At 52.6% G+C, this 69,309-nt stretch overlaps 2 protein-coding genes across 5 annotated transcripts; both read left to right on the top strand.

The window, feature by feature from the left end:
- The first annotated feature begins 18,502 nt into the window (after positions 1-18,502).
- Positions 18,503-39,320, top strand: FRMD6 (FERM domain containing 6). 4 transcript variants are annotated; one of them, XM_062618511.1, is made up of 14 exons: positions 18,503-18,654; positions 26,514-26,696; positions 27,453-27,543; positions 27,810-27,889; positions 28,623-28,699; positions 29,348-29,534; positions 30,700-30,855; positions 31,651-31,716; positions 31,808-31,876; positions 32,058-32,232; positions 32,910-33,245; positions 33,361-33,486; positions 36,205-36,296; positions 36,416-39,320. In XM_062618511.1, the coding sequence occupies exons 2-14, from the start codon at positions 26,598-26,600 to the stop codon at positions 36,698-36,700; spliced, it is 1,839 nt and encodes a 612-aa protein (XP_062474495.1). In that variant the 5' UTR covers positions 18,503-18,654; positions 26,514-26,597; the 3' UTR covers positions 36,701-39,320. The 4 variants fall into 4 exon arrangements, with proteins under 4 accessions (XP_062474495.1, XP_062474493.1, XP_062474494.1 ...); XM_062618509.1 differs by having other exon boundaries at positions 27,810-27,952; XM_062618510.1 differs by having other exon boundaries at positions 18,503-18,658; positions 27,810-27,952.
- A 3,941-nt stretch (positions 39,321-43,261) lies between these two features.
- On the top strand, positions 43,262-68,372 carry GNG2 (G protein subunit gamma 2). Its single transcript, XM_062618508.1, has 4 exons — positions 43,262-43,494; positions 63,006-63,072; positions 64,637-64,752; positions 65,709-68,372. The coding sequence occupies exons 3-4, from the start codon at positions 64,666-64,668 to the stop codon at positions 65,835-65,837; spliced, it is 216 nt and encodes a 71-aa protein (XP_062474492.1). The 5' UTR covers positions 43,262-43,494; positions 63,006-63,072; positions 64,637-64,665; the 3' UTR covers positions 65,838-68,372.
- Positions 68,373-69,309: the final 937 nt, after the last annotated feature.

Genomic DNA, 69,309 nt, shown 5'->3' with positions numbered 1-69,309 from the left:
TGAAGCGTCCCACCTCTGCAGCGACACTCAGCTTTTCTCTTGGTGGCTTTACCTTCCAGCTCTGCTGAGATAACCCCAAGCTTGCCATGGAGCTGCTGGAGGAGCCCGACTTGTAGATGTTCCCTGGACCAGGTAGGAACACGGCTGCCTGTTTTAATGGTGTTGGGCTGCGGAACAGAAGGGAAGGGTGGTGCAGATGGTGAGCTGGTGCTGGAGGGGCCATCTTAGCTGGCTCCCAGCTGAGACATGGTACTGTGGTGTTCACTGAGAAGTATCTGTCCACACGTTACCTGTGGTCTGTGAACAGTTGTAAATGCTTTCCTGCTGCTCGAAACTCATTAGAGGATCTTGGGGTGATTTCGGTGTTGCAAGCTTTGTCTTCCCCCGGTGAGGACACAATTGGCCAAGCGTTGGCAGCCATGTTTCTTGGAGATGTGATTTCCTTTATCATGGCATTTTGGCACAAGATCTGTGCAAGGAATGTGCTTGTGAAGGACAGTGCTGTCATGGGAAGATGTCAAGCTCCCAGTGTGCTGTTGTTTGGCTGGGTACACTCAGTTTTCCCTTGGTTTTGTTTGCGTGTTGCCTGCACCAAGCTCCAAATTTCTCCTGTCCTAGCAGCTGCAGAGGGGGAAGGACTTGGGTGGAGGGGATGTGTTCCCCAGCCGCTAGCCCACTGTGTTTCAGCCAGGACTGATTTCTGTGGGAGAAGCAAGGCTGGCGCAGCATTGCCCCAGGTGCCTCAGAGACAAATCCATTTGGCTTAAAATACCTCCTTTTGTTCTCTGCCATGTGAGATCCCAGAGTGTTTTTCACAATCAACCCCTACAGGACAACCAGGGAAGGTCCTGGTAAAGGGGGACTGAAACGGACTGGTGGTGGGAGTGGGAGGGCAAGGCTCAGCATGGGCAATGGGACTGCTCCTTGCTGTGGAGCCTGGGCAGAAGGCTTGGGGCCACGGGGGATTGCCATCCCTGGGCACCTCTGAGGGTTGCCATCCCTGGCAAACCTCTGGTCCCCCTGCTGCACCCCAGGAGGAAGCCTGTTCCCTTGGCACAGGACACTGAGGGCTCACTCTTAATCACCCACCCACCCAAGGGTGCTTTAGGGAGTGGGTGCAGCACTCTGCCTTAAGGTGGGAGCAATGGCAGGTCCTGGTGCCAGTTACTGCAGACATGCATGTGCCATAGTAAACTGCCTGTAGCTTGGGCTTTTTTTGATATATATGACAGCTGTGCCTTAGGTGGTTTTGACAGGCATCCCCTCTGGATTGCCCAGACCATTGTGACATGGAAAGTTGATGTTCAGGCTTCCTTCTGACCATGGGCATCAGCAGACTGGGTGTCTTGCTGATCATGCCATTGCCGTTTAAATCCTGCCTTGAAAGTCCAGAGTTGGATGGCAGTGGGGGATTTTCTCAACTGCCCCATAGGGACCCTGTTTCCCTCGGCAGGGGGCTTGCCTGGACACGGTGCTGGGGCCAGGGCAAAGGATGGGGCACCCATGGCGATCCAGTGGTGGCAATAAGGGGTGCCCACGGTGCATACCTGTCCCACTCTCTGCTTGCGGCTGCCCAGGAGCTAATGCCACATCATGCTGCACCCAGAGCAGGATGAGGTCTTCCTTGAGCTCTTGGGACATTTAGAGATAGCCTTCTGCACTGGTTTCACCCAGGGCCCTCATGGATCCTTCCACAGAGACCCGCTCACTCACTGGGGAGGAGGCAGCAGCATGGTTCTGGGTGCACCAGGTCACCCAGTTTGGGGAGAGGGGCTTAGGAGCATGGCTTGCATGGAAAGGGCTTGCTGCTGACTTTGGTTCTTTGAAAGCATCTGCAAGGTGCGAGGTTGGCACCAAAGCCATCAAGCTCCTGCAGACTCAGGGAAACAGGGGTCTGGGTGCTCTCAGCAGGCAGAGCGGCTTGGGAGGGACGCCTGTAGGATGGCTCTTTTTAAACAAGTAAGAGCTTCTTCAGCTCGTTTCCTCCCATGCCCTCACAGAGGAAATCAGCTTAATTAGCAGCCTTAGTGAATAATTAATTTTCTTGGATTTTTTTGATAACTTCTTTAAAGCAAGAGGAGAGCCTGAGCAGCTCTGGTGAGGCACAAGCAGCTGCCGTGCATCACCGGCACCGCCATGGCTCTGCCCTTTACCTGGTGCCTGCAGACCCTGAGACCCTTTTGCTCCATATGGGTGGTGGAAATGACCAAAAATTTGATGTGAGAAGGGACCAGTGGCATGAAGGTGTTTTCCAAGAGGTTTTCCATCCCCAGCATCCCATGGAGATAAATGCAGTGTTTTTGATGCCATAGCAAAGCACGGACATGTGTCCCTAAATCCTACTGCCCCTCTTGATTAGCCAACTTATGAGAAGGATTTGAGGCTCCCTAGCCATAAAAATCAGGTTTATTTCAGCTTTGTCTTTCTGCTTTTCACAACAGGAGGGTCTGCTGTTGTTTAGACCTGAGCAGGCAGACTTTAATTACTACTTCTCTGCCGAGAAGGATGTAAATATGGACTCGGGGAAGCAGCGAGGGTTATTAAATCAAAAAGGCTGTAATTGCTGTGCCCCTCCCTCTCCATCAGATTTTCCTCTCTCTCCGGTTTGGAGAGGACCAGCTCATCCAGTCGTGCTGTCTCTGGCCATGGGTTGCAGGCTCTCCTCAGGGAGTCTGCCGGCAGGGAGGGGATGTATTCAGCCAGCACCCACCCGAGTTGGGGCTTCATCAGCCCCAGCCCACAGCAAGAAGGGAATTGCCTTTATCCAAGCAGGAGAATGCTGTAGGATCCCCGTGTTTTGGCATGGTCACCTGGAGATGTTTGCAGTTTGAGGAGCAGGGCAAGCATTTTGGGTGGGTTTTCCCTGAGGAGATCCTTTTGCAGTTAAAGAAACTCCCAGCCTAGCTGCAAACAGCCTCTCCTGGATGCAAACAGACTGGTGGTTTGTTTTTTTTTTTTAACTCATATCTTTGATTTCACTTAATAATGGATGAATTATCAGAAATATGTGCTGGCAGGGAGCCTGGGTTTTGTCAAGAGGCAAAAGACTTCAGTAATGCATTAGCTGAAAATATTTAATTAAAAAAACAGACGCAGAAAAAGAATAAAAAAGGAGAAGAAAACACGTCTGTGCTAAAGCCTCCAGGGGTGGGAAAAAACCAACTCAACTGCAGGAACTTCTTTTTCTCTCTCTTTTTCTCCATGCCTATGCAGAGGGCAGGACTCCTCTCACTAACTTGGCCATCTCAAACAGCACAGTGTCAGCTAAGTACAGTCCCCAGTTGGTTGGAGTGGGGAGAATAGGAGCTGTGTCCCCCCTGGAGAGAACCCGCACCTCCAAAACCTCAGTCACAGCCCCTTGAGAATGGGGGTGCAGAGAGGTGACAAGCCCCAGCCTTGGGTGATGCTCTCAACCACATCTGCTAGAGCTGTGCCCCTCTCCTTGCCGCACATCCAAAGAGTGCATCCCCGTCAATCCCTTGTCCCCCAGGGAATGGGTGGTGAAGGTACCTTTGCCCCATGGCTAGAGCCTGTGGGGTGAAGCAATCACACCCAGTCACTGAGCAGGAATGATGTGAAGCCGGGGTGCGCAAGAGCAGAGAGGAAGGCAGCACCTCCTCTTGGCATGCACCAACACGCCAGGCAGCACAGCTGGCGGCACCGGCACTGCCTCCCTGCTGGGGTCCCTGCTCGGTGAGGTAGGCAGGGTTCAATCTGTCCCTTCAAAGCCATGCCTTTGGTTACCCTACTGATTCTGGACGTGCTTGCCAGCTTCGGGGTTAGTGTTTGGAATCCCCGCACTGGAGGTAATGCCTTCTCCCACCCTGCTCTTGGACAGTTTTAAGGTGAAAATAGGGAGACAGGGAATTGCATCTCAAAGGCCTGGCCCCACCCAAGCTGCTTGCTCCTACTGGCAAATCTGGCTTCGTTCCCCTTGAGAAAGCTGCTTCCTTCCTGCAGCGGAAGCGTCTCCTGCATGAGGCAGGACCCTGTGGGGATGCTCGGGCCCTGGCAGGTCTGGGTTTGGTGCCTGCAGCCTGGCCGCATGGCCGGGGCAGGAGATGCGCCTGCTCCAGATTTCAACCCACTCTTCACGACTGAGTCAGAGTGAGTCAGCCCTCTGGATTGCTCTCCTGCTGCCCCTGAGCCAACCCAGCACATTTATTAGTTAATTAGTCTTTATTTCCTCCTCCTCCATTTCCTTCCCTTTGCAGCCAGCCCTCTCCCTAGTCTTGCCTGCCCCTCTCCCAAAGCAAAGAAGCGAAGCAAACCCCTGTGCTCTGGGGACCTCCACCCCATAAGAACCCCCCTGTACCCCCTCCCAAAAGCATCACCCTTGGGCTTGGCTTCCCACAGAGGGCCCAGGAGTTCAGATCTTGGTCTTGTGCCGATGTGGTGGGTGGCAGGAGGGACCCACGCTGCTTCCTGCACCTCTGCCAGCTTCCCCCAGTCAAGACCCACTTTTAGCCCTTCAAAGGACATCAGTAATGTCAGTGTTTGTTTTCTGGCCCTTCTCAGCACACCCGTTTTGCAGCACAAGGATGCCGAGGAGGCAGTGTGCACCGTGACGCAGGACAGGTGTGGGCTGTTAATTTGGTGTCCCAACAAGTTATTAGCGGAGAGGGATGGACGTGTATTAAGGATTGTCCCCTTGTCCCCAGAGCTGGTTTTGCTCCATTTCCATGCCCTTCTCTGATTCCAAGAGGTTTTATCCCTGCAGAAGTGGCCAAGCAGGGCTGTCACCCATGGGCTGGATGCTGCAGACAGGGCAGGTGCCTGGCTGAGCCCTGCACATCAGCCAGCCTCATGCTCCCTGCAAAAACATGGGCTTAGCTAAAAAACAGGGATTGGTAAAAAATAACTGCAGTCTCACTGTGGCTGCTGGAGGACAGAGTCTGTACTGCACAGGGAAGAGGATGGGTATAGGGATGGAAATAGGAATGGGGATAGGGAAAGGGAGCACCCTCCTGTCTGCAGTCCTGCCTGCTCGCTGGCTCATCCAGCTCAGCTAATAAGCAGGTTAGCTATGCCTCGCTTCCCCACCTGGGTGGGGAGAAGTTTTCCAGCACTGAGGGTTTGCAACTGAAGAATAAGAAAGCAGATGGAAACAAGCAGGTAATTTTTATCCCCACCCTAAGCAATGTCATTTCACTTGCAGAATGCACGAATTTTCCATCTGTTTCCCTTCACCCTTCATTCTTCATAGAACCATAGAATCCTAGAATGGCTTTGGGTTGGAAGGGACCTTAAAGCCCATCCAGTTCCAACCCCCTGCCATGGGCAGGGACACCTTCCACTAGACCAGGTTGCTCTGAGCCCTGTCCAACCTGGCCTTTAACACTGCCAGGCTTGGGGCATCCTCCTCTTGTTTCACACAAAAGGGAAGGAGAAACCTGCAGGAGCTGGGCAGTTTTAATGGGCATGTTAGGTCTGAAAGGTAATCAGGTCCATCTCTATACCATCTTTGCTGGGGAAAAAAAAAATAAATCTCATTTTCGTTGGCTTTGCTGATTGAAGTTTAATTATCTCGAATGCAAAGGATTTATCAAAGGAACACAAGATTATTATTTTCTAATAAATTCATGTGTAGCTTGGGAAGCAAAGTGTTTATCGAGGTGTTCTCTGAGGAGGGTCTGCTCAGTGTAAGGCAAAGCATTTCAGCAGAGGCAGGGAAAAAAGCACCTTTCCTTTTCTCCTAAATAGCTTTTCCCCACTGTGAAAGATCTCCCTGAGCACTTAACAGCATCATGCAGCCAATTTTACAAGTGACTTACTTAGATTTTCCTCAACTCCAGGCTTGCAAACCTGGGAATTGCCCAGACTGGGGAAAAAAAAATAGGGCCTTTGCTGGTTTTCCATGTTCCTCTTGTAAGTTCATATGCCGGGAGATCTGATTGCAAAACCAGTCCCAGAGCCAGGGAGACAAAAGTGCAGGCATGCCTCTTCTGTTTCTGGGGGGTGGTGGTTTACTTTCTCTATCTTGCTTATCTTTCTTAAAGATGCTGCTTTAAGCACTGAGCAAGACTTGCTGGGTAGCCAGCATCATTAGCAGGGCTGATGCGAACTATCTGGTGCCCAAAAATAAAAGGGAAAGGCAATTTGGGAGCTCAACTTTGGACATTAAAAAAGTAGCATGTGCTATGAAAGAGAACCTCAGCTTTGCATCCCAGTGAATTTAGAGCAGCTAAATGGCTGAGCATTGCTGAGCAGAGGTCATTACCTCCATGGCTTTTACTTATAGAAAGCCCATGGCACATCAGTGCCATGGCTGGTCCTTCTGGGACAGGGCTTTGAAGATGGAGGGGAAAGAACCACTCTACACAGTGCTCCCCATTAATGGCCCTGGGAATAGAAAACAAAAATGATGCTTCCCAAAACCCCATGTGCAGCATTTCCAAAGATCATAGAATCATAGAATAGTTAGGGTTGGAAAGGACCTTAAGATCATCAAGTTCCACCCTCCCTGCTATGGTCAGGGACACCTCACACTAAACCATGTCACCCAAGGCTCTGTCCAACCTGGCTTTGAACACCATCAGGGATGAAGCATTCACAACTTCCCTGGGCAACCCATTCCAGTGCCTCACCACCCTTACAGTAAAGAACTTCTTCCTTATATCCGTGCTGGATCTAAGATGCTGGAAGATCTTCAGTCAGTTGACCCTGTACTGGTTGACCAACTTCCCCCTAACCTCTTGGATACAGGCACAGGTACGAGATGCTCAGGGCAGCCAAACCTTGCTGCTAACCCCACCTGGTGAACGTGGGCTATGGACATGGCTCACCCGCAGCACCAGCCATGTGGCACAGCACCAACAGGGTGAGGGGCAGCCTGCCCCGAGGAGCCAGACACTCCCAAGAGTAGATAAAAGGGATGGCTCTGGCTGCCTGCCTGTGGAAAGTCCCAGCTTGCTCCTCCTTGATGCCCAATCTTCTTACCTTGAGCTGTTTGCAGTCTTCTCCCCAATTACCATAACCAAAGCTAAGATGCCTGGATGCTGTCTGCAAGCTCTTCTTCAAATTTTAATCTAAGATGCTGCACCTATTGGTATTTGAGGCTATTTTTAATGCTCTTTCCTACTCCACTGTGCCCCTGAAGTATTACCAGCAGTGATGAGCCCACATCTTGGCCACCTGCATGGGCAAGACAGACAAGTTCAGGTGGCCCTCCATCTGCTGGGCGGCGGCGGCAGCAGCAGCATCACTGCCAGCAGGCTTGGTCCTGCCTCGCAGCCGTCACCCGGCTCTGGTGACTTATAGTGGGTGCTGCAGGGAGAATTATCTGCTTTTGCATCCCCAAACACCCACTCCTGTATCTCATAGCAGAAAAAGAAAAGATATCCAGAACAACACTGTACAAACAAACACAAAGGCATTTAAAAATCGATCTGCAGAACATTCGTGACCAATTTGCATAATGAAAGATATTATTAATTGCAATTAGTTGTCAAAAGGGACTAATGGCACCTGGCACAGATAGAGTAAATGCAGCTCTGTCTGCAACTGTAACTGTCCTCTGCAACTGCATAAACACCCAGAGCTGGGTAATTACACATCTCCTCCACACTCACCCCACCCGGCTGGGTCAGGCACTGCTGCAGGAAGCTTCCCATGCTGCCAGGATGGGTCAGCGGGGATGGGATGCTGCTGGTCCCGCAGATGCTCCTGTCCTGGTGTCAGCGGGATGGCTGGGGATGGATGTACCTCTCCACGGCGTGTGGTGAGTGAGCTGGTGTGGGTCAGGAAGAGCAGCACAAGCCTGGGTGCTGGAAAGAGAGCTTTGAGTCATTGCTGCAGAGGGTAATCGGGGTGTTTGATGGACAGGGGCAGGAGGAGGTGCCCTATCGGCTTAGGCTGGGTGTGAAGCTCAATGCAAAGGAGGGCAGGCCTAGTGTTTTTCATGCAACAGCTTAAGATCCAGCCCTGCCATAAACACAGAGAGGGGGATGTGATAAAGCATCCGATCCTGCTTTACAGGTAGGGTTGTTTGCTAAGCTCAGTGATGGAGAAATGGAAAAGGCTGATTCTGCCTTGGGGGCTGGCCTGATTATACCTGGAAAAATAGGGACTTACACTTGGAAAAATATATTGCAAGCATTATTTTCTCTACCTTGTTTGCCTGATCACCTACTAGGATCACTGGCTGGGCCGTTGTACATCTGCAGCAGCATCCCATACCCCTGAAGAGCTGAGAAAGCCTCAGCCAAGGGGCAGTTTCTGTCTCAGTCATGCTGTAAAAAGGGGAAAATCCCCACCCCAGGAGGGACTGCTCTGTCCCACCCCCTGCACCGGTACCAACATGACAAGGCTGTTCTCGAAACCTGAAATCTTTTGTGGATGCTGTGATGGAGGTGATGGAGTGAGCTGGAGTGGCTGGTGTCAGGGTAGCCCTGGGGACTCCCAGGCTCACCAGAGCACTGCAGTGCTGGTGCCTCCCTCTCATAGGCCAAATCCTTCCCTTTTCAAGGTTAGTCATGGAAAAGGGTGAGGAGGGCAGAGCTGTGGAGGAGAGTTGTGCAGGACAGCCATCTTTCAGCCCCGGGCTGTGCTGAGGGAGAAGGGTCCATACCCGTAAGGATGTTCAAGGGGAGCTGGACTCTGCTGGATCCTGCTGTGGGGAATCAGTGGCTTTCCCATTAAGCTAGCAAGGGCTAGCCTACCACAGACCAAAAGGGATGCATTTTCACATAATGTGGCTGCAAGCTGCTCTCTGGGCTCTGGGATGCTTGGGTGCCTGCAGGTTCCCAGCCCAGCTCCAGCCCTTCACACCACCACTGATGCCTGATACTGGGGGACATGGGAGTGCAAAGCCACCCACTGACAGCCAGATCCAGGGCTTGCAGACAGCCTGCTGCCACTCCAGCTCTGTGGATGCAAATGCCAGGTCAGCACAGAGTTCCCATTATTAAGCTACAGGGCAATGCAGCATCATCTCTACCACAGGTGACATAAGGCGTTGCTCAGCCAGTCATGAGTGTGTGCTGAAGGATCTGCATAAATCAGGAGAGTGGGGTGCACTGCCTTGCCAAATGTGATGTCAGGAGGGGTGTGAAGCAGGGAGAGGTGGCACAGGGGGATCAATTGGCCTGGATGGCTGAGCCTGGGGCAACCCCTTGTCAAGCAAAGCACTAAAATGAGTGAATCCCATGAGAGCACGGGGTCTGAGAGCTGCATTTGCACAAGGGAGGGTGCAAAAAGGTTCAAAATAGGTGCTCTGCACCAGAGATAAGTGTGTCTGGAGATGAAGGAGGCAGGAGCTTTGGAGCAGGGTAAGGTGTTGGGAGCAGCTGGGATGGTGGGATAATGAAACAGGACCCTAGTCCCACTGCTCTGCGCTGGAGGGGACAGCACTGAGATCATAGAGGGCAAGCACGGGCAGAGCTGGCCCCAGGGATTTGGCTCCAGCCACCAGCCACCCCTGCCCCAGTATACCTGGGTTATCCCACGCTGGCTGGCCATGCTCTAATCTTAACATTCCCCTCCTGCTCGCAGCTCCGAAAGCCAAAAAGAGCAATAATACATTAATCCTAAATACAGCAAGTGCTGACAAAGCAATCGGAGCCAACAACAGTACTGAAAGCAAGGTTCCAGTGAGGAATCCCACCTTTTTCATGGGATGCCTGCAGCATCCTTCACCCCTTTGCCTTTGTTTGCCTAAGGCCTTGGGCAACAGTGTTGGCACAGGGCAGTGTTGTGCAAACAGAGCAGGGGCAGGGCTGAACAAGAAACACCTGGGATTTCTCCCCCATTGCCCATCATCAGCTTCCAGGCACTTGTTATTTTTAGCATTCCCCTAAAAAAAAAAGAAACTCTGTTGGAAATAAATGCCCTGGGGTGCAGAGGCTCTGTGCACGCTGGCACAGTGGCAACCACTGTAATCCCCATCCATACCTTTAGTCTCTTCGATGGATGAGAGTCAGGGCAGTGCATTTCGTGCCACTGCGCTAATGGGTGTCAGGGCTCTACTCTAAACCTGTATTTCCCAGGGCTTTATACCTGGATCATAAAAATTCAGAGGAGAGGGTAAAGGAAAGAACCAAATCACATGAAAGGAGGCAGTAGCCACAGCTGCTTTGGCTTTACTGTGCTCATATAGCTCATAAACAGCTTGAGTTTGCAAAGTGGAGAGCGCACGGGCAGCGACATGGTGCTGGCTCCTGCTGCTGCTGTGGGGTGTTTGTGGTGAGAACACGGCTGTCTGCAGCACCCCCAAAACCATCAGGGGGGGTTTATGGTGTCATGAAAATGTGTGCACATGGGAGAGCGGGTCAGGGGTTTGCTAAGTGGGGCATGCACCAGTAACGCCCTGCCCAGTGGCATGGGTGCTGCGGTGCAAATACCCCCTCCACCAGGCACACAGGCAAGGGCTGCAACACCCACTATGGGGATGGGACCCAAAAGAAGAGCTAGGGGCGCTGCTAGGGTGGTGAGAGGCTGTGGCAGTTTTGGGGTCGCCCTGCTGAGTCCCCAAAGTCGTGGTTCCTCCCTGCTGCCCTGCTCCAGCTCCCAGACGCAGCCCTGGGGAAGGGTGAGCCAGCTCTTTCCCTCCAGTTTGCTTTAATGAAACCAGAGCTGGGCTCCTGCCGAGCACCTCGGCTTCCTCCAGCCCAGGGGCAACCGGGCACTGGGGCAGGGTGGAAGGGAGAGGGGTTCTCAGGGGTGCAAAAACCAAGCAGACACCCTCCTGGTGATGTAGGACCCTGAGCTGTGGTCAGTGCTGGGTCTGCTTCTCCATCTGTGGGATGCCAGGGCACCCACAACACCCAGCGGTGGGTAGCCTGGATACTGTATTCACCCCACGGCCTCACCATCCACATCAGCTGGAGGAAGTCAGGATGGAAACCATCTGGTCCTCCCTGAGCAGGCTGGTCCCTGGCACATCCCCAGGCCTGACCCAGCCTCGGTGTCCCCTTGACCCAGCCGGGTACCCTGCACATCCCAGACACGAGGGGAGATGACGTTGCTTCAGGGCTGTATTTTCCAGCAAGTTTCAATCCGGTGGTGCTCTGCCTGAGCCCTGCCTGCCTTTCCTGCCTGCCCACCCCTTGCTGGGGGAGCTTCACTGCCTTCTCAAGGGGTACGTGCTCCTTAGAGCAAGATAACCGCACTGGGTGGAAAGCTGGGGCTGATCATCTTGGCGCGGGGCCGTGCCTGTGCCTGACTCACCATTTAAACACGTTCTTTTCTGTGTGCAATTAACTGGGAGTTGCATGTGCGAGCTGGCAGGGGAAACCCACAACCAGCAGGAGACTGCACAGCTGCCGCTTCCCGGGGAAATGGCGCGTCTAGGGAATGTTTCCACTGAAAATCGCCCTTAAAACCAAAACAAAACGGTGTGTTTCCCTGCTGCAGAACAAGGGAGCGACGGCGGCGGGCGCTGGAAGCGCTGCTCTGATCTCAGGCACCCTCCACCTTCGCACCGGGTGATGGTTGGGCGGCAGCATCACTCTTACAAATTTGGCAGATGGTAATGAAAGGAGCGAGGCTGCCATCCTCCAGCCATGCCCCTCGCCTCTGCCAGGCTGGTGACCCCCACCTTGCACCCCAAAGCAGCCCTTTGTGCTGGAGGGGTACCCAAAGCTGGGGGCTTAGAGAACCTGGGAGAGCTTGGCTGGAGGTGGCAGGGATCTCAGGATGCTGGCACAAGCTGTCTGCATTGGCAGGGGAGATGGCAGCTGTAGGGAAATGCCGAGTTCACTGGGCATTATTTACATGTGTGCATACATATAGGTGTATATACACGTCTAGCACACACACTCCCTGCAAAAGGAGCAACCCAACATACTGCCTTGGCAAATACACTGAAATAATGACCCACAGTCTTGCAACCCCTCAAATGCATTTGCTCACTTCTCATAGGTTTAGGTTTACAAGGATGCTCTCAAGCCTCCAGTATTAACTCACAGCTAAGTAAATAAAAAGATTAATGAAGTGCTTGCTGCAATAACAACAGATATTTGCAATTGGTGCCTAAAGGTTTCAAGCCTTTCCTGGGTGCGGGACAGACATGGTGCCCCCCTTCAACCACCCCTATGAGTGCCAGAGCAGTTGGTGGTGACACCTCTCTGGTGGGATGTTCTGGGGAACTGGTGTGGGGTGCAACTCAGCCAAAGCCCATGGCTGTTTCTGAGCTCGTTCCTGGCACTGGTTCACCATGCAGGCACAATAATGGGATGGGTTTGGCCCTAGGGGATGATGGAGCAGAGGGGGATCTCCTTGGGGTGCAGGTGCAGGTGGGATAGAGCAAGAGAAGTAGGAAGGAGAGACACAGGGTAGAAAGGGAAGAAGAAAAGGAGCTGGCTGCAGGGAAGACATCGGGGATGTGAGGACCCCAGCAGCATGGCTGGGGAGCTTGGCTGCAGCAGGCTGGGTCCTGTGTGCCATTCATTAAATACAAAAGGATTAACAAGCTATTTGTGGAGCCCATTAGACAAATATTAGCCTGCACAGTCCATTTCTTCAAAATAAAAATAAATGATTAGGCATTTAAAAGATGCTGTGGCTGCTTAAGAAGCAGAGCAATTGCAGAAATCCTGCCCTATACCACCAACATCTTTGGAACCCTTTGTACAAGGCACCTGGTACAGACCAGTCCCAGCACCCCAGCGCCTCGTGGCTGATAGTGCTCACAGGGTGGTTTTAGGCTGTGACAGCCATTGTGTCAGTGGCCCTGGTGGGGAATGGTTACCAGCCCTGGCTCTAGCAGCCACTGCCTCAAAGGGGGCTTTCGGCCCTCTCCCTAATGCAGAGCCCTGCCAAGGCTGTTTGCACCAGCCCTGTAACCCCATGGGTGTAAGAGCAGGGTTAGGTGGATGTCCCTGGCTGCCCTGGGGTCCTTGAGCATGGTGGGAGGAGGGATGCTTGGGATGAGCCCATCACACTGGCAGCATGCGAGGGGGCTTTGCTTTGCCCCTGTCTCATGCCCACCAGCACTGCACGGGCTCCCAGCCCCTCTCCCCTTTGGCATCCATCTGTTCCCCCGCCTAGCAGAGCACTGACCTTGGCTGGGGCTGCTGGGAAGCCCCAGCAGCACAAACAGCACTTCACAGTGGCAGTAAATCATTGATAGATAGGTGATGGATAACACTGAGCCATGGCCAAGCTCCTCACTGCCTTGGACTCCCCAGGGTGCTTTTTCCCTAGGGCTGGTGGGGCACATGGGTGGCCTGGGCTGGCTTTTCCTTGTTGCATTCCTGTGTATTTATAAAGCATGAGGCTAGAGTCCCCTTTCCCTGGGCAAAGATGTGCCTGCTTGCACCCCCCAGCTGCCTACCCTCCATGGGAATACAAACAGCATCATCCACTTGCAAAGCATGACTGAAACACCTTGCAACACAGCTGCAGGTTGTTTTAAACCATGGTGCACAAAGAAAAGCATCTTCCCAGTGTGCTGGGGAAGCCCCAAGGCATGGCTCTGGGGATGGAGGTGATGCTGAGCACTTGCTGCTGCATGCAATGAGGCCTTTCATGTCCTCCTGCACTGGAGCTGTGGTTTAAATGTATTTATGGCGAGAACCTAATCTAACTGTTTTAGGGCACAAGGGTGCAACTGGAGTCACCCCAGCAGAGGAAGCACATTGGAGGATCTCCAGTTCCCCCAGTGTGAATGGGAGGCTGGTCCATGACCCCTAGTACACAATTCATTCCTTATGTTGTCGCAGTTTGCACAGGGACAGAGCAAATCCACGCCTGCTTCACACTGGCCCCTTATCCCAGCTTTATCCCAGAGCAATGCTTCCCCCTTTCCTCTGCTCCTGGATCAGTTTTGCAACGCAACATGTGGCTTCCAAACTCCATTCCCAGAGTTCGCCCTGTGGGGAGGTTAGCTGGCTTCTGCAGCCTTGTAATCAAAACCCGCTGGCCAGGGGCTGCGATGGAAAGCACGTGAGTGCCAGCGGGTGCAAAGCGAGGAGCTGCGTCTCTGAGCTGCTGGGGTGGGATGCGCCTCCTGCACCCCCTGCCTGTGCAGCACCCACTGCACCCCGGGGTGCAGTGGTGGGTGCCATGGGCCTCTGCAGGCTTTCACCACCCAAACCGCACGAATTGCAATTATTTTTCAGCAGATAAATTCAGAGAGCACTTTTCCTCCCATCCCAGCACAGAGGTGTGGATTCTCTGATGTCTCGTAGCGTTGGGGCTGCTAGTGACCCCCGTGGGGATGCCCTTGATGGGGTTTCTCTCTTGTTCTGGGGAGATGGGAGTAGTTCTGCCCCTGAGACATCTGCCCCACTGTCAGATGTTACTGAAGTGAGCTGGGTGGCTCTGCAGCTCACAGAGGGAAGCCGGCGAGCACACAGACAGGCTAAAAATACTTCCCTGCTCCTGTGATCTTTCCTGTCCGTCTGCCCCTCCCCGCCGGCCGCTGCCTTTCCTGCTTTATAACACATTTCCATGGGCTTTTCAGCAGCTCCGGCAGACTAAGAGCAAACCCTGGGACTAACCCCCTGGCCCAGAGCCCCAGGAAAGGGAGCAAGATGGCATAGGCTTTTCTACTGGGGCTGTAGAGATGCCAAGTGCAGGCTGTGTTTTGCTGTGCAATGGGCTGCAGTCGGGGGCTGCAGCAAAACCAGTCCCTGCCCATCTCGCCCCAGGTTTATCAGTAACTTGGTGATAAAACCCAGCTTGGGGCACCGGGTCAGGCGAGGAGCTGTGGGTCCGGCAGGGAAGGCGATCCCGCCTTTTCATCCAGCCATCCCGAGGAATCTCACAGGCTCTAATCGCATCCGGCTGCTGCGACTTGATCTTAAAGAGGATCCTGGGTTATGGGCAGCTGTAAATACCGGTGGGTAGATTAGCAGAATATACTGTATCAGCACTACCAGCCGAGTGACAAGCAGGGGGGCATACCTCCCTGATGGGATGCACTCTTAGAGTTTCTTGATGTTTCCAATACTTATATACTCAGCCTGGATTTTCTCTCTTTCCAGCTCCATTTAACTTAGATCCCATGAAACCCCTTTTTATTTTCATCCTTGCTGACTTCCCAGGCACGGAGAGAGGACAGCAGTGTAAATAGGAAAATTTGGAGTTCCACTTAAATGTACTAATACCTCCCCCCAGCCAAAACCGGACAGCAGCATCCTCTCTGTGAGCATCTCTGGAGTCCCCGGGAGCTGGGGGTGGTTCTGCATTGCTGGCATTCCTGCTCCAGTTCCAATGGCTGTGTGCCACTGCCAGCCACCCAGTACGCTCAATGGGACATCCTGCTCCTGGCCACCACCCAGGTACTGAGCTGGGGTTCCCAGGCCATCCCCCCGGAAACTCCCCCTTTCCCTGGGGGCAGCTGGGGATGCTTAGCACCATCCAGGTCTGGCTCCTGCACACTGGGTACCAGCTTTCCCAGCTCACTGGCTGTTCAGCTGTGATGGGGTGGGATAGAGAGAGTTGGGGGTGTCGGAAGGTCTCTGCCCAGTGGGGTACACCCAGGCAAGCAGCAGTGGGGCAACACTGTGGAAAAAACCCTGAGGAAGGCTCCTGATGTGTGCCCAGGCATTTAATCATAAACCCAATTAAAGCAGAGGCTTGATTATTTCTCTGTGAAGTGGGTATTTCTGGGGAAAAATCCAATGGCATTATCCAGAAAATGCCGAAGGAAGCACCCTCCCCGCAGCACACAGCTTGGGTCCCTCCATCCTGGGTGTTCCCATGCCAGGGTTGGTGCGTGTGCCTCAGCCTGGATGGAGACAGAGAGAGATCTTCCTTGGAAATCCCCTGTGAAATGCCAGAAATGGAGCAAGGTCCAGCTCCTCGCTGGAGTTTATAGCAACATGCCGGCTGCTGTGGCTCTGCGATGGGCTTTCCTTATTTATTTTCTTCCCTTTATGGGCTCAGAAACCATCCACAGCCCAAGCACAGCCCATTCACAGTAGCTGGGATTTGTTCTCCTATGTAGTCTAGGGGAGAACTTCTAAATCTCAGCTGCAGCCGGGGCCTGGCATGGTCAAACAGCAGTGATACCCCTGTCCCCAAATGCACCCCACAGGGCTCACTGGCTGCCTCACCAAAACCCAGTCATCGCATGCTGAGGTTCCTATGCTGCTGGTCCAGGTTATATTTTCCTGAAAATCACCCCAGTGGATGCCGAGCAATGCAGCAGAACTCCATGGTCAGTACAGCAACTGGGGGGCTGGAAACAGTCCCTGTAGAAGCATCAGCCCTTGAGAAAGAGAGCAGGGTGCTGAGACACAACTGGATGTAGCTGTTACTCTGTTGCTTTGTTTATCATTTTTATCCCATTAGCAAAATCATAGGGAAACTATGGATGAGGTAAGAGAGCTGACACGTTTGTGCGACCATCCCTGCCAATAACAATGCTGTTACTGAAATGCTGGAATGGAGGATACTCGGCTGGTGATAACGCAGGATCACAGTGAACAGCTGCTATTTCCTGTCCTCTTAATATAAATACATCTAGTGCAAGAAAAATCTGTGTATTTTATATGAATGGTATTTTCAGTCATAACCACAACACCTTCTTTTTTGATGTTAATTTTTTGAGATATGCCTAGCAATGCAATTAGCTCAGTTAAACCTTGTCCAAAAGAAGATGAAGAAGAAAAAGAGTTCCATTTATTACATTTTCCATCTGCGTTTCTGTTTCTTGGGACTTTGAGCAAGATTAATTCCAGAATTGTTAAAGAGAAATGTCACTGGAGTCTTTGGGCTTTTCCTTTCACAAAGAGGAGAGGCAGACCGGACACTGGCTAATGTCCATCTTTCCGAGCTCTCCCCACATCAGAGCCTGGGGTAACTCATGCCGAGCATGGTTTTTCCTGAAGACTCTCCTCTGGCCATAAGAGCATCTCCTATCGATATGAGACACAGCATTTCTCTTCGGCTATATAACAGCATTAGCATACATGCCATCCACGCACATGTTTATATATTGCCTTGCTGGTATTCAAGAGCTCTTCCTGCTGCTTTATTTAGCCTCTGCGGCAAGGCTGTGTTACTGTATCGCTGTATTAGACGAGGCTGGGGGGTGCAAGCAATGGGGCAGGGGCCATGCAGAACATGCTCAGTGGGGCTGACTCCTCCTCAGCAACACACAAAGTGATGGGGCCATGTCCTGCTTGTGCTCTCCTCAACCTCTAAAGTGTTTTATGAATTGGACTAAATGAACCAAACGGCACCTCTGCCATGCACCTGACCCCTACCCAGATATCCCCCACTACATTATCTGCAGAAGCGGTGTGTCCAGAGTAATTTTATGGGGACAAATTAGACGTTTCTGGCTGGGTGGTGGTCTTTGCTCAGCCCATGTCCTCAGCTGCGGTGGCGTTGAACATGAGTGGCTTCGAAGCTGAGGACACAGCACAACACAAGTAGAGTGAGCTGCTGGGTGGGAATGCTCTCTGGCTTTCATGTGGCATGGATAAGAGCGCAAGAGTGAGCCCAGACAAGAGTTTTCCAGCCCTGGCTCTGCTGAAAGCCAGGCTGTTATTTTCCATGAGGAGAGCAGAGTGTTGGATTCCCACTGCCGGTACCGCGCACTCGCATAATGTAATTACCCAGCACGATCTGTTGAGCTGCAAACAGATTTCAGAAATAAGTGTCAGGGTATTCGCAGCAGAGCTGCTCTTTATTTAGGTCTGGGAACAAGCGGCTGTTCTCTCCTGGAGCCTTGTAGAGACTGCGGGGGCAGAGGCGGCCTCGTAGGTCATCCTCAAAAATGCCTATAGACGCTTAAAAGTGAGGAATAAATAACTACTCCAAAAACAATCTCACCAGATGGCACTTCTGAAGAAGGAGCGGCTCAGAGATGCTTTGCTGCTAATTCATGGTGGTGCTGGTGCTGCTATTCCTGTCCTGGGTCACCTATGGAGCGACCTGTGCGCGTGCTAGCTGTGTTACATGTGTCGAGTGAGCACTGGCCCTCACACAAATGTGCCCAACTCACTTTTAACCCAACTGCCAGACCGTTAGCAGAGGCCTTAATGGGAATAGGCTTTGGCCTTAATTCTGCTCCTGCCTCCACCCAACTCCAAAGTACTAGCTTAATATGCCAGCGGCACAGCCAGAGATCGGGATACTGGGCTGGGTGCAGAGAGTGCTTGGGCCCCCCTCTCCAAGAGATGCTCGGGTCCTCAGTGGGGACATGTGAGTCCTTTTCTAGGAGATACCCGGGTTGCCCCAGGAGGATGCTCAGCTCCTCTCTCCGGGTATGCCTGTGTGGGTAAGTTCTCTGGGGAAGCTTGGGTCCCCTTGGAAATGCTCAGGTCCCCCGCGGCCGGTGCTCTCCCCAGGGGATGCTCCGGTCTCTTCTGAGCAGTGTTCCCCGACGGGAACGCGGGACCCCCGGGACCGGAGGTGGGGTGCGTGTGCCTGACTAGCGCCACCCCCTCCAGGGCAAACGCTCGGGTCCCCTCCCGGGGGTAGGTGGGGGGTTCGCTGCGGGGCTGCTGTGTCCCCTCGCCGGGGCCGCCCGGTTCCCCCTCGCTGTCCCGGGGACCGCGCTGAGGCGGGAGGCGGTGCCGGTGCGCTCGGGGCGGTGCGGCCCGGGAAGGGGCGGGGGCGGCTGCGGGCTGGGCTGCACGGCTCCGCTAGGCTTGGCTCGGCGCGGCTCGGCTCGGCGCGGCTCGGCTCGGTTCGGCTCGGCTCGGTTCGGCTCGGCTCGGCTCGGCTCGGCAGGCAGCGCGGTCCCCGAAGCCGCAGGTAGGTGCGTGACTCGCGCCCCGCACCGCGCTCTCGGCCCGGCTTAGCCCGGCCCGGCTCGGTTAACTCGGCCCGGCTCGGCGGGGCTACCGCGTCCCGGCGCGGCCCCGCCTGTGCTGCCGCGGGTGGGCCCGGCGTGGGGTGTCGCGGGGCCGGCGCGGCTGCTTGTTGCGCTTGGGGGATGAGTTGGAGCCGAAGTGCGAGAGGCTCCGGCTGCAGGAATGCGAGTCATTTCCTCCGCCCGCCGCCCTCGGGGAGGTGAAGGCGAACGCACAGCGGCCGGGCTGACCCGCGACCCGCGCCCGCCGCTGCCCCTCCACGGCCCCGGCTCCGCCAGACCCTCGCCCGCGGTCTCTGCGTGCCCCGGGGTCGCGCTCATCCACGGGTCCCCTTGTCTGCAGGACGCCTCACCCCAGGGACCCCTTGCTCGTGGTTCACACTCACCCAAGCGTCCTGTCGCCCATGGGACGTCTTGCCACTGGGTTGTGCTTACCCACGGGTCCCCTTGCTCCTGGGACCCTCTTGCATCTGGGACCTCCTCACCCACAGATCTCCTTGTCCCTGGGTTCCTTTGCTTATGGGTCACACTTGCCCAAGCATCTTGTCACCCATGGGACCCCTCACCCCTTGGTCATACTCATCCATGGATCCCCTTGTTGACACTTGCCCATGTGTCCCTTCATCCACAGGTCCTCTGACCCATGGGTTACACTCACCAGTGGGTTCCCTTGCCCGTGGGTTACACTCACCCATGGTTGCCTTGCCCATGGGTCCTTTTGCCTGTGGATAATGCCCACAAGTCATACTCACCCACAGATCCCCTCCTGGGATTTCCTCACTTGTCAATGGGTCCCCTTGCCTGCAGGGCTCTCCACCCCTGGGTCACACTCACCCACACATCCCCTTGCCTGTGGTACCCCTTGGTCATGGGTCACACTCACCCATGGGCCACACTTGCCAGTGAGGTTTCTCACCTGTGGGTCCTCTTTTTATGTGAGACCTCTTCTCTGTGGGTCCTCTTGCCCATGGGACCCCTCACCCATGGGTTCTGTCATCTGTTGGTCCCGTTACCCATGGATCCTCTCACCCATGGATCCTCTTGTTTCTGAGTCACAGTCACCTGTGGGACCTCGTTGTCCATGGGCCCTACTCACCAATGCTCAGTCATGGGGGTGCTGTGGCTCGGGGTGCAAGCCAGTACCTGATAGTGGCACTAATGGTCTTCTGTGAGTGTCCCACTGGGGATGTGAGTCCCTGCCAGGTTCTGGAAGTGGTGAGGATAAACCCACCCAGCTCTTAAATTAGGCTGCAATTGACATTGTGCCCTTGTGGCAGCAAGGAAATCGGGGCTGAGGTTTCCCAGGACCATGCGTGGTGTTCCCACGTCCTTTGACTTGCACGTGGGAGTAAGGCAGTGCCCGGCCCTGCATGCCCCCTGCCCCCACCAGCTTTGCTGTTGTTGCAGTCCTGAATCAGCTTTTTCCTGCTCGTGGCTGATGCATTTCTGGTCATGAGGATGCTTTCTAAGCCAAACTCTGCTTTTCCAGTGATGCTTCAGTGTGGCACTGATGGAGCTGGGCGTGCAGAGCTTTGCCACTCTGCCTAATTCCCGGGCTGGTTTGTGTAGGTGTTTTTCCATGGGGCTCGCTTGCCCTCTCCAGTTCTTGGATGGAGCGGGGATTAATTCGAGCTCTCTTGCTTGAAAGCGATGTTGTTTCGTTTAAAACTCCCAGTCCCGAAGGCACGTTTTGGTTTGGTTATAGGTACTGGCTTTTTACTATCGTTTTGTAGAGGCATTTCTTTTTTTAAACTGGGTTTATTCAGGCTCTTTAAACCCCGAGTCTGTAAGCAATTATTCCATTACATGAAAGTCAGGACGCTGAAAAAGATTAATTCAGACCAGATGTAAAAATAAATGTGAATTTCAAATTAAGATGATGTCAGCTCGCTCCTGCTAAAAAAAAAAAAGAGGCAGCCTTTGGACTCCAGATGGAGTATACAAATGATGGCGGTGGTTAAAATATCTGCCTGCTTCTTAATTGAGTTTTATGCTTTTTTTTGGCCTTGTCTGAAAAAGCAGGCTTAGGATATTGCTCAAACAACAACAAAAAAGCTTTTTCCCCCTTGCTGCTGGGGGAAAGGGAAGTTTATGGAGGCTCCGGCGTGGCTGCGAGGCTCTCCCAGCCAGAGAACCAGAGAGCAGCAGTGCCGGGGGAGGACAAATCCCCCTCTGCCCGCTCCAGGGTTGAAAAAGTATCTTGGTTTTGTGGGATCTGGAGCTGGAGGCGAGGACGCTGCAGGCCTCTGGATGGTCCAGGCACGGTTATGTGCCATTTGACATAAAACGGAGCTGGTTTTCAGGCTCTTAGCTCGGTGCAGAGCACTTTGCATCCTTTTTCTTAACCCCTCTCTGTGTGCACAAAGCATTGCATGTTCCCTAGAGTGGGGATGGGTTTGGGCACCGAGCCCATGTATGGGAACGGGCCTGGGAGCAGGGTGTCAGGGATGGGGCTACCCAAAAGTGCTTTCCCCTGGGAAAGGAAAGCCCAGGGCCAGAGCATCTTGGGTGGGGGTTATTAAATAGGGAGGTCCATGGTTTGGAAACTCAGGGATGCAGGACGGTGACACTGGCTCTTAAGCTGATTGGTGGTCCTGGGATCCCGCAGCCAAGGCGGAGGGCCAGATTGCCAAGGATTTATGGATTCTGCTTGTAGTGTGGGCTGCAACTTGCCCAAGGAGAGGGGAGCAAGGGCAATACTTCACATACATCCTTCAGAGGGATGCCTGCAGTCCCAGGAGCGGCACCTGAGCTCTGGGAGGTTTGGGTTTGTTGCTGGTGCTGCTTGGGGACAGTTCATAAAGTCCTCGGGAATGTGGTGGGGACAGGGTCTGGACCTAGATGGGGGAGAAATTCCTCCCCAACCCTGATGGTCTTGATGCCATGGATGCTCTCAGCAGATAATACTGTAGTCCTGAAGGCTCGGGCAAAGTTTGCCGGAAGGAAATAAAATGGAAGGGGCTGGTTCCGTAGCAGAAGAGTGAAGAGGAAGAGCAGGCGCCGTCCCTCCCTCACTGGAGCCTCTGCCAGGCAAAATCCATTTCTGTATGCATCGTCGCGGAGGCCGGGCGGCTTTATTTATATTTTAGTGCACCAAAGTAAGGGAACGAAGAGGCCTGTGATGGCTCTGCTGTAGGTCACAGGCAGATGGAAAATCAGCCCTTCCAGGCCGGATCCTGCTCAGTGCATGGCAGAAGGATGGGCTGGGGGAGCGGTTTCCCGAGCTGCCGTGGCTCGGCCCATGTTTCCCCATGTGCTGATGTGATGTCCCACAGGGCTTGTCCCCAGTGCTGGCTGTGATTGCAGCTGTGGCACAAACAGGAGAGGACAGAGGGGCCATTATCCCAGTTTGGGGATGATGCACTTGACTTGGCCTTTTGTGGCTGTCCCTTGGGTGTCCCCAGCACCCACTCATCCTGTTGCTGTGGTCCCATTGCAGCAGCCAAAGGGGAGGAAGAGGAGGAGGGGGAAGAGAAGGAGTGTTGCAGAGGTGGAGACAGGCAAGCTCCTGGGGGAACCCTCCTTGCAGAGGGATTTTGGATACCTCCAGCACTTGGGGGCATCTGCTGGGGCTGGCCCCCGGCTGCCCAGGCTGAGTTTCCAGCATCCAAATAGCTTTTGTGGTGGATGAAGTAATGTAATATTTATAACTGAGTCCTTTTTCCCAGTGAAGGTCTCTTTCATCTGCCTCTCTTCATTAGGAGGAAACTGTTGAGTTCATGAAGAATTGGAGACAATTTTAATTACGGGGCAACCGCAAGCAGGAATTAATCTAGCTTTTGGGTTAGTAGAAGCTGCATTAAGTGACGGCCTTAAAACTTGTAATAACAGCTCATGCATACCTGCGCCCTGTGATGTGGGGTAAAACCGACTCTAAACACTTAAAAACAAGAAATTCCTGCCCTGTGAATTCATCTTCCCATCTTGCTCTGCACTTCAGGCAGCCTCTTGCTGCGGGATGGCCTGTGCCTACGTGTGGATCCCATGTGGAATCCCTTCTCTTACCCCTATTGTGACTTGGGGGGACTGGAACAAAAACCTAGTAATGGGTTAGAGACACCGTGGGGCAGAATTTTTTATTTATTTTAATTAATTTTAATTTTAATTTATTATTTTATTTGTTTTGGCAAGGGAGGTGAATTTGGGTGACAGAGAAAAGGGCTGGATCTGCTTGAGGCTGGGGATTGTGTGGCTGGATTGAGTGGTTGGCACTGTGGTGGTCTGGCGGGTACCACGGGGGTACAAACCTGACCCAAATCCACAGGCTCAGGGACTCAGATGCTTCTTTTAGGTGTGATTAAATATGTGGAGGGGGGGGAAGATATGCTGCACATGCAAACCAGCCTGGCTTTGCATGCACAGAAGCTGCATACTTGCTTCTTTGGAAGAAAACCCCACCTCAGCTGACAAGTTCAAGCAATGTTAAATCCCCAGCCCTGGAATTGCATCCAAATTTATATTTCCTATGATGGAGCCTGGCACACTGCTCCAGCACCTCCGTCTGGACTGGGCTCAGCCTCTGCCTGCCCTCGGCCGTGTTTGCAGGACCCTGTGCTGAATAAATCCCCCGCCGAGTCAGCAGTGACAGCCCGAGCTGCTTTTCCAGGCCCACAGGTTTGTTGCATGATGTTTTCTTTACAGCAGAGCTTTGCGACAGGGTTTATCCCATGGCAAAAGTACAAGGGAGGGAGATGTTATTCCAGCAGGCTGGGCTGAAAACCACAGTCGATTGAGGAATTTTCTCTGCGTCGTCCTGGAGTTACAAAGCATATAAGCCATTTGCAGTGCCTTCCTATGGAATCTTAATGCTGTTTTCCCTGTAGCAGGGAAAATGCAGCTGGAAGACCTGGATCTGTGGGCACTGTGAAGGCTGATCTGTGCCCGAGTCCTCACTCCGTGTGTTTTCTCCAGTCAACTTTGCTCTCTGGATGGAAAACCCTTTGCAAAGCTGCCCAGGGTGGAGGTTCTCACTCTGGCTGTGGTGGGACCTGTGGCACCAGCCCAGCGTGGCGTTCCAGGGGGGCTCTCCCTGCAATCCAGGGTCTTTCCAGCTCAGAGCCGGATATGTGCGTGCTTTTTGGTGGTGTTTGTGCTGGAGCGACTTGCGGAGGCCAGCGGCGTGGGGTCCCAGGGAATCAAAGCTGACATTGTAGGAATGAGCAGCAGATGCTCGGAAAGAATTTGCCGGCGTCTGGCTGAGGCTGCTGGAGGCACATCACCCTGCAAGGGGCTTTGTGTGCCCGCTCACTAAATCTGCCGCAGCTCCAGCTCACAGAGGGGGATGCTCCTGGAGCTGAGGGGGTCTCACAAAGCCGCTGTCCTCCCCTGTGATACTCTATGTGGTCGTCTCATGGGGTGTTCTCATTCAGCAGCATTTTCTATACAAATAACAAAATATATGGTTCTTTCCTTCATGTGTTTCACTTGCTTTTTGAGGTAGGGTCCTGCAGAGCTGCTGCTGAGGGAATGTTTTCTTTGGCTCTGGCAGTGCTGTCCCCACCAAGCTGCATGGTGCCCATGCTCTGCTGATGCCAGCTCATGTGTTTTAATCCCTGACACTCAGGGACCAATTCATGCTGCAGGAGGAGGAGTAAATATATTGATTGGCATGGGGATGAACAGCCCTGGGGATGCCAAGAGCAGTGTGGAAGCTCACCGGAGGGAGCTTCAAGCTGCACAGTGGGGCCTGATGGCCAGCTTCTGCCTGGCTTTTAAAGGCAGTTTGGAGGCAGCTAGGTGATGAGCTGTGACACTGGTGTTCTTGGCAGCATCTCGAAGACTTGGTTCCATTTCAACATACTCTTAAGAAGGTGTTTTCCTCAGGGATCCTGCTATGAGCAGAGCTTGGTGCAGAGGCAGTGGTGGAGGAGGCACCCACTCCCAAACGGCTGCTCCTTCTTGCTGCAGGGATGCTGTGAGGCCCCAGATGTGCGGGGCTGATGCTATGGTGCTGGCAGCAGAGAATAGCCTCCTGGTGATGGGTTTACCAATAAATCTGGGTGGGCTGTGCTTCTGGCTGTAGTCCTGAGCCCATGGGGCTGGTGGGAAGATGCTGTCCTGCACCCATTGGGGCAGCAAGAGACCTCTGTGTGGGAGGAGGGTGCTGGAGGGTGCTCCGGGGCATGGCTGCTTTGAGCCCTCCCTACCATGGCCCATGCAGGTTGCTTCACGCCCAACCCCGTGTCGGTGCACAAGAGGTGCTGGGCGCCCGGCTGGGGCCAGGATGTTTGCCAAATACCTTCAGCCCCATTTTGTTCACTGCTGTGATTTTTAATGAACCTTGAAACCAACCCATCTGCTGCACTGTTTGCTCCCAGTTGGGATCTGTCATGCCTGGGCACAGCCATGATAAATGGATGCAACAAACAAATGCTATGCATGGATGCAGTATGTGGCCACAATGCATAGATGCAATGCACAGCTGCAAGGCACAGCCACAATGCATGGCTGCAGTGCATGGCCATGATGCATTGCTACATGAATGCAGTGCGTGGCCATGATGCATGGATGTAGTGCAGAGATGGAATACATGGCCATAGTGCATGGATGTAATACACATCCATGATGCATGGTGCAATGCACAGCAGCAATGTGTAGATGCAGTGCGTAGATGCAAAATGTGGCCCTGATGCATGTCTGTGGTGCATGGATGCAGCGCACGGCCATCACGCATGGATGCAATGCACAGATGCAATATATGACCACGAAGTGCAGATGCAATGCACAGCTGTGAAGCATGGCCACTGCATGGATTCAGTGCTGGGCCATCATGCACAGATGCAATGCACAGATGGCCATGACACATGGGTGCAATGCACAGCTACTCTGCACAGCTGCGCAAGGCCTTGGTGGTGCAAACCCAGAGTGGCGCAGCAAGACAGCATCACCTCTGGATTTCCCAACTTCTGCAAAACCCCAGTAACTACCAAACAAAAAGTCACCTCAGGGCACGTTTTTCCCCGCTGTACAAATATGCAAGTTAAACTGTTTTGGAAGCCAAAGGCATTTTCATTTAGACCAAAGCAAATATTTGGTGGAGAGGGAGACACTATACTGTCCTTGGTGCCAGCATAAATCTATGGGTTAGGAAAAGGGTGAACTAGTTTAGAGTTTAAAAATCCTTGCTCCTGGTGTCATGTGTGTGTTTGTGTCCCTGGGAACAGTCATGGGGTAAAAAGTGCTTAAGGAATATTTACCCTTGAAAATAAGAATTGGCTGAGGTTAGTGCTAGGACAGATTCCCCCCCTCAGCCTCGGTACAGATTTAGGCAAACGTTGGGAAATAGCATGAGACAGCGATTCCCATCTTCAAATCACTGTTAGTGCTTGGGTTGTCGGATTTAACCCCCATAAAGAGCTGGAGCTGGGGGGAATGGTGCTGGAGGGGACACAGGGTCCTGCTGTGGGACCCAGCAGCAGCCCCTTGCCTTTCTGCTGCTGGCAGCAAAACCTCCCGCACCGCCGCACTGCTCCTCTCCGGCAGAGCCGGGTTTGTTCCCAGCAGATAGACTTCTGTTTTTTATAATTATGCCAGGAAAGCCTTTTCTGAGGTTTTTCTGAATTTGAGCTGGGAGAATAAATCTGCTGGGTCAGGGGTTTTGGGCTCCGCTGAGATCCTGCGCTGCCCTAATTGTGGCGCCAGGGCTGGGATACAGGGTGGCCGTGGTGGGGTGCATGCAGAGGTTTTGGGGGACACCCTGATTCCAGAGGGTCATGATAATGGGTGGGAAGGGTGCCTGCCTCGGGATGTGGGAAGCTGGGGGTGCCATGCACAGGGCTCAGCCCCCCAATCTCACCTGCAGGGATGGCGCCCACGGGGACCGAGGCCACCCCAGCCCGCTGGTGAGGTGCCCGCCACCCGCCCCAAGCCCCGAGCCTGAAGCACGATGAACAAACTGACCTTCCACAACAACAGAGTCATGCAGGACCGCCGCAGCGTTTGCATCTTCCTTCCCAACGACGACTCTCTCAACATCATCATCAATGTAAGGCAGCAAAAGGACCAGGGTAACCCTGAGCACTGACGTTTTCATCACACCTGGGGGCTTGCAGCTGGGTGCCTTTGCAAGCTCTGGTTTTGCTTCTGGTTTCAATTTGGAGCCTGCCTGCTCTTGCCCTGCCAGAGAAATGCACACGAGTTATTCCCCTTAAAGCTGTGGCTGCATTTTACGCTCCCCTGCTTCTTCTCGACTCGATGTGCTGCTGGCAGAGCTGTGATTTTGGACAGGTGACCTGCTGCATGCCATCCCACCAGGCGGCATGATGCGGAGCAGGCAGTCTCTCCTCCCTCAGTCCTCACCCCACACGTCCACTGTGGATGGCAGTTCAGCCTCTCATACTCCAGTGAAGAAACAGGAGGGGTTTGGCTCTGATTTGGATGTAGTATGAAATATGAAATTCCCAGGTTTATTTTTTTTTTAATTCACCACCACCAATATTCTATTTTCTGCCCCAAAGCCATCTCCCTTGTGCCAGGCTGGTTGCAGTGAGGTCTCCACCACCTGCCGCTTCTCTCAGGCTGCCCCATGCATCTGCCCTGTGCATTCCATCACTGGGAGAGCTCTGGTCCTGCACCCCAGGATGGGAACCTCCTTTTGGGGGCTTCCATGTTGGCCCCATGGACAAACGAGCCCCACAGCCCAACCTGTCACTCTCCTGCTCCTGCTTGAGGATGCTGCAGCGGGTTTGCTGCCTGCCTGGCTCAGCCACAGATGCAGGAGGGACTGTGTGGGTTTTTGCAGGTGAAGATTTTGTGCCACGAATTGCTGGTGCAGGTGTGTGACCTCCTGAGGCTGAAGGACTGTCACCTCTTTGGGCTCAGCGTCATCCAGAGTAAGTCAGGGGCTTATGCCATGGGTTCGGTGCCCATGGCCAATCCAGCCCTATGCCATCACGGCTCATCATGGCACAATGCCCCTGGGTAAGGGGTGTGTGTTTGTCCAAATGTGGATGCAAATTTACCCAACCCTTTGGTGGCTCCTCATTAGGTGACAGGGAGGTTATGGACCCCCCACATCACCCACTGATGGGAGAGGGCAGGGCTTGGCGGGATGCAGGGGGCACAGTGGGGATGCTGATGCCAGCTCTGTCTCACTCAGACAATGAGCACGTGTACATGGACCTGGCCCAGAAACTCTACAAGTACTGCCCTAAGGAGTGGAAGAAGGAGGCCAGCAAGGTCAGCGGTGAGGTCTTGCATGGAGAGCTGACGGCAGTAAGGCCACCTCTGTCCCCGTTGCAGGTCACTTCCAGGAGATGGGAATGCAGCCGAGGGTGGGAGGGGGCACTTGGCTGTTAGCCTGCACAGGGTGGGGGGATGGGCGTCCAAAGTGAGTGATGGCTGTCACTGCAAGTGCCACCGTGTGCCCCCGGTGGGGACGTGTCCTCCACGCTCCCCACCCTGGAGCTGTGAATTTTTCCTCCCTTACTTCCTTACACTTCAGCAGAAATTCTGAGCTGTCCCTTCTTCTGGTTTCTAAAATCAAGTGTTTGGGATTTTCCCCCAAAGCACCTTTTAATTATTTCAAGGCAATGTGCTGATTGGGTTGGTGTGAAGGCTCCTGTGCTGGCACTGAGAATAGGGCCGGTGGGTGACGGGATGGGAGGGGTGGAAGAGGGCCAGCAGCAGCAGCTGGGGGCTGCAGCCCCCCTGGGGGTCTCAAACCCAGCCTCCTGCTTCTTTAAATCCAAATCCCCTTTGTGCTTCAGCACACTGGGAGGCAAAAAAGGGTTTAAGCTCTAATTCAGGGGAAATGTACAAGCAGTGTTAGCAAATGAACTCCTCCCTGTGGCTCTTTTGGGGGGAGGCAAAGGGGTGGCCATGAAGGACCTGGCCCTGGGTGAGTAGAGGCAAGGGGCAGGGGCGCAATGCTGGGGTCTGCACAGGAGCCCTGAAAATCTCCTCCTTCCAGGGGATTGACCAGTTTGGCCCTCCGATGATCATCCACTTCCGAGTGCAGTACTATGTAGAAAACGGCAGGCTGATCAGGTAGGCTGCACCTACCTGTCCCACCGTCCTGGGCACCCCTCCGGGCTTGGTGGGGAAAGCTGGTGGGGGGGTGGCACCCAGAGGTACCCCTGGCTCAGAGCCTCAGGATGCCACGGGATGCTGCTGGCATGCCAAAAGCTGGAGCTGTCTGTGGCAGGGTACCGAGCGGCTGCTCCTGCCACCCGCTATGCAGGGGCACATGGAGACACTGCTCGCTGCCAGCCATGGTGGAGCCTTTCAAGGGGCTGGGGACATGGTATTTAGGGCACAGCCTGATTTTAATTCACACGTGTGCCTGTGGCCAGGTGGGAGCTTCAGGTCCTGTTTTGGGGAAAAAACAGTTTTCAGGGTCTTGGGAGTTTGGGGACACAGTGGCATCTGCAGCCCCATGGGGATGCTTTCGGAGGGGTTATTCATCTGCAGGAGGCACTGGCTGGAAATTTGAGTACAGCAAAGTAGCTGTGATTTTGCACCACCTATTGGGATCTGGCTTTAATGAATGGGGGAAAGGGAGCAGCCAGCACTGCTCCCTCTGTAAGACCTTCCCACCGGGAGGAAGGTGCCAGAGTTGTCTCCCACCTCCTGGTCTTGGTCATGAGTGGGTGTCCTGCTGGCTCCCCTCTCCCCTATCGTCTGCTGTCCCCACAGTGACCGGACCGCACGCTACTACTACTACTGGCACCTGCGGAAGCAAGTGCTGCACTCGCAGTGTGTGCTGCGTGAGGAAGCCTATTTCCTCCTCACTGCCTTTGCCCTCCAAGCCGACCTGGGCGACTTCAAGCGCAACAAGCACTGTGGGAAGTACTTCGAGCCCGAAGCCTATTTCCCTGCCTGGGTAAGCAAGCTGTGATGTGGTCCCCACTCTGAGCTCATGTGAATCCCTGTGAGGCTGCTGATGCTGGGCTGCTCAGAGGCTTCCCAGGCAGCCAGCGTTCCTGCTGCCTCCCTGTCTCTGGCTTAGTCCCAGTTATTAATAACCTTTGACAACTGTGGGGCTGCAAATAGCTGTGGGGAGGCAGGGTTGGGGTTGCTGTGGTGGCTTGGGCAGCTCATTCCACTGCTGGGGATTTCCCTGTGCACTGCAGGGATGCTCACAAGGGCTTCCCTGTGTGCTGTGTGCCATCATGGCATAATCCCGCCATCACCAGGTACAGCCCTTTAGGAACTGGTGTCCTCCATTGCAGCAGCCATGGTGTAGGCAGCTCTTGGGGTAGTCCTGGAGGGAAACTGAGGCAGAGCACAAGGTGACAGGCAGCCTCACATTACCTCTGACCATCAGGCAGAGCTGGGTGCTGGGGCAATGCCATCCCAATGATTTTGCACAAAAGAGGAGTAGAGAGTGGTCCTGTTCTGTATGGCACAGTAATGGCAGACAGCTCCCATCTGGGACCCCACAGCAAGGACACAGTGCCAGCCTCTGAAGGGTACCCAAAACCAAGTCTGTTTATTACCAGACTAGTTAAAGAGGAGTGGTGAAGAGCTTCACAGCTGTGTGGGATGTGTGCTGGGACCCAAAACAGCTGAACCTCCTCTGTGTTTCCCTACAGCCGGGGCTACCTGCAGATGCTGGCAAGGGGAAGGTTCATAAAGTCCTAGCCACCACTGCTCACTTTTATGTGATTTCTGGGTTTTGCCTTCAAATCTGCCAGCTTCTCGCTTTTTCACACGTGCCAGTGAGGAGTGATGGCCCCAGGGCTATGTTCCCATGGGAACATACATGATGTCCATGCATGACTCTCCCTGCCCTGGCATGGGTGTCACCAGTGGTGTCAGCTCCATGGGCCAGGCACACTGGGAAATACACATTTCCCAGTGGGAACTCCAGTTGACTAGAGGTTGTTGGCTGTTTTATCTGTTTTATTTTGCTTGCAGGTCTCTATAATAAAGCGTACTGCTCCAGTTTCCCTTTTCCCTTGAAATTGCCACTGTTCAGGAGTGCCAGGGCTGGCATCCAGCCCCAAGCAGCTCCCCTGGACAAGCTTCTCTCCTCCTCCAAACAGGTGGTTGCAAAGAGGGGCAAGGACTATATCCTGAAGCATGTCCCAAACATGCATAAAGATCAGTTTGCTCTGACAGCCTCTGAAGCGCACCTCAAGTACATCAAGGAGGCTGTCCGGCTGGATGATGTGGCTGTGCACTACTACAGGTTGTACAAGGTGAGCAGCAGCCATGAGTTCAGGCTGGGGATTGGGTTCAGGGCTGCTTTTTACTGAAAGGAGCAACTGCCAAACAACTTCTAAGGTATTTTGGGAAGAGCTACATTTGAGTTGGGACTCACTGCCTGGAGCAGGGCAGTCTTGAGGGCAGTGCTTCACTCCCAGAAGCAGGGAGATGCAGCTTTATATCATCCTGCCATTTTCTACCAGTTACAGAGAGGCGAGAGGTGGCCAGGGTGTGGGGAAGTAGCTCCGGGGTTTCTTGGATCTTATTTTTTGGTATCCCCTCCTTCCTCCTTAAGAAATATATGCTGGAGTTTTCTCCTGGGAACAGGGCAATTTGTTTGCTGGGTGCTGGGAGCTAGTGCTTTGCAAACCATTCTATAGCATCCTTAAGTTAAAGAGAAGAACACTCCAGGAGAGCACAGCGTGCTGGTGTAGGAGCACACCGGCTCAAGCATAAAAGTGCCCCAGCTCTGTTTCTGAAGGTCCTTCCAAGTTTTCTGAGGTTAAACTGCTTTTCCAGAGCCTTAAGATGGCGTGGCAGCTGCTTGGGGGTTGAGACTGGGAACTTGTGAGAGGATGTGACCAGGCGGTGTGTGTGCATCAGTTGGACTTGATGATCTTAAAGGTCTTTTCTGACCTAAATGCTTCTATGATTAATGTGGCACTTACCACATGTGGCTGTTGCTGCTGGATGGGAGGTGGGGGGATTACAGGAGGATACCTTGGTTGGAGGGCGGGGAGCAGATTTTTGCACTTCATGCTGCAAATGATGTATTTTTCCTCCTTTAGGACAAAAGGGAGGTTGAGGCCTCCCTGACACTGGGGCTGACAACACGGGGCATCCAGATCTTCCAGGTAGGCAGCTGAGGGAGGGCAATGGCGCGGCCCCCTCCCTGCATGGGCAGCCCCCGCCAGCATCCTCAGCTGGGCCCGCCTCTTGTTGCAGAACTTGGATGAAGAAAAGCAGCTGCTCTATGACTTCCCCTGGACAAACGTTGGAAAGCTGGTGTTTGTGGTGAGTGCAGCCATCCCCAGGCAGAGCATCTCTGCCCGTGTCACTCCTGGGCTCTGATTTGGGCACGGGCTCTTATTACACCTCAAGCAGGATGATTGCAGTGCGGGTGAAGGGGTTGATAGGTGGGCTGCAGCAGGAATATCTTCCTCTCTGGGGCTGACGTCCTCCCTCTCCCACACAGGGCAAGAAGTTTGAGATCCTGCCGGACGGGCTGCCCTCAGCCAGGAAGCTCATCTACTACACGGGCTGCCCGCTGCGCTCCCGCCACCTCCTGCAGCTGCTCAGCAGCAGCCACCGGCTCTACATGAACCTGCAGCCCGTGCTGCGCCAGGTCCGCAAGCTGGAGGAGAATGAGGGTAGGTGCCCCTGGGGCGTGAATCCCACCAGCACCGGGCTCCTGCCTGTATGAGGTCCTTGTGCCAGCCCCATGGCTGGGAACAGGTCAGGGGGTGGATGTCCCCATGCTGTCCCCCTCGACTGTGCATCAGCAAGCCCCGGCCCTGACCAACCTCTCCTGGATGGCGGGATGCCCAAAGACCTGCTGTGGTCCCTGATGGCCCAGTTCCTTCCAATGCCTCAATGCAGCATTTCCCAGTGCCCCATGTCTCATTTCCAAGCTCAGAAAGCCCTTGAGCAAGTATAAGATCTTCTTTCTCTTCCTATTTTTTCCACCCCTCATCTTCCTCTTCCCCTCTGCCTTCTCCTTGTCCTCACCTTGCTTCTCCTTGTCCTCCTCATCTTCTTCGTCCTCCTCCTCATCTTCCTCTTTTTTCTTCACCTCCTCATTTTCTTTCTCCTCCTCTTCCTCCTTCTCCTCTTCTTCCTCTTTCTCCTCCTCCTACTTTGAAGCAATAGCACAGCACAGAGCACAGCAAGTCTGAGGCTCCCCACCATCTGCACCATCCCCAGGTGCCACCAGGACAGGGCTGGCCACCCTGCTGGGCTTGGGTGACAGTGCCCTTGGGGACCAGGGTGCTCCAGGGGGTTGTGGTGCAGGCTGCCACATGCTGACAGTGTGTCACTGGCCTCGCAGAGAAGAAGCAGTACCGTGAGTCGTACATCAGCGACACCCTCGACCTGGACATGGAGCAGCTGGAGAAGCGCTCGCGGGCCAGCGGCAGCAGTGCCGGCAGCGTGCGGCACAAGCGCCTGTCCCGGCACTCCACTGCCAGCCATAGCAGCTCCCACACCTCGGGCATCGAGACCGACCCCAAGCCCAGGGAGATGGGGCCCGAGGATGGCTTCTCGGGCACCGGTGCCCACCGCAAGCTGAAGACCTGCAGCTCCATGACCAGCCATGGCAGCTCCCACACCTCTGGGGTGGAGAGCGGTGGGAAGGACCGGCTGGAGGAGGACTCCCAGGATGATGGTGAGACACCAGCTGAGTGTGGGCTTTCCAGCTTGGGTCTCACCAGGTAACTGGGGTTGGAGGGTGCTCGGGGGGTTCACATCAGTGACTTGTCCCATCTTGTCTTTGCCTGCAGAAATCGAGATGCTGGTGGATGACCCCCGGGAGCTGGAGCAGGCTGGTGAGATGGAGGTGAGCCCTGACATGTGCGTCTACATCACGGAGGACATGCTGCTGTCGCGCAAGTTCAATGGGCACTCAGGTAAGGCAATGTCTGCTTTTATTTCCAATTCCACAGTGCAAGTCACACCTTCAGTGTTCAGCAGAGGAAATCATAGAATCATAGAATAATTAGGGTTGGAAAGGACCTTAAGATCATCAAGTTCCAACCCCCCTGCCATGGGGAGGGACACCTCCCACTAAACCATATCACCCAAAGCCTCGTCCAACCTGGTCTTGAACACTGCCAGGGATGGAGCATTCACAACCTCCCTGGGCAACCTATTCCAGTGCCTCACCACCCTAACAGCCCAAGACAACCTTTTGGGACACTGGGAAAAGCCACTTGCCCCACGGGTTGAAGGTGAGATGGGGTAAACTTGGTGAAACTACAAAAAGAAGGGGTTTCCTGGGAAAGGTGCAGGTTTGACTCAGAGCAGGACTGATGCTCCGTGCTGCTGCCCTGTGGCACAGGGGTGTGTGCCCAGGCTCGATGGGTTATTTGGAGATGGCAGGAGCTGCCCACAGGTGATGGACATAATTTCATTGATGTTCTCAATTGCTGACCTGCTCTATCGTTTTTATGACAAGTCCTCACTTGTTCCCATGAGCATGAGAGCTGTTATAGAATCATAGAATCATAGAATAGTTAGGGTTGGAAAGGGCCTTAAGATCATTCAGTTCCAACCCCCCTGCCATGAGCAGGAACACCTCACATTAAACCATGTCACCCAAGGCTCTGTCCAACCTGGCCTTGAACACCTCCAGGGGTGGAGCATTCACAACTTCCCTGGGCAACCTATTCCAGTGCTTCACCACCCTAACAGTAAAGAACTTCCTCCTTATATCCAATCTAAACTTCCCCTGTTTTAACCCATTACCCGTTGTCCTATCACTACAGTCCCTAATGAAGAGTCCCTCCTCAGCATCCCTATAGGCCCCCTTCAGATACTGGAAGGCTGCTATGAGGTCTCCATGCAGCCTTCTCCATGCTGAACAGCCCCAACTTTCTCAGCCTGTCTTTGTATGGGAGGTGCTCCAGTCCCTGATCATCCTCGTGGCCCTCCTCTGGACTTGTTCCAACAGTTCCATGTCCTTTTTATGTTGAGGACACCAGAACTGCACACAATACTCCAGGTGAGGTCTCACAAGAGCAGAGTAGAGGGGCAGGATCACCTCCTTCGACCTGCTGGTCACGCTCCTTTTGATGCAGCCCAGGATACGGTTGGCTTTCTGGGCTGCAAGCGCACACTGAAGCCGGCTCATGTTCATTTTCTCATCGACCAACACCCCCAAGTTCTTCTCTGCAGGGCTGCTCTGAATCTCTTCTCTGCTCAACCTGCAGCTGTGCCTGGGATTGCTCCGACCCAGGTGTAGGCCCTTGCACTTGTCATGGTTAAACTTCATGAGGTTGGCATCAGCCCACCTCACAAGTGTGTCAAGGTCCCTCTGGATGGCATTCCTTCCCTCCAGGGTATCAACTGAACCACACAGCTTGGTGTCATCGGCAAACTTGCTGAGGGCGCACTCAATCCCACTGTCCATGTCAGTGACAAAGATGTTGAACAAGACCAGTCCCAACACCGATCCCTGAGGGACACCACTCGTTACTGGTCTCCAGCTGGACATTGAGCCATTGACCACAACTCTTTGTGTGCAGCCATCCAGCCAGTTCTTTATCCACTGAGTGGTCCATCCATCAAATTGATGTCTCTCCAATTTAGAGACAAGGATGTTGTGTGGGACAGTGTCGAACACTTTCCACAAGTCCGGGTAGATGACAACAACTGCTCTACCCCTGTCCATCAGTGGTCCATAGAAGGCCATCAAATTGGTCAGGCAGGATTTCCCCTTAGTGAAGCCATGCTGGCTGTCACCAAGCACCTTGTTGATTTTCATGTGCCTCAGCATGCCTTCCAGGAGAATCTGCTCCAAGATTTTGCCAGGCACAGAGGTGAGACTGACTGGTCTGTAATTCCCCGGGTCATCCATTTTCCCCTTCTTGAAAATGGGGGTTATATTTCCCTTTTTCCAGTCATTGGGAACTTCATCTGACTGCCAGGATTTCTCAAATACGATGACCAGTGGCTTAGCAACTTCATTTGCCAGCTCCTTCAGGACCTGCGGATGGATTTCATCAGGACCCATGGACTTGTGCACGTTCAGGTTCTTAAGATGGTTTCGAACCAGATCCTCTCCTACAGTGGGCCTAGGATCATCATTCTCACGGCCCCTGCGTCTGCCTTCCAAGATTTGGATGGTGTGATCAGAGCCTTTTGCCAGTGGCAAAGAAGTCATTCAGAACCTCAGCCTTCTCTAAATCCTGTGTAGCCAGTTCTCCCGAGACCTTCCGGAGGGGGCCTTCGTTGTCCCTAGTCTGTCTTTTATTTGCAATGTACCTATAGAATCCCTTCCTGTTACGTTTCACATCCCTGCATTATCACAAGTGTGAGCCTGGTTTCTCCAGAGCTGTGCTCAGAGAGTTGCCTGCATTTCCAGTTCTGTGCTGGGAGCTACTGGGAGGTCTCATGGGGTGCCAAGCTCCCTGGGGACAGCTTTATATGTCATTTTCTTGGAAATTTGGGATGCTTTGTAGATAACATTGGTTACAAGTGGAGCTGTTGGGGTGAAGGCTTCCCGTGAAGCTGGGGGTGCTTTTGCCACAAAGCAAGGTCCAGCCTGCAGGGGCAGCAGGCACGGATCCCAGGAGAGCTGAGAAGCCTTGAAATAACCTTCACATCCTCCTATCTCCTCTGTGCAGGGCTTATTGTGAAAGAGATCAGCTCCTCCACCTCCAGCTCCTCAGAGACAGTGGTGAAGCTGCGGGGACAGAGCACTGACTCCTTACCCCAGGTACGTAGTGCTGGTGAGGCTTAGGAGAGACCTGAAGTCCTGCTGGCACTGGGGTCTTGGGTTTCCCTGACCCCCTTGGCTCCCCATGGGGTTCTGAGCCTCCTCTCTGCTTTGCCCAGACAACATGCAGGAAACCGAAGACATCAACCGACCGGCACAGCCTGAGCCTGGATGACATTCGTCTCTACCAAAAGGACTTCTTACAACTGGCCAACCTCTGCCAGGACACAGCCCAGAGCTACACCTTCGGCTGTGCCCATGGGCTGGAGGAGGAAGGGCTCTACTGCAACGGCTGCTTGGCCCAGCAGTGCATCAACATCCAGGAGACCTTCCCTGTCAAAAGAACCAGCAAATACTTCTCATTGGATCTCACCCATGATGAAGTCCCTGAGTTTGTCGTCTGAGCACCACAGGGGGCAGGACCAGCTGCCCTCCCCCTAGGGGGAGGCTGGGGCTCCCTGCCCTGCATCCAGGCTGTCAGTGTTGCCTTTCCCTCACCCCACACCCCTCCCTGCAAACCGAGGCCGTGGAAACTCGGGGAACACCCCAGCAGTGGGCAGGATGGAGTCCCCGGGCATGGCAGAGTCCCACCGGTGGTCCCCCAGCATCCTTTCTCCTCCGGATGAGTTTGTGCCAAACACAAGTTGTTTTATTTCAACTGGGAGAAGCACAACTTGTTTGAGCTTGCAGAAGTCAGCCTGTGTTTTCTCACTGCCTTGTGGCGAGGTGGCCTTTTCTCCTCCTTGCCCCCATCCTCCGTGCTGCCGGTGGCTCTGGCAGTGGCTTGGTGGCAGCCAATGCTGGAGAGAAAGTGCCAGACTGTTGTGTTCAAGTCAAGCCAAAGAAATGTAAATACCCTAAAGGCCAGTATAGGGAGGGAGAATTAAGCAATAACCAGCCGGGGATTGATGAACCATGGAGGAAGGCATGGCCAGCAGCATCAACCAGAGCATCAACCAGAGTATCAGCCCAGTTCTTCCAAAACCACGTGCTGGAGGTGAGGCCAGAGTGATCCCAGCAGGGTGGCTGAGAGCTCTCAAAGCCATTTGCAGCTTCATTTTTGTTCTTCTTTTCTCTGAGAAAAAAAAACCAAAACCCAAAACCACCCATCCAAGAAAGCCAAAAGCAAAGGAGGGTGGAAAAGAATAGGTCACCTGTAAGGATATTGCAATAATGCGTCCCAGACTTTGAATATATAGAGATTACATATATAAATATATCAAGGTATGTATGTTTATATATGTCTGGATCTTATAGACCCATTTGCATTTTACTTCTGCCCTAAAATACCTTTTATACAAAGGATCTGCCTCTCTTCTTTAATGAACCATATAAATAATCATATTTTTTTCTAAGCACTAAGTGAGAAAATAGACTTTCATCTTGAGAAGAATATGTATGCAACCGCGTTGTAATTGTGGCTCTTCCTGGTGCAGTCTCTGTTGTATTTTACCAAGGCTTTTCATGCGTCTTTAAGTTTCTTACAGTTCAAATAGTTCTGCTAAAGAATGATGGTGATGTGCTAGAAAAACCCAAGGGCGGCTTCTGAGTGTGTCCCAGGGAAGCCAGCCTGCCCAGATGTAATATTTACCATTGGTACTGGAGGGTGAAGCATTACAGCAGCTAATACTCACAGCACAATGCCTTTTTAGTCAATATTTTTAATTAGAGTTTAGTGATTGACAGCCAAAGTTTTGCCATATTTTGATATACCACCTTTTTTTAACTGGAACCTTTTCTTAAAAGAAAAAAATACTATTTTATAAATGAGCACAATCTTATTTTTATAAAAAATACTGGGGGAGAGAGCCAAGAAGGGAGAACTAATACCAAAAGAAACAGAGAGTGGCTGTTGGCACAGTGCAAAACCCCTCAGTGTTACTGTGATGAGGGAGCTGGTAGGGGAGAGCTTCAGGCACTGTTGGGGCTCTGCACTATGGGACCGTGGCACGAGCACAGCATGTCCCGATCCCAGCACTTGATCTCACCCAGCACAAGGGATATTATTGGAAATGATAGACAGCCAAATGCTGGCAGAGCAAGCAGGAAGATGCTGTCCCCCAAAGCTAGTTTTTATCTCCCCTAAAGCTGCCCAGGGCAACTGGAGGGATGCTGCATAGGGGGCTCAGGCCCATGTGCTTCGTTCTAGTTTTGGGGGGACCCCAGAAAACACCCGAAAAGCCTCATTTGTGGGTACCACATCTCAGAGTGGGATGCTTGCATTTGGTAGCAGCAGACCCTTGTCCACAGCCAGGTTTGTGATTGCTGGGTTGTGTGTGTCTGCCATGCATGGGCTGGTATGGTCAGGAAAATACCCTAAATTCATCCCCAGCCTCTTCTTTTCCCCTCTACCAGCCCCTGTGAGGCAGTGGGGCTGCAGCACCCAGGTGGGGGGGTCCTGCTGGCACCCCTCCACCAGCAAGTCTGGGGTGCCCTCCATGGGACACTCACCCACTGCTCTGCAGAAATGCGTAGCTGGAGGGACAAAAAGGGTAAATCGTGTAAAGAAATGCCCAATGATGTTCAGAAAGCATTGGGGGCAGGGGGGAGCAGCTAAATCAGGGCTTCTCCATTTCTTCTCCTACCCCGTTATCTTACAGGTGAACCTGGAAGAAAGCAGGGTTTGGGGTGCTAAAGAGGGCAGCGATGGAGCTCACACCTGGGCAAATGGGAGTGGGGCTGTGCCAGGGAGTAGTGGGGGGAACATAGAGGTGCCATTTATTCCGTGGGTGGCCAGGGTGTCTGCAGGGTCATGCTGGGAAATGGGGTGGCAGTGCCTGAGTGCCCTTAGTGCCACTGCCCCTGCAGTAATGAGCTATCTGTCTGCACGAACAAAATAGTCCTTTCTGTGAAAGGATCTTCCCGTCAGGGTGATGGGAGAGCCAGTGACTGTGTTGCAAAAGGGAAACACAGGGAAAGCTATACAAAAACCCCGCAGTGAAATCATTTTGTACCAATGAAGTTTGTTGTGTGCCTTTTGCGGTACGGCTGGAAACGACAATAAAGTGAAAGTTGTTTGCATTACTTTGACTGCTGGCGATTTAAAATGCTGCCAGGCTGAAGGGAGTGATGAAACAACAGGTGTGTTTAACGAATGTGGTAAATTTATTGTGCTCTCCAGCATCACCTGGCTCTGGAGAACAGGTAAAAGCAGCAGCCTCTGGTGGGGGAATTGATGGGCTGATCCTTTCCATCCTGGTTTTCGGTGATTTCTAGGAAAAGGAGGACCAGTTCCAGCCTGTCTCCAGGACCCCCAGCCCTGGTCCTCCCCCAGCCCAGCCTGCCGGGGCTTAGCTCCCTACCCCTGGCAGTGGGAGAGACAGTAGTCACCAGTGTGATGAGGGAGGTGGTCCTCTGCCTACTGCGCTCCTCTCTTTAATCCCCCTTTTTCCCTCCTCCTCTGCTTGGAGCAGGCTCTGCTTAGGGAGAATGGGATGGGTGTTTGGGAGCAGCACCCAGGTGAGTTTCCACGAGGGAGGAAGCTTCACCATGTTAAAGATATGACCCTGACCAGGATCCTGCCCAAGAGGCCAGGATGGCATCCGGCTTTGGGCCGAACATGAGGATGCTGTCGGAGCTTCCACCTCCTCTTGAGGCACCTGGTGGGAGTTTCCCAAGGCCCCAAGCTCTGTGAGTGCCTGGACAGGGAAGACTTCATTTCCTCTTTCCTGAGTTGATGTTTTTGGATGAAGCGCGTGGATTCTCCAGTGTCTGATAGAGGCTTTTTGCTGCAGCCTTCCCCCTCCAACATGCAGGGCCACCCTCCCATCTCCCATGCCACTAGTGCTAATTAAACTTCTCACAACATAATTAGTCAGGTCTTTTCTTCTTCATGTTGCCAGCTTTGCTGAACCTGGCACCCACTTCCTCCAGCCAAGGAAAGCTGAATCATAGAATAGTTAGGGCTGGAAAGGACCTTTCCACATCCTCTTTCCCAGTTTTCTGAGCATCTCTTGACCCTCAGAGTATTGATCCCCTCACACCCAGCCCACTCCTAATTGCTGAGATGCAAGTGGTAGGAAAGATAAAGGCTGTCTGATGTGAGGAGTTCACTGTTACTAGGAGCAAAATCCTGATTTCCTGCAGAGGATGAAGATCCTGTTCTCCTTTGGGGAAGCAGCATCAGTAAAGCTTCTTGGCTGGTTTCTCCAAGCATGCTGCAGACTGGATGCGACTCTGTGCCACCCTAACACTAGTACCATGGGGGCTACCAGCATCCCCAGGAGCCTGGACACCCGTGGGACCTGCACTGGAGCCTGCCTGCCTTTGCCATCCATCCCTCTTCCAAGAACCCTGGGAGAGGTATGGGGATGGAGATGTGGTGCTGTGCACTTCTGGTGTGGGGCATACACACTGCACCCTTCCCCTGGCACCTTCAGCATCTATGATGGAGCAGTGGAGCATCCTGTGCCTTTTCTTTGGGCTCCAAAAATAACTGCATGTTACCAGTGATTTCCCTTTGTCCTCTAAAACCAGCCCTCGTCCTCAGTGAGGCGGGTGCTGACCGTGGGGTGGCCACGGGTCTTGGTGCCCAATTGTTGGTAACGCCAGACGTTGTCGGGGCAGCTGATTGCCTCACGCAGGAGGGAGGAGTATGAGGGAGCAAGTGACTTCTGGGATGGGGACTGCATTGTCTGCTACTAAGTATAGCCTCCAGATTTCATCCTTGGCCTCTAAAACCCCTCAATTTTCCTAAAACCAGATGTTGAATGTTATTTTGCATGAGCCAGGCCTGCCGCCCAGGAGGGAGGGAGGGGAGGGGCCTCTCTCTTCCCCATAGACTTTCTTTAGCAAAGGCTAGTACCCTCAGCTAGGCCTTAAATGAGTTCCCCTCTGGCATTTGATGGCTTGGCTTCCATTGCTCCTCCCTCATCTCACTGAGGGAGAGGTCCCCAGGGGGGAAAGGTCCTCCAGTTCCCATCCCGGCGGTGTGTCCCCAGGCAGCCTTGCACCCACGCTGGCTGGTTTTCCCTCGAATGCTCCCTGGTGCTGGCAGCCCTTGTGCTGCTCTGCCTTAGCCATTTCACGAGTTTAAGCTTTCACAGGAAGGCTGCACTTGGCCCATTTTCTCTCCAGCCGCTCCACTTCAGATTTTGCATCTCCTGTCACCATTTCATGGCAGCCCGAGTGGTCAAAGACTTGCGATTTGTAGGGCGACAACGTTCAAATGCCACTTTAATGGAGCCAAGTGCAAAATGCACTTTAAAAGGGGAATGTTGCAGTAATGTCCCTTTTTACTTTAAGTTTTGCCGCCAGACAACAACCGGTGGTGCTCTCTCCAGTGTTACACAGTGATGACTCTTCCCAGGCTGGTGCCTCACAGAGCATCCTCCTTCTATCAGCCCTTCCAAGCCAGCAGTGCTGGACACACCCTCTGGCATCACCCCAATCGTACACCGATGATTGACAGCTGATAATTACAGAAATACCCCGTGTGTTCCTGTCTCTTTAGCCTGGGGACCTTCTGCACCCTGAAATCATCATTGGATGCAACGCTTTCATTTAGCGCAGCGCCACATGTATCCTGCGTAGTATTTGGGGTTCATGTGTCTGGGGTGGGGGACTCTGCCATCGCTGGCCCCATGCTGGGTGCTGCCCGGGGTGGGTGGTGGGTGACAGAGCCCCAGGGGCAGCTGGGGTGGACTCTGCAGGGCCGAGCTCCAGAGCCCTGCAAGGAAATCAGTCATCAGTGTTGCTGTGGAAACGGGAGGGGAAACCCATCCATGGCAGCCAGCGCCCCACTGCCGGGAGCCCTGCGGGCCTGGCCGGCGGGAGGGTGACACGCAGCCCCTCGCACCCACCGCTGCGGGCCCGGGGAGCTGCTGCTGTCGCCCTTTGCGGGATGCCCGTGCCCCCCACCCGCGGGGAGCTGCATCCCAGCGCTGCTGCTGCGGTGGGCAATGGCACAGCTTACAGTGCCCTGTTTTGGGGGGCTGTGCCGCACCTCAGCTCTGCTGTGCCGCCTGCCCAGGGACACACGAGCATACTTTCAGTGTATACGTGTGCAATAGAGCAGACTTGAAGGTACAGCCATGTACAGCCAAGGTACAGCTGGGCTGGCTACAGATGTTTCCGGGTGCAGACGGAGGAAAGGAAAAGGCTGCCTTATACAAAACCCAACCAGCACTCACCAGATCTCTTGTGCTTTGGAAATATTCCACCTGAAATCCTAAAAACCAGGCATGCAGGCTTACACGGATTAAAACGAAAATACGAACTATGGAGTCATGGGCGCTCCCAGAGCTGTGCCCTGGAGAGGCAGGTAGGGAATTACTTAGCTGGGAAGGTCTCGAGGGGCACAGAGAGGTCTGGGGGGTGACAAGGGATTTGGGCTGTGTGGTCAGGACAGAGGTGTGAATGCCAGAGGGTTTGGGGGGCTCACAAGATAGAAGAAGGGATCCTCAAACACGGGGTATTCAAAGATGAGGTGGTGGAGGGGAGAGGGCAGGGATGGGTGCAGAGGGGCTGCGGGTGCAGGGATGGGTCTGTGAGGTGTGTGGGGTACAGGGAGGGTGGGGGATATGTGTGAGGTGCAGGGTATGTGATGGTTGCAGGGGGGCATGGGGTGCAGGGTGCATGATGAGGGGTGTAGAGAGTGTGGGTGAAGGGTATGTGATGGGTACAGGGTTTGGGGTGCAGAATGCAGGCAGGTACAGTGGGTGGTTATGGGGGTTAGTGCATAGCATATGTGGGGTTCAGGGTCGGGGGAATGAGGAAGGGGAGGGAAAGGGACAAGGCGCCGTGGAAGGGACTGAGGCAGGAACGGGCAGTGATTACGACAGAAACAGAGACCAGAACATGGACATGGGCACAGGCAGAAACAAGGAAAGGGATTGACGCAGGGTGAAGGGCAGGGCCAGGAGGCAGCGGGGTCTGGAGAAAAGCGATCTGCAAAACCCGGGGCGTCAGGGAGGAGAGGAGAGCAGTTGCCAGAGAAGCCGGACCAGGAGAAGAAGGAGGAGGAGAAGAAGGAGGAGGAGGAAGTCGGGGCCGAGCCGCTTCCTGTAGGCAGAGGGATGAGCGCAGACAAAGCTGGGTGGGGACTTGCCGCTCGGGGCTGCTGCTGACCACCCTCCTCCTCCTTCCGGCCCTCTATCCTTCCCTCCGGTCCTCCATCCATCCCTCCGGTCCTCCATCCATCCCTCCATCCCTCCGTCCCGCCGCCGCCCGCCCCGCGGGGCAGCACCGCCGCCTCCAGGTACCGTCGGGCAGACGCGGGGAGCCGGGGCTAGGGGCACTGGGAGGACCGGGGCTGGCAGCACTGGGGCACACTGGGGCTGGGCAGGGCGGTCCCCAGCCTCCCGTTGCCCCCCGAACCGCTCCCAAATCAGCAGAAAATCCCCCCACATCCTTCAGGGCGCCGATTTCTGCGTCACCCCACGGGGAGCCCGCGGGATCGGGTGGCGATGGCACCTGCGGAGGGGGGGCGAGGGTCCCCATCCCGCCTGGGGCTGGGTGCGGTACCGCACAGAGGGGCCAGTCTCCCCAACAAAGGTTTGGATTCAGAGGGTTTGATCCTCAGTTAATCGTCTGATTTGCCATCACAGGAAAGGCTTTTTCCGCTAATGAATGAGACAGTGTTCTTTCTTTCTATTTTTTTTCTTTTCTCCCTGGGAAAGAAGGGGGAGACTTTCCCAGCCCCAAATCCTTGCAGCAGCCTCAGCTGGATGGATCTGCCCCAGCCTGGCTTGGGGGGGGGATTTGGGGGTGATGGTCACCTTGTGCCCCACCCCACCATCCCCACAGCGACAGTGCTCTCCCCATCATTTCAGTCCAAATCCTTATTCTTCTCAGTGGTGGTTCATGGGGTGAGCGCTCCGGGTAAAATAACCCTGGGAAAATCACCAGTCAATGGAGATGTGTGCTCCGGTAAACCCGGTCCAGGGCTTGCTTGCCCCAGTGGGCAGGGAATCCAGCAAAAAACTTTTGCCTTCTTGCCTCCTCGGTGGAAAATGGATTTATTTTTAGGGAAAATCTTGAAGCACAGAGATTCCTAATTACTAACTAATGAGTTACTAATGATCTGAAAGCATGCTACCCCAAAGGGTGGACTCTGAGCACACATTAACTGCCACTGCTGTACCTGCTCCCTGCAGGGCAAGGGATCGTTGCAGGTCTGGTTTGTAATTTATTTCCCTGTTTTTCCTCTGGGCCCCCAAATTACCAAACAGTGATTGCCCCACCAGTGAGCCTGTGCTCGCGAGAGGGAAAGGGGACAGGGCTGTGCGGGTGGCAGCAGCACGTATCCTGGCATCAGGCTGGGGCCAGGCATGGAGGATTTTTCCTTATAACTGGATTTCCCTGAATGCAGCTGGAGCATGCGATTTTAATCCTCTTTTCTACCATATGGCCCCTGGCTGGATTGAAATATGACTCAATTAATTATTGCCAGGAAAGCCCCAGGGCGAAGCCTTTCTCCAGGAGGCTGTTTTGAGGTGCTCCAGAGGCTGTAATGGGGCTCTTCTCACCCCATGCTGCAGGGCATAGGGCACAGGGCACATGGCTCAGCCTCATCCTGTCCCAGCTCCCATATTGGCTCTGCAAGGCTGGTCATCAGCCATGCTGCTCCCTTGGCACCAGTTTTAGGGTTTATTTTTCAGCTTTTTTAGCCTTGCACTTGCTTGCAAGAAGAAGCAGGGGCTGCTGCTTGCTGCTGCTCCAACAGTGTGCTGCAGGCTGCTCACCTGTGACACGAGTTGGGCAGACTCGGCATCACCTGCATGTCAGCTGAAGTCAGCCTCATGTCTGAAATAGGGTATCCCCAGCTTGTGGGGGACACAGCCTGCACGTGCCCATCCTTTCTCCCAGATTCTCTGGGAGCTGCCAGCTTTGTTCCCAGTGGTGCACATGTCGGTGTTAAGGATGCTGATTGCATTTTCTCTGGGATCCTTGCACTCATGAGCTGGTGGTGACCCCCGTGGGGGAGATGATAACCAGTGTGCATTAGATCCTGGCACTGGGCTGCCTTATAGCATGCAGTTATCGAGACCAGGAGCAGGCGATTGCAGGGTCTCCTGATGGGATTCCTGTGGGTAGATGGCTGCGAGCTGGTGACAAAGCTCAATTATTAGTATTATTTTTATCCCTATGGCAGCCTGCTGCTTTGCCACCCTGTGCCGGGGTGGCTGCGAGTGTAAAATGCGATAAAGAGGCAAACTTTGCAAGGATGGACCATGCCTTCCCTCCCAGCAGGTGCAGGCGTGCCCGCTGAGCTTCCAGTGCTTTGGTTCCGACTGGTGGTGGCCGAGGCATCACTTCTCCTTTTGAAACCCAGTGAGTCACCGGAGGAGGACAGCGAGGCGCTGGCGCAGGCTGTTACCATAGTAATTAGGGCTGGGGAGCCGGCAGAGGAGCCCTGTGTACCCCCAGAAAGTGCTTCCGCAGGGCAGCCATGCCTCTCCATCCCGTATTTCAGTGCTAGGATGCTCGAGGCCAGCCAGATTGAGATGCATGTGCTGCCACTAAGGACTACAGAGCTGCACTGCTTGCTCCCTACTGCTAGCCTTCTGCCCCATTTTGGGTTGGGAATAAGGCATTTGCCCCAGAAAAAGCACCATTGTTGGCACAAGTTGCGTCAGTTCTCAGTGTGACTTCTCTAAGTGTGTCATTCCTGTGCCCAGAGCGGGATGCAGGAGCAGGATACAGCTGTGCATGCTCACAGCCGGCGTAGAAGCAGGAGGAATGAGCAAAGGGATTGGGGTGTGTTTTCAATTTTTCTTGCTTTTCAGGTTCTTTTATCACTGTTTCTTCCTCTGTGGTTTCTTGCTCAGCTGCTTTGTGGGGTCACAGTGGCTCCTGGGAAGAGGGATGGGGTGAAAGGCAGAGGGAGATGGTACCCCATGCTGTGGGGCAGGGCATGGGGTGCAGCATGGTTCATTGGCAAGGGGATTTTTGTGCTTGTGCTTGCACGGTTTTATTGCCTGCTCACTTCCAGTGGAGCTTCAGCCGTTCCTCGTGCGTATTTCTTTCTTCTGTATGCCACATATATGGTGCAAACACCCCCAAAACTGGTCCATTTAAAGTGCAGGAGCAGCTTTGTGCCCCCAAACTCATAAGGAGAATTGAAAAGGGGGGGGGGACGCTCCTGCTTCTACTTGTGGGGGAGCATGTGATGTGTGTGGGGGAGTGCAGGCTCTCTCCCAGCTTTCTGCACACACTTGGCACGGGCCATTGGGCATGAGCCATGTTTGAGGCAGGTCTGAGCTGGGGAGAAGGACAGGATGGGCTCCAGCTGCTTGGAGGACACAGATTTGGCACTGTGGAAAAATAGGGCTTGCTCTAAAACCCATCCAAAGTCACTGGGATGGTGTCTGTGGAGCCTGGGCTTTGGGTCAGGCCAGGGTTAATTACTGATACCTTTGACTGGAGCGGTGCAAGCAAACCACCAGTGCTCTGTGGGTCAGGAGGCAGCAGGAGTAGCAATGCTGAGGCCAAATGCATCTCCTGCATTTCCTGCAGCTATGATGGACTTCAAACACCAAACACAAATTTTCACAGGCTCAGTGGGAAAAAAAAGAAATAATCCCTGAAATGACATAGTACCAAACCTTACAAAATTGCTATTCGTATGCAGCTGAGAAACCCTCAACAGTTCCTGGGCAGTAACTATAGTAGGACCTGCACCTGGGTCGGAGCAATCCGAGGCACAGCTACAGGTTGGGCAGAGAAGAGATTCAAAGCAGCCCTGTGGAGAAGGACTTGGGGGTGTTGGTTGATGAGAAAATGAACACGAGTTGGCTTCAGTGTGCACTTTCAGCCCAGAAAGCCAACTGTATCCTGGGCTGCATCAAAAGGAGCATGACCAGCAGGTCGAAGGAGGTGATCCTGCCCCTCCACTCTGCTCTCGTGAGACCTCACCTGGAGTATTGTGTGCAGTTCTGGTGTCCTCAACATAAAAAGGACATGGAACTGTTGGAACAAGTCCAGAGAAGGGCCACAAGGATGATCAGGGGACTGGAGCACCTCCTGTATGAAGACAGGCTAAGAAAGTTGGGGCTGTTGAGCCTGGAGAAGAGAAGGCTGCGTGGAGACCTCATAGCAGCCTTCCAGTATCTGAAGGGGGCCTATAGGGATGCTGGGGAGGGACTCTTCATTAGGGACTGTAGTGATAGGACAAGGGGTAACGGGTTAAAACTTAAACAGGGGAAGTTTAGATTGGATATAAGGAGGAAATTCTTTCCTGTTAGGGTGGTGAGGCACTGGAATGGGTTGCCCAGGGAAGTTGTGAATGCTCCATCCCTGGCAGTGTTCAAGGCCAGGTTGGACAGAGCCTTGGGTGGCATGGTTTAGTGTGAGGTGTCCCTGCCCATGGCAGGGGGGGTGGAAATAGATGACCTTAAGGTCCTTTCCAATCCTAACCTATTCTATGACCTGCTTATCCTACCAAACTCAATTGGTTTTCACCTTATCTGGTCCTTCCTTTGCTCTTCACATGCGGTTTTCTTTGCCTTTGTCTGTTGTCATCCTTGTAATTTGGGCTAATTAGTTTATCTAAGGGAAGGTCTAGGCATTGCTGGGTTGTGGTTGGTGAGTATCAGCAGCATAGGGAAGTCTCTGGTTGTGGGTGATGCTTTTGTCTAGCATCCAAGAGCCAGCTGAGCTGCAGGTTGGTTATTCTCAGGGGTGCTGCTGTGAACCCCAAAGTGCTATACTCAGTATAGCAGAGGACCCCAGGAGCTGGCATGGGGTAGAGGTGGTGCAGTGGTGGATAAGATCCTTTAGCTGAGTTGGTATCTTGGTTTACAGGTTTATTGTCCTGCCATTGCTTGCTCTCCCAAGGGCTTTAGGAAGGAAAGTTGACTCAGCTGGCTCTGTCCCTCCCCTGATACTTCCAACAGGTGCCTCTCCCAGCTGCGAAGGGCCTGGCTGAGCGTCTGGGTTTGTAAGAGAGAGCAACTTGGGTGGGAAGGGGGAGCCTTGGAGCTCATCAGAGACCTCAAACATCAGTGCTTTTTCCTAGATCATGTGAGATCCCACCAAAGAGGAAAAATCCCTGGCACAGCATGGGATTTTGCCACCGCAAGCTCCTTTGTGTTGCGGTTTTACCCTACACCATGCTGTTCAGCATCCCACCTCCTGCTGCCTACAGCATCCTCCAGACTGGTACAGCTAAACCCCAGCCCTGAAGCCTGACTGCTGCCTGCTGTGGTCTGAGCTGGCTTTGCGCAGAGCCACCAGCTGCAGTGGGGGACTGCGGGGACATCGGTGCCCCGTGCCACCGCTGGTGCCTTAGTACAGAGACACAGCGCTGATTATGGGAGATGCCCAGAGTAAGTCGGTGCCAAGTAATCCCCTTCCTCTGTCTGTCTGTGTGAGAGCAGCTCAGCAGCCCCAGCACTCCCCTGGCTGGCACCGCAGGGAAAACAGTGACACTGTTTGGGTGGGCTTCTGTGCTAGTTATTGTAGGGTCATTGCAGTGCTGTGATGCCTCTGTGTCAGCCTGCTGCATAAGGAAACCTGCACTCCTTTGATGACAGCACAGCTGGATAAGTCCCTGCAGCTGGATGCACCCTGCAGCACCCCTGGCACAGTGGCCAAGAGGGCTATGCAGGCCCTGCACCTCCTTGGGGCTCTGAAACCACTGTGGTGTGAAGACTGGAGAGGAGTTCAACAGTGGTTTGGGTTTTATGCCAAGTTGTGCTAAACACCAGCATGGCTCCAGCCCTGGGCTTGTGCAAGGGGGGCATTTGTGCTAACACTGAAACCTGGACTTGCTGATTCTCTTTCAATAAAAACTTGTCTTGGCTTACTGGCCAATAAGAAAATGTGGCATTAAGTCTATGCAGGCAAAAGCAGCAGTTGTGATGGAACCAGAGCACTTACTGCTCCTCCAGCCTGGGGACCTGAGGACAAGGCAGGGTGTCCCTGTGCACCCGCCAGCATCCGCAGGGATTTGGAGAAGCATGTTTTCTCTCTTGCCTGCTCCCATCTGAGCTGTGTCCCAGAGGACAGACCAGGAGCTGAAGCTGGATGAACTGCAGGAGCATTTAACCTGTTGCAGCGTCCCTCTAACACATGATGGCATAGGGGGAGCATGGCCAGGTGTCTGAGAGCCACAAGCCTGAGGCGTGAGTCCTTTAAGGGGGATGCTGAAGGGATGCTTCTGTCTTCAATCGCCTTAAGATCCTTTCCATAGCTGTGAATTCCTGCAGACTGAGTGTATTGCGCTAACTGTGGGTTTGGAGAAGTTGTACTTTTTGGGCTGTTTTGGGATAGAAGCTGCCAGCTACTGGTAGATGTGAGATGCTTAGTGCTGATTTCATTCCTTTTTGGTCCCAGTGTCTTTGGTTTTGCTTTAGAGTAAGTGCAGCAAAGGGAGGGAAGCAGGATAAAGAAGGTGTTGAGAGTCAGGGAACAGACCCCTACCATGATAGGGGTGCCAGAAACGTGTCTTCATGATGCTGCTGTCAGCAGGGAATGCCAGGACAGTGCCAGTATGTTTCTGCGTGTAGCAGGAGTCATTGTTAGGGCTCTGTCTGGTTTGGTTGGTGTGAGGAGCAGCACCAGATGAGCTTTGGTCTCTGGGCTTGTTCCTGTCCTTGACAGTGTCCAGTGGGTTTGGGTTTATTGAACTGAACCCAAACGGAAGATCTGTGTCACGGCTGCCTTGGCCATGCCGTGGGGCTGGGCTGGATTGCCAGTGGGTTATTATCACCTAATGGGTGATAACTAAGGGGGGCCTGAGAAGACTGGGACAGTGATTGCCACCCAGGCTGGGGCTCCAGCTTGCTCTCCCCCACTGCTGTCAGCAGGAGGAAGGAAACCTGTGGTTCATTGGTGTTTCAAGGCAGAAATCACCTTGCAAGAGTTTATTCTCCATTTCAATGTGTTCTTCCTCAAGCAGACCTTGGAGGAGCAAGATGTAGAAGAGTAGTAAGTATCCATCATCTGCTCATGGGGTTGGGGCTGTGCCCTGTGGAGAGCCCTGGCTCATGCATGCAGTGGACACTGTGGGGCAGAAGTATGGGGGATGAGTTGAGGAGACCAACTTCTGCCCCACTGCTTCTTTTGCTTTCACATCTGCAGGCACCATTCTGATGTGGATTAATGTGTCCCCAGCATCTGCAGACATGTTCTCAAGTTAATATAGTGTTAGTGGCTCCTTATGTATGGGCTGCATCCAGCCTGTTGAGGTGTATCGCTTTGGGGGAAGGTGAAATGTCCCTGGAGATCCCTTTACACTTATGCAGCCCAGGGGTATTGTCTCCTCTCTGCATCACTGCTCCCAAACTCTCCTGCCAGATCCTTACTGCCTTTTGCCTCTTGAAAGGGTCATCTCAGATGGAAGGACACCAAGACCTTGGTCTGAGTCTCCTGAGGACCAAAATAGCAGGAGAATTTCTCAGTGCCCAGGGCAAGTCCAGAGGAGGCCATGAAGATGCTCAGAGGGCTGGAGCACCTCTGCTATGGAGGCAGGCTGAGAGAGCTGGGGCTGTTTAGCCTGCGGAAGGGAAGGCTCCAGGGAGATCTTAGAGCAGGTTCTTGTGAGCCCTAAGCTGCTGTAGAACAGCAGGTTCTCTGTGGGTCATGTCCTCCTTTCCAGGTTCCCAGCATGTGTGCAGAAAGCATCTGACCATTGTGTTTGCATGGTGGAGACTTCTTTACCTCATATGCTGCTTGCATATGAAGAGGTTGGGGTTTGTCCTCATGGTTGCCTTTTGGCTTCCTTACCTGCTCTGGAGGATGTTCCATCAGCTTGTCATACAGTTTTATCTCAATTGCATTATGGTTGCATTGGTTCCATGGGCTCTTTTGCTTGTATTGCCTCTTGGATTTGACCTGTTTTGTCAAAAGCTGTCCCCAGAGTGTCATGCAGAAACGTGGCCAGGTCTTCTCCATGTGGCTTCGTCTTCCCATATCTCTACATGTCTGCTTGGGTACTTCCTACCCCCTCACTGGGTCTGCAGTGGTTTGGGGTCCTTAGCAGGGGTCCTCAGCCATCTACAACCTGTAAACCTATCTGAACCTCTTCTAATTAGTCGTCAGGACTGTGTCTGCTGCTGGAGCAGCTCTGCTCATGCTGGAAAGTGTCTAAGCAGAGCTCTCTTACCTTGGATGGCAAAGTGTTGAGCACTGACCAAGTCTGGTGGAGTCCCATCACTTTGTGTAGGACCTTATGAAGAGGCAAAGGTTTGTGCCTCTGCCATGGGACAGGAGCTGCAGCATGCCCCAAGGACAGCATTTCAGAAGGGCTTTAATCTCGGTTATTCAAGTCATGCTGACCTGATCGCACTTCATCCCTTGTATTTTTAATATCATGGAGATGTGATGGTGTTTGTGCGGTGCTTGCAGGACTGGTACTATCAAAATACGTTGCATTATTTATCATCTGATTTAATATAATTGCTACTCAGCCCCACAGCCCTGCTTGAGGGTTTGTATTTGTGTCCAGTGCTTCCCTCACTCCGCAGCCAGTGCCAGCAGGGGGGACCCTGCCTCCTCCCTCCACACTGTGTCAGGAGGGAATAAGAAGATGATTTTAATGCAGCAACGCAGGCTCATGGAGAGGTGTAAGCGGCAAATAAGGGAGGCACTGATTTTTAAATTATTATGTTTTTAAAGCCTAAATCTAAGCCGTGTGTAATTTTTGCATTAATGTGTGTAAAAGTTAGGCTGGCTTTGAATCAATATGGCTCCTCCATCCTACCTGAAAGCGAAACCCAGCCCCCCAAAGAGCAGCTGCCTTCATTGATTTTCATAGCTCATGCTGGGAAAAATACAGGAATCAGGAGCACAGACCCGTGCTGAGGTTTCCCAGCAGCCAGGTAGGCAGGGAAAGGCACTTGCCCTTGGGAAAGCAGCTCACAGAGCACCAGGGACCAAGCACAGTGGCTCCGGCTCATTTGGCAGAAGGATTAAAGCTCCGGGAGCAGGCACGGGAGGGACAAATGAAGCACATGGTGCCCGTGGCACAGCCAGGATGGACTGATCTCTGGCACAGGAGGTACCGGTGCAAGGGAGGGGAGGGCAAAGCAGCACGGGCTACACCATCTTGTGCTATTTAATGCAGGGTTTGCGCGGTTTCTTTGGCTTTAAATTTTTTGCCTTTATTTTTTTTAGCAATGCTTGATATTGCAAGTGTAAAACCACCGCCCAGGCTAGCAGCTCTGGGGTGGCTTTCTCCTCCTTCCTGTGTAATACCAGTGTTTGCTGAGCATGTGTCATTTCACGATATAGCCAGAATAATGCGTGGTGGTAAAAGCAAGGCCGTTGACTCAGCAGGAAGCGTGGCAGGGAGGCTTTACCTCCCTTTTTTAAGGCAAAAATGGTCTGGTTCAGGGATTTTGGGCTCCATGGGAAAGCCAAGATGTTGTATGTGGAGGTTAGTTAGTGATGAGCACAGTGGAGAGGGGCTGAGGATGGAGACAGGTTTAGCAAGCCAGGCGAATAGTGTGGGGAAAGGCTGCTTTGCAGGAGCACTGTGGTCAGGAGAAATGCAGGTGGGTCAGAGCTTGAGCAAAAGGAAGTTGCTGAGCTCACAGCTGTAGTGGTGCTGCCTTTTGATCCCCCTCCACATCCCTGTCCCAGTTCTATTGTGATGGCCGTGCCCTCCTCTCTTCATTGCATTGGGAAGGACCCAGGTGTACTCGCTGCCTCCATTATCAGGTCCTACTTTAGACTGAAATGCATTAGGTTACAGGGAAAAAAAAGAGGCAGCAGCAGGCCACAGAAGTTAAATTTAATTGAGATAATATGGGTCAGCTCACCGACCGAGGATGAAGGAGCAACCTACTTCTCCCCAGTCAGCCCCAGCTAACCTGGTTTGCAGCACTGCCAGGGCTCTGCATCCCTTCTCACATCCCTGCCGTGGACTCTCAGCTTGGAGGATGCTGAAGCCAGTGCAAGCCACAATGAATTACTATTCAAAGTTATTGATTGTGAAAATACAGAGTAGCAAGTGGTATTTTTATTTTCTTCCTCCCTTTCCCTTTCTTTCACCCAGAAACCTGCTAAAATCACCCATGTTTAGTGGTGATCCTCCACCTGCAGCTTGGGATCTGGCCATCAGCAAAGGCTTTACTCTTTTAACAGGTATCTCAGTGCTGTTGTAGTGCAACAACTTTGTAGTGAAGCCTTTGCAGAGTAACTGTAGCTGCAAGAGACAAGATTTTACTCCATAACCCATGCCTAAAGCACATCGAATCTCAGAAAGTAATTACAAAGCTCTCCCACCTCCACGCAGAGCAACCGCTGTTGGAGTAGTGGTTCTAACAGCAACAGCTCTGGATGCTGTGAAAAAAATGGAAAAGAAAAAAGAAAGGGAAAAAAAGCTCCCAGCCCTGTTGCTTTGATGGCAGGGATGGGAAGAGAAATACCAGGCAGCAGCACCAAGGCTTTGCTCTACTATAGCAGATAGGCTGTGACCTGTTTGCTGTATTTGAAGCTTGAAATAGAGCCTTATGAGTAATGTGGTTCAGGTGCTTATCACTAATTAATTAATTCTTTTGTACAGTGGATACCTAATTAAAGCAGTCAAAGGTAATTCCTAGGGGGGCTTAAAACTAATGGGATGCTTAACGGGGTTGTTTCTTTGCTGATGCAACTTGGTGGGTGATTCCCAGCGGCCGGAAAGGGTTATTAGACTTTGTGTGAGTGTTACTTAAAATAAAATTCTAATAAAGGTTTGATCCGGGTGAAATCATCAGAGAATGATTCCTCATTGCAGTGATTTCTGCAGCTGAGGGCTTCACGGACTGCAGAAGTTGCTTGGGCAGAAAGGTGAGGTACTTGCGTTGTAAGCAAAAGGAGCAGGTTTGGGCTTATTGTAGCTGGGATGAAAAATGCCTTACAGAAGGATGTGCCCAGCAGGCTGGCGCCATGGCAGGAGCTACTACAAAATCCACGTGCTCCTTCCCATTTCCTGGTGTCACAGGGATGTTGCTCTCTAAAATGTGATGTTTTAGCCAAATCAGGGCTGGCCCCAATTCCTTTGGGGTGGCTGTGCCCCCGTGCTGACAGGCAGGCAGTTGGTAAGTCACTGTGGCCTTGAATTCCGGGTGACTTTGTGTGGCACTCAGGGTGGTTTGTCCCTTCTGGAATGGTTGCTGACACAGTCAAATGCCCAAATTATTTTCCAAAGGCAATGCTGTGTAAAATGCCTTCACCTTGAGCACTCCTTCCTTCTTCCCTTTGCTTTCAAACCTCATTTTGCACCTTTCCCTAAAGGTCTTTATCTTGACCATGGCAAATAGTTAAGAGGATGCTAAAAACTGAAACCCAAGAATGGATCAGTTAATTAACATGAAATAATAGCTCTTGGCTGCTTCCCTTAATTAAGGGTCAGGAGTTCAGAGCTGTATGAACAGATGTTGAACTCCTTTTCCTGGTACAGGAGCTCATTGCTTCCTTGGCAGCTTTAACCATCTCTCTGTTTTTTCCTGGGACAAGCAGCACAGAACTGGGGCTTGTGAGCAAGGTGTGTACAAAGAATGTATTTCAGGATAAATTTCAGTTGCTTTGGTGAAGAACTCAATAAATGAAGCAGTTGAGAAGTCATAGGTGTGATGATGCTTCTAGTTAAAGGGTGATTTTGGGTTTTTAGAAGTCTCCCTATGGGGGAAAAAACTTTTTTGTGTGTTTTTGCTCCTTTCTGGCCAGCTGTAAGGTGGTGTGTGTGTCCTAGACCTAGAGTCTCCTTGACAGCAGAAGCTTCTGCTCTGAAGTAAGGGATACCCACCCTGCTGCCACTCCATCAGTTGGAAACAGGTTTCATAGGGAGGATTTTGGTAGTCAAGAGACGATCAAGGTTTCAACAGGAGTTTTTTATTTGGTCAATTCATTCATACTTCCACTATGTAGCTGTTGCCTCATGGGTGCGTGGCTGTTGGTAGTGCTGGGTTACCACCAGCTGCCCCAACACAGTTATATCGGGGTCGCTCCAGCCTGGGAAGAGACATGCCAGGATGAGAATAATCCTAAAGAAAGGGTTTGCTGCTTTATGTAGCATGGGTACAGCATATATTCTGGGAGAGGAACTTGGCTTTTACTGGCTGTTGATGCAGTAGAAATGCAAAATAATAAACTCGGGTATTTTCAATGATATCTACATAGTATTTTAACCAATGTTAAAAGGTGCATTGGACAGGGCTGTAGATAGTGCCATTGACCTCCAGCCTGGGCTGACCCCTGTACAGGGAGAAATCAACAACAGAAAACCCCAACCGTGAAATCACTTTCATTTTTGGTGAAGTGCAGCAGTGGTTTTGCTCACCCCCGGTGAGGGCCACAGAAGTGGAACCTTTGCTTAAACTCTCTGCTGCAGGAGAACCTGAAAGGTGTGACAGGATGCATGCCCTTATCTGTTCCTTCTGGTGTGTCGCACTGAATGTGACAGCTGAGGCTTCTTTATTTCTGTGCCATAGTATGAGCAGCTTTGCTTTCTTAGACTACTGGACCACATATTTGGGCATCCTTATTCTGCAGTATTTGACCAAGCTCCAAGGGCACCCATCCTCCCAGTGCCTGATCTGCACACACTGCTGGGTTTGTCCCTTGTGCATTAAGACCAAACACTTTTTCCTGAGGGTTTTCATGCAAATGATGGTGGGATGGCTTTTCCTTTTCAGAGGAACATCCCCAAAGGCCTTGGGGCAGGGTCGGGGGTCATGTGGCTTTCTGGCTTACTGGGGATACCCAGCTTTGTCACCGGGGAAACAATGCTGATGTTAAACCCCTGACCTTCAGCACGGGGACTGGCAACCCTGGTGACGTTCCTGTGGTGCTAGAGCCTTGTGCTGATCCTGGAGCAGGTCGGTACCTGGCCAGAGAGACTCACCATTTCCTATGATGGGTGGCAGGAGGGAGGGGTACAGATGTCCCAGGCTGTGCTCTCTGGTCCTTCACCTGAAAACACTGTTAACACCCTGCTCCCCCCACAAAACAAAGCTAAAAACTCAACCAAACAAAAAGAGGAAGTTGAGGTTGGTTTCTGTTTGCCTCTGTTTTGAGCCGTTAGGATGCCTGTGAGAAAATACAAAGCTGAGATTCTCACTTTTGCATGACACCTATGGCACAGTGACTGCTCCAGGCGAAAGGACAGCCCTGTGAGACCCAAAATGTCTCTGTGGGACTGGAGCCACTTGGCCCCATTGCAGCTGCTCACTGCTCCTCTCCGGACCTGTATGTGCCTCTTGGGAAAGTGGTTTCTCCTGGAGAGTCAGTCCTGGTGGGCTGCACTGGGACGTGCTCAGCTTTCCAAATGGATGGGGCCCCCAACATATGAAGGACAGAGACCTGTTGGAGGCCATGACGATGCTCCAAGGGCTGGAGTACCTCTGCTATCGAGACAGGCTGAGGGAGCTGGGCTTGTTCAGCCTGGAGAAGGCTCCAGGGAGAGCTTAGAGCAGTACTTAAAGGGGCCAAAAAGGAAGCTGGAGGAGGGCTTTTGACAAGGGTCTGTAGGGATAGGACAAAGGGGGATGGCTTTAAACTGACAGAGGGGAGATTTAGATCAGGTATTAAGAAGAAGTTCTTCCCTGTGAAGGTGGTGAGGCACTGGCACAGGTTGTCCAGGGAAGCTGTGGCTGCCCCATCCCTGGCAGTGTTCAAGGCCAGGCTGGATGGGGCTTGGAGCAACCTGGTCTAGTGGAAGGTGACCCTGCTTGTGGCAGGGGGCCTGGAACTGGATGAGCTTTAAGGTTCCTTCCAACCCAAACCATTCTGTGATTCTGTGGTGTTGCTAAACCTTTAGTGCTTGCGGACTTAATGGAGAAGCATGCATTCAACTGCAGATATTAATAAGATCTGGGATGCAGTAGTGATTGGTTCTGGCAGCACAAAGTGGATGGAGGGGGCATCCAAGCCAGGCTCCCTGCAAAGCCAGCTCCAGTGGGAGCTCTTTATTTAGTGCCCCAGCAAAATTAGGGAAGAGAAAAATCTTTGCTGCAGCTCCCTCTCACTCTCTTTGCTTTGCATTGCTTTGATAACAAGATTTGCTGGGGGAACCAGGGCTGGCTGAACGAGCGGCAGGCTGAGGTTTGACTCCAGTGCGCGTTTTGGGGTGAAATAGGGCTGAATAGGGCTGCACAAGTCTAAGATGGGCAATGGATATGGCACCCTTCCCAGCTGCTGCGGAAGCAGTGGGAGGTCAGGCACCAAAACCCACTGACAAAGGCAAAACATCAGCATTGGGCCTAAAACAGGCACCCATCCCACCTCGCCCCTGTTTGGCGGGAGGGACCAATGCCGGTGTGATAATGAAGCTGTTTCCATGGCAACAGGCTCATTTTTCCCACTCGGGTACTGTTTTATTTATTTATTTATTCATTTATTTATTTCCCAGCATGTCTCTGATCTGTGAGCTGCTTCATCAGTGATTTAAGCACTGTATTGGACATCAGGTGTAAAAAATGGATGTTGGAAAGGGGAATAAAATCCCTGTGGATGCTGTGGCTGAAACCGCCTCCAAGGATAAGGTCCTTTTTCCTCTGTGAAGCAGTGTGATGGGAGCCCACGGGCACAGACCTAGCTCATGTTGTTTTCTGTGCTTAAGGAAATAATGAAACACATGTTGTTTGGGCGTATTAAGGCTCCTTTCCCAGCCAGGTCTGCAACTGCTGCTGAGATCAATGTGACTACACCAGCTTCCGCCCCCTGGAAACACGGCTCTGCTATTTTATTTTTTTTTGTCTGTAATATTTTTGTGGTTTTCTGTATATATTTAGTAATTATTTTTCAGGCGAGCCGCATATTTTTAGCAGTGACTTTTAGCAAAAGCAACAGGATGGCTTGAAAAGCCAGCCAGCCCTGCACGAGGCATTCCCACGCTCCAGCCGGCTGCTGACCAGCAGTGCCGACTGCAGGGGGGTGACAGCGCAGCCATACACTCTGTTATCTGTTCTGGGTGCTGCATCACACCTGGGTTTTGGGGAGGAAAAGGCAGTTTTCAGGAGAGCCTGCTTGCCTTAGCAGGGACTGCATTGGCCCTGTGCCTGACTGTGCCCCTGGGATGCAATGATATGGGCTGACCTCAGCTGCTGGGATGTGCAGGGGCCCGGAGCGATCCCAGCATAAATGGGAGTTGGAATAAATCCCTCTGTTACAATACTCAGCCTGGCACCTTTTCTGGAACAAGAAAAAAAACCCTAGGTGATGACAGCCTGGTAGGAACAAGTCTGAGCCCTGTGCTCCCCAAAATCCTGGCTGCCCAATGGCGTTCACCTGCTTTGCCACTAACTGTGGAAAATACCAGTACATGAGTGATGAAAAGCGTGACTTTAGAACTGAAACCAAGAAGCAGGGAGGCTCCTGCTTTCACTCTGAAAAGGAGCTGTTCTCAGAGGTGGGTGATGCCATGTGGTGCTCTTTCAGTCTCAATGGTAGAGAAACGGTGAGTTTTTTGCCCTTGCAAATATCAGTGCTTTTGGCTTCATTCCTGCAGGCCACCACTTTTTCCTTTTGATTCAGCTGGCCCATGTGGGGAGAACGGTTTTCTGCAAGGTAGAGAAAAACCCACTGGGAGGTGAAAAAAGTCTGGAAAATTGGCAACAGATGGATGTGATCCGCAGGTTTAAAAAAGCAGAGGACCACAGTTGGGTGTGCAAAGGCTGCAGACCCCTAAAGATGCAGGAGGTGTCTCATGACACCTGTAAAAGCCTACTCAATGCCTGTTTGCACCCTCAAGAACATAAGAAAATGCTTTGCAAGGATGCTGGCATCCCAGCTAGGGTCAGTGCTGCCTTTGAACAGTGACAGACTCAACCCAGTGCAAAATGTGCTTCAGGGTACCCCTTCTGTAATGACAGCTGCATATTTAGTCCAATTACCTTCAATAATCACTCTTAAAATGCATTATTGTAAACATGTGGGAGAATTCTGGTCTCCATCCACATGCAACTTGAGACAAAACCCAAGCAAAAGGGGGCGAAAAGCTCGAGGGGAGGTTGGGCTCAGATCTGTGGGTTTGGGGCTGGTGATGGAGCTGGTGCAAGGCGCACACAGCTCTGTGCAAAGGAAGCAGCAGCTTGTGCCGACAAGAAGCTGGCAAGTGAAGGCTGATTTAAGCTTGCAAGCAGGGCTGGCAGCTGGGGGATGCCAGGGCCCCATAGGAGCCCAGTTTGGGAAAAAGGCAGCTTAGCAGGAGGGCTCTATTGCTCTGGCATCAGAAAATGCTCCTTTCGCAGTGGCTTTTTTGGGTTGTACATGGCATTTTGCCTTGCTCTTTGGTTGAGGTGGTGCCATGGCAAGGCAGCTTGTGCCAGGCAGTGCCAGGAGGCAGCGCTGGCAGCTCACCAGGCTGGAGCTGAATGGGTAGCAGCAGGCAACTTGGCAAATTAATTTACCACTGAGTTAAACGAGTCTCTAGTGGCTGGGCTGTGTGCTGGCAGGAGGGATGGGGTCAGTGCCTTTGTGATGATTTGCTCAGGGACAGGGACATGGGAGCAGCACCACCGTTCTCCCTTGGATCAGGAGAGCATATAAGAGGGGTGCATAAATGTGCTGGGAGAGAGAAGTGCATTCAGAAAGAAAGGTAGATGTGGTTATGGATGGAGGAGATCTGGTTGTCCCTTGGCCTGAAGCAATGGTGGCTTTTAATGTGGAGCAAATTAAACCCGAGTCTCATCCTGTTGTGCAGCAGCTCGCTGTATGCATGCTGAAGCAGTGATGGTGGGCAGCTCATGGGCTAGGTTTTGTTGCTCTATATCCTGGGTTGCTCTATATCCTGGGTAAACACTGAAGACCGAGCAGACCGAGCAGCCATAAATGCTGAATCAAGTGCCCCAACATCAGGAGCATCCCTCACCCTTTGCCCAGCTAAATCTCAGTTTTTGGTCTCTGATTTGGCTGGGTGCCACTGATGAAAGAAGAAAATGCCATTCAGATATGTCAGTGGCTCTTCGTTAAACAGTCAACAACAAATCAGGTGCTTTTTTTAGAGCATAAGTACCAGCTAGCAAAAATCAGCAGCAAAATTTCTGAGTCCAGACATCATTGCAAGCACTTTCACATCCTTTTAAAAGAATGAAATCTCTTGCCACATACAGTAAATAACCCATGATGTCTCTGCACAACAGGCAAGTATCAAAACAACTTGGCAAGATCCTGAATTGTGATTACAGTGCAGAGCCCAAAAGAGACAATATCCATGTACTGTACATGCTAAATATCATTAGCATGAAAATAGAATAGCATCCTTACTCATTAAGCTGTGGTCAGGAATCATATTATCCAGGCACACGTGCCATTAAATGGATTAAATAAGGTGCCGTGAATATTCCCCTGTGAGTGCCATTAAACCTGTACAAACCTGCTGTGTCCAAGAGCTGCTGTCACCTGCTGTGCTGGGAATACCTGGATTCCCCAGACAGGGTCAGGCAAGCTCACTTCATCCACCAGGTCCCCAGCCCCAGCTCTGAAAGCTCCACTCCCAGTGCTTGCCCATGGAGGAATGATGCTGCTAGGAAACAAGCTGCCTGGAAAGAATCAGAATCACAGAATGGTTAGGGTTGGAAAGGACCTCAAGATCATCAGTTCCAACCCCCTGCCATGGGCACAGATGCCTCCCACTAAACCATGTCACCCAAGGCTCTGTCCAACCTGGCCTTGAACACTGACAAGGATGGGGCATTTACCACGTCTCTGGGCAACCCATTTCAGTGCCTCACCACCCTTGCAGCAAAGAATTTCTTCCTTATAGCCAATCTAAACTTCCCCTGTTTAAGTTTTAACCCAGTACCCCTTGTCCTATCACTACAGTCCCTAATGAAGAGTCTCTCTCCAGCATCCTTTTAGGCCCCCTTCAGATACTGGAAGGCTGCTGTGAGGTCTCCACACAGCTTCTCTTCTCCAGGCTGAACAGCCCCAACTTTCTTAGCCTTTGTATGGGAGGTGTTCAAGCCCCCCGATCATCCTCATGGCCCTCCTCTGGACTTGTTCCAACAAAGGAATAACAATTTCCTTCTGACAGCCACTCAAATACTTCAGCATTTTCCCTCCAGTCTGAGGATTTATATATTTTCCAGAGTGATTTTAATTTGTCTGAAGTCTGATGCTCTCAGCATCTACCCACTATCTACTTAAATACTTATTTTCTCATTCAGCATGGAGTCCAGCAGCAGTGCAAGCACCTCCTTGGGTCCTGGGGAAGAGAAATAAATACACATATTGCTTTGGTGTAGGCAGTGTTGCTCCTGGATGAGGGCAGCAGGCAGCTGCCTGCAAGCATCTTAGTCACCCTGGTGCTGCAGAGGCACCTGCCAGGATGTAGTTTGGATGACTACAATTAGTAGTAAAGAGGCATTAGGGGTAGAAGGAGAGGAGGCTGCTCTAGCTTGGCTTGGCTTAAGTCAAAGCCAAATTATAAGGCTTTGGGTTTACTCCCGGTGGCTCACTTCAAAGTGCCACCTGCTATTTTTCTGTCTTCATGTTGAAGGAAGCACGTCCAGTTGCTTGTAGCATGGAAACACTGCAAATCCATCACTGGCCTCAAACTGGTTCAAGTTCATCCACAAGGTATCTGCAGAGGGGCCAAGTGTGGCTAGCTGCTGGTGTCACCAGGGTCCTGTGAGCTGGCTGGGCATCGGCCAGGTCCCCAGCATCATCCCAGCAGCCCTATGCACAGCGGGGTGCTTGCATAGATGTCCCCTCCCCTGCCCCAGCAGGGTCTCAGTCTTCTCTGGCCTTATTTTTGGGCCTGTCTTTTCCACCTGACTGCCTCTAGGGTAGATGTAGTAAGAGCATGGGAGGATTTCCTTGCAGAAGGCTGGTAGCAGGGTTGGATACATATATTTTTCAAAACATCAGGACTGTAGTAGCTGTACAGAAGCTCTCAGCAGTCATCCCTGCTCCTGTGCCTATTTCCATGACATTAATCTTCAGTCCCTAAGTGACTTCCTGGCACCAGAGCACCAACAGACCATGGTCCTCAGTATGAAATGGCACAACATCACTGAATAACATTTGCTGCATTAGAAAGGTCTCTGCAGCATTCAAACCATGCAATGGCATGTTGGTTCATGAACATCTCTACGGTCACTGGCTTTCCCACCAGCCCAGGACCAGCTGCTGCACCACAGATGTGGTGGCACCACCACCACCATCCACTTTGTGGCTAAAAGAGAGAACTGAAAGCAAAAGCAGGAGAGAGGCACCCTGCTGCTCCAACACCTCTCCAGCAAAAAAATGGGGAGAGCTGAGAAAAACTAGCACGGAAACAGTGCACAAGCTGGAGCTAAACCTCAAGCAATGGCACAGAGGGAATGGGAGCAGACCTGGGTAGGAGCCTGGGTTATTACGGAGACATGGTGGGAGCTGGGCTGTGGCAAAGGGGGAAGGATTTTGGCAGCCTTCCCCAGGAGGTGCTCTTTCTGCCCTGCCATGTGCTCTCTGCACCAGACAGTTAAATTGCATCCCCTCTTGCTGTGCATCCTACAGCATGCTTGGATGTGCTGTGGGGCTGCTGGAGAGCAGCTAAAAGCCTGGCTGCCAACAGCCCTCGGATGGTTGCCCACTGGCTTGGAACCTCTTCCTGTGCTGAAAATCTCACTGAATGTGAATAACGTCACTGGGGGATGTGCTTGGAAGGCACAAGGAGGTGGGGGGATACAGAAGGAAACCCACAGCCTTTCTGCCTTCCTGGCAGGGTATGGGACTTAGCATCTGCAAGGGCTCTGGGTTTCCTGATGCCATAAATAATGGTCTCATTGCATTGACTGGCATCACAGCAACCTAACCTGGCTCCTTTTTTTCTTTTTTATATTCTCTTAACCAAAGGTAGTGAACGGCCAAGAGGAGCAGATCTTTCCCTAGAGGCACACATCACCGGAGAGACCTGCTTCTGGTAAAGAATAACTCCTCCTCGCGCTCCCCATGGGGCAGGGGTGGCTGGGGAGGAGTATCATCTAAAACCCCAGCTCCCCTGGCACGACTTTGCTCTCCAGTCACCTTCAAGGATGGGCACCTTGCTCAGTGCCAGGTTGTTTCTTTCTGTACATCCCAGGATGAGCCTCTGTCCTTCATATCCTCCAAGATGGGCTTGAGCTGAATGTTCTCACAGCTTTTCAGTGTCCTCCCTAAAAAGCTCCTCATTTTAGGGCTGTGCCATCCTTGTCCTATTGCCTGGGACTGGTGGGAGGCTCGCTGCGCCCTGCTATTGCAGGACACTCCCCAGAGCCCCGTTTTGGAGCTCACAGGCAGCCCCAGCCAGGCAGGGGCAGCACGGCGTGGCTGTGCCCACACTGTATAATACTTGCTGCTTGCAAAAGCACTGGCTGCCAGAGGAGCTGAATGCTGGGTTTCTGGCTATTGGAGCTCGAGGCTGTTATAAAGCAGCGGAAAAACATCCGTGATCAAGATGGCGTGGACTTAATGAGCCTGCCTGGGGTGGAAATCTTGAGAAACAGGAAACTCCAGCATCCTGTTTAGCATCTCAGTGTTCAAGTTGGCAGCAGGGACAAAGCAAGGGAGGCCAAGGGACACAGGGTGAAGGCTGGGCATGGGCATTGGTGTGGGGCTGGATAATGTGCCTGGTTCGGGGCAGGGTAATGAGCCTGGTACTGCAGTTCCAGGCAGCCCAGGACTGCCCAGGGGGAGCCCGTTCTCTGATTTCCTTTTGCTTTGTTACCACCACAGCCTTTCATATAACAGCCAAAGACAGAATACAGCCCAGCTGGGGTCCTGCTGTGCTCAAGAAGGTCCCAGTGTCACCTAAGCATGGCTCATAGGGCATTCCCTGCGCTGGGAACAATGGAGAGGGCACAGGAGGGTACCACTGGCGGTGTGTGACTATCCTCCTACCCACAAAGGCTGATGGCTCACTGTCCTTGTATAAACAGGATTCAACCCTGGCTGAAATGCCTGGGTCTGCATCTCTCATCTTCACACCCGCATTCACACAGCTCAGCTCTAACAGCTACACACAGAGAGCTGAAGCACAGCCTGAGAGAGCTGGAAGTGTTCAGCCTGGGGAAGAGAATCTCCGAGGAGACCTTAGGGCAGTCCTTCATTGCATAAAGGCGCTGGAAAGAAAGCTGGAGAGGGACTTCTGACAACAGCACATAGGGATAGGACAAGGGGGAATGGCTTTAAACTGATAGAGAGCAGATTTAGGTTAGATATCAGGAAGAAGTTCTTCCCTGTGAGGGTGGTGAGGCACTGGCACAGGTTGCCCAGAGAAGCTGTGGCTGCCCCATTCCTGGCAGTGTTCAAGGCCAAGGTGGACAGGGCTTGGAGCAATCTGATCTAGTGGAAGGTATCTCTGCCCATGGCAGGGGGATTGGAACTGAGTGAGCTTTAGGGTCCCTTCCAACCCAAACCATTCCATGATTCTACAATTTGGGGTATTTTTCAGGGCTGGGAGCAGCTGTGCCCAGCCCAGCAGTTCACTCGTGTGCTTGCACCCACAGCCTGTCTGGAGAGCGTGCCTGGCCTGCCCATGGCTAGCAACAACACTGCTAGCATAGCGCAAGCCCGCAAGCTGGTGGAGCAGCTTAAGATGGAGGCCAACATTGACAGGATAAAGGTATGAGAGTTTATTCATCCTCTCCAGGCTTTTCTATCACTTACACCAGCTCAGGAGTTGGCTGTCAGCTCAGAGTTATGCTGCTGAGCAGCTGCCAAAAGCATGTTATGGGAGCCGGGATGCGGTGGACGGCAGTGTTTATGGAGGATGTTTGTCTTAAGTGATCCCTATGGATGTGGCTGAAGGCAGCAGCAGATGCTTGCCCGTGGAAAGCCACTGGAAGCATCGCCTGGAGCTCTGCCAGGGGGAGGGACAAACGACTCTCCCTGAGGCATCTCACCTTCTTGGGAGTAGGTTAAACCCATGCTGTTTGTTGCACTTGCTGGTTGAAAGTGTGCTTTGGGCAGTGCTCGGTGCTCAGCCTTGAGGTTAGCAGGGCAACTCTGAAAGCCTGTTTCCTATGGAAGTCCTTTCCAGGAGGTGTTTCCTATGGAAATCCTTTCCAGGAGATGTTTCCTCTGCTTTGACTGCTTCTGCTCCACCCCAGTGGAATTGCTGCTTCTGGGCATGCAAAATCTCATTGGCTTCAAGCTTGAGATCCCAGAGGGTTTATGTTCTCCACTGGGGTGGCTTTGGATGACAGTCAGTCCTGAGCAGAGTGATGCTCTGGGTCTGGCTGCTGGCTGCAAGCACCTCTTTGTGCTTGCAAACCAAAACCTCACCTCTGAGGTCTGGAGCGAGGTAGGGCAGCTCAGGAGCAGCTGTGGATGTCCCTGCCGAGGGATGGGGGACAGAGCTGGCAGGGATGTGGTACCTGCTGAAGTCAGGTCAGGTGAAGGATGAGAATGGATGAAGGATATGAGGGATGCTTATGGGAGTGCATGTTGACAGTAGACCTTAGAGCCCAGATGTGAAAAACCATCCCCACGAGGGACATGCCCCATGGGACATGCCATCTCTCAGGTGGGATGTCCCCAGCCCAGCTCATCCCTAATGCAGGGCTCCTTCTATTCCAGGTGTCAAAAGCAGCAGCAGACCTGATGGCGTACTGTGAAGCCCACGCCAAGGAGGACCCTCTGTTGACCCCTGTCCCGGCCTCAGAAAACCCCTTTAGAGAGAAGAAGTTCTTCTGTGTTATCCTGTAAACCCTCGAGGAGCCTGACCAGCACTCAGGCCACCCTGAACACTGACATAGAGTTTTAGGAATGGGGACAACCTGCTAGTCTGCAGAATTTAAACAAAAAATAAGTAAAATACACGGCCTGGAAGCTACAGAGATGTGCATGTTTAAAGAACCTGGCTACCTTTGGGGGAATAAGATGATCTGCATTGAGAGGCAAAAGATCTGAAGTCTGTAGAGTTGCCTAGAAAGAAAAAAAAACACAACAAAATATGTAAAGAATAAATCTGTGTCACTTTTCTGCTCACAAAATTGTTTGATTGTTCCATATTTAAAAGCACCAGAGCTGTGCTGAGCAAAGTAACTGCTAAGGATGTGTATAGACTTCTTGGAATGATATTGTTGGTTTCTTTCCAAACTATTCTTTTTTATTTAAGTTGTCAGATATATAGCGACAGGTTAGATGAACTATGGTGTTACTCAGTGTTTGGTCTTGTGCGTTTTAGTTCCCGGCAGTTGCGTAGCACAGGGCCCCGTGGTGGGTTACCGAGGACGCGGCAGCTCCTGCCTGCCCTCCGTGTGCTGGCAGCTCCGTGTTCCCAGAGAACCCCACTTGCTAACATTTTGTATATGATTAGCTTCAGCTCTGCAAGTAAGAGTGAATCATGTGTTGTGGTTGGTGCTTCATACTCCTGTGACGACGTTCAGTGGTAGTGCATGAGAGTTTATCTCTGTTCATCCGCTCCAGATTTTTCTTTTGTATCATTTGACACCACATGCTGGTGGAAAAAGCTGTAGGGAGGAAACTGAGGCGATTCTGAAAGCAAAGGCAACTCCTGCAATGCCTTAGACGTGCCTGAAATACCTCCTTCATTAGGGTACCCCTGGGCGTTGAGGGGTAGCTAGAAATCCGAAAATCAGTCGGCCACTTCTTTCTGGGTCTTTCCTCTTTTCCTACACCTCTGTGCCTCTGCCCTCCTCGCTTGGTCCGTGTCCTGCTCTTTTGGCTTCTCAGCAGCATCTCCTCTCCCTGGGGCTGGATCGGGATGCTGCCCCATGGAGGGATGCTGCCCCACAGCGGGATGTTTCTGCCCCTTCCCACACCTACCGCTGCTGCCCCACTACAATGGGTAGAGATGGGGGAGCAGCATGGGGAGCATGGGGCCACCCCTTCATGGAGGTGCCTGATACCTTGTTTACACGCAGCCTGAGCTCTGTGTCAGGCTGGGGAATTACTCCCAGGTCCAGTTCATCTGCCGGCAGTGTTCTGGGGACACAAGCCACCTTCTTTGGATCTGCTTTGGATTTAATACAAGCGGATGTGGCTTGTCTCTCCTTTCCACTGATAAACAGCTCCTGGCTCTCCTTGCTCATCTACACTCCTGGGGAACTTTGGCAATCAGAACTTGGGGATTTGCATACAAAATTAGGTGGGTGTCACATAGGGGGGTTGGGGGTCTGCAGTAACCTGGCTAAACTGTAGTTCTGAATCAGGTATCAGCTTAAAAATCCCTGTGGATCCAAGAGGGCAATAGTCTTTATGTACCTTTCGGCGAAACTTTCTAGCCCGTAATAAGTGCATTTTTGTTTTTTCTACCTTTTCATACTCTTTTTCTAGTCTTCCACAGAGAAGACCAGTTTTTCTTACACTAGACTCCAAACTTTTGGCATCTGGGAACATTTATAGGACATGAGTAGCCTAGATTGTCCCAGTCATCCCACCGTGGCTTTCAGCCCCCCCTAACCTCGATCTTTTTACTACAGCTTACGTAGCTTTAGGATGAAGGATGGATGAAGTCATTTGTTCTGCAGCTGGTTTCACTCTTAATGTTGCAAGGCAGATGTGTAAATACCCCATCCCTGGTTTGTCTTTTGTTTTTAACGCTGATTTGCTGTCACAGAGAGTGAAGCGCAGCCGGTCTTACCCGGGGCTCACACCCCAACCCTTCTCCAATGCTGTCACGAAGTGGTTTGTAATAATTTTTTTAATGACTTCTGTATTTTACAACTTGAATTCTTAATATATAAATGAAGAAATAAAGATGCATGAAGGGTGTGGAGGTGGGGAGTTAAATTAACCTAAACTACTCATTGAAGGTGTTTTCCTTTGCTGGTCTTTATTTCACGTTGGTAGTGGTGTTGACATTGGTGTGCTGCCAGGTATTTCACCCCAGTATTTATATTTGCACAGATACGCCTTTGTTAGCCAAGTAGAGATCGCCTGCCAAGATCGTTTCCCCCCTCGCAACAGAAATACCAGCCATCTCTCCATCCCGATGCCGTTATTTCCAGCATGGTTTCAAATGACATCCAACTCTACCCCCAGGCTTTTAAACAAAAAATATCTGGAGTACTGGAAAAGGACTTTTATTTTCTGCCAAGGTTGCTGGTGGCGGGGCCAAGTCTGTCCCTTCAGTGCCAACCTGCCGCTGCCAGGCTTTTGGGGAGGGGGTGGTGGTAACCGAAAGCCAGCGCAGGGAGGTCGGCGCTGTGATGTAGCGCATCCCCATCCCATGTGGTCTCTGTACTCATTGGAAATAAAATTTTGGATTTGTTTCAAGCCTTTGGAGATGATGTTCTGTGCGCGCCGGCCCCTGGGGAGGTGGGTTTCCATCCTGGTTGTGGCTCGATCCTCTTCCCAGTGGGTTTAGAGGGTCACCCCGACAGGGTGTGTGGTTTGGCAGGAGCTTTGTACCCATTGGTGAGGGAAAGGGAAGCCTCTCTGGGTTTCAGCCACTGACAAGCCACATTCATGCAGGATAAGCCAGCGCAGGGAGGATCAGGCTTGTTCAGAGTACAACATTGCTCAAAATCACATTCAGAAACAGAGACACCTAAAGCTCTAGCTTCGGTGTCCATACCTTCTCCCTCTGCTTTCCTTCTTCTCCCATCCCTGGCAGTGAGTACAGGCTCTACCCAGTGTCACCTCCAGCATACCCACATCTGGCCCGCTTGGTCCAGCCCAGAGCAGGAATGGCCTCATTTGGGGCTGTTCTAGGGAGACTATGAGGATCCGAGTCCTGTCCTGGCTGCGGTGTGAGGGTGGGAAAGGGGTTGCACCCAGGCTGCAGCAAAACATCCCCTTGTTCCCCCTTGCACCCACCTCATTTCCCCAGTGCTTCCAGGAAGATGCTCTGCTGCTACCAGATTTAAAGTCCTGAATTTTCACTCTGGTTTTTAAGAGTTCTCCTGGCCAAACGATTTCCCAGTTAGGCAGCCAGCCGCAGCTTGAGGCAGCTTAGCCTCAGGTCATCTCTGGGCCAGGAGGAAGGTGGCAGTGTGGGTTTTTCAGTGAAACCCATCGCCATTGAGCTCAGTGTGGATGCTGTGTAGGTATTTCAATTTTTCTATGCATGTTAATTGCATTTCAGCAAGTGGCCAATGTTGCCCACTCCTGGGAAGATGGAAGAAGCATGCCCTGACTTTCCTGCTCTGGCAGGCTTGACTCTCAGCTCCCCATCCCTTGCTGTGTCCATCAGGCCAGCTTTAAAGCAAAA

Source organism: Pezoporus occidentalis, unplaced genomic scaffold, assembly GCF_034315485.1.
Source record: "Pezoporus occidentalis ecotype Australia unplaced genomic scaffold, CSIRO_AGI_Poc_V1 ctg200, whole genome shotgun sequence".
Classification (NCBI taxonomy): domain Eukaryota; kingdom Metazoa; phylum Chordata; class Aves; order Psittaciformes; family Psittacidae; genus Pezoporus; species Pezoporus occidentalis.
Note: the sequence above shows the minus strand (reverse complement) of the source record. Positions and strands in the feature narration are given on the sequence as shown.

Excerpts from the sequence above, each read along its gene's own strand:
- GNG2 (XM_062618508.1), top strand. The coding sequence starts at position 64,666 with ATGGCTAGCAACAACACTGCTAGCATAGCGCAAGCCCGCAAGCTGGTG. Across the intron at positions 64,753-65,708 it reads CCAACATTGACAGGATAAAG|GTGTCAAAAGCAGCAGCAGA; the intron begins GTATGAGAGTTT and ends CTTCTATTCCAG.
- FRMD6 (XM_062618509.1), top strand. The coding sequence starts at position 26,598 with ATGAACAAACTGACCTTCCACAACAACAGAGTCATGCAGGACCGCCGC. Across the intron at positions 28,700-29,347 it reads GAAAACGGCAGGCTGATCAG|TGACCGGACCGCACGCTACT; the intron begins GTAGGCTGCACC and ends CTGTCCCCACAG. Across the intron at positions 29,535-30,699 it reads AAGCCTATTTCCCTGCCTGG|GTGGTTGCAAAGAGGGGCAA; the intron begins GTAAGCAAGCTG and ends TCCTCCAAACAG.